Below are 71,750 nucleotides of genomic sequence, written 5' to 3' on the forward strand. Positions count from 1 at the left end.
CCTCGGCTCGGCCGGCCCGCCGCCCCCTCAGGGCGCTGAGCAAGCAGGGCTGCAGGAGGCGCTCCGGCCAGGCCGGGTGAGGCAGCGATACCCGCCGCACCGCGCTCGTGGAGCGCCCCCGCCCCGAGGGCTCCGCGGCGCGCCCCCGCTGAGCCGCCCTTCCCCCCGGCCGGGCCCGAGGGCGCTGCCAGCCGCCGCCACACAAACGGACGCGCCTCCTCTACCTGCGACGGCAGCGGCACCTCCTCGCTCCGCTCCGGCAGCCCCGCGGCGGCAACAGGAAACACCCCGGGCCGGGGCCAGTGCCGGTGCCGGTGCCGTGGCAGGAGGCTCTCGGCGGCCCCCAGCGCCGGGCGTGGCGGGCCGCGTAGTTCCCGAGGGCGGCTCCGCTGAGGAAGCCGCCCGGCTGCTGCCGAGGGCAAGACTACGCTTCCCAGGGAGCAGTGCGCGGCGCGCGGCCGGCGGGGCGGGAAGGGGGCGGGGCCGCGCGCCTCCCTGCCGGCAGGGCTCGCCGCGGCGGGGCGCTTCCCGCCGTTGGCCGGCGCGCCGCTGCCTCGTGTGTGCTCGGCTTGGTGGGCGGGGGGAGGCCCCGCGGGGGTGAATGCCCGTGGTAGAGCAAACCCCTGAGGCCAGCTGTAGCGCTGAGGAGCCTGCCTATTCGGGTCGGGGCAGGCGGTGCCATGGTCATTCTTGGGGGCGCGCTCACCTCCCTCTTTCTCTTGGTAAGCAAAGTCTCTAGCTGGCCAGTCAAGCGCACCCATCTTCCGGGCGCGGGGCTTCGCTGCCCCGAAGCACACGTGCTACAACAAAACATCCTCTGTGCCTGACCAAGTTCTCAGGCGGGGTTGTTACGGTACGGACAAGCATTTGCCAAATAGCCGTGAAGAAAAGTTTTGCATTTGCTGGTGATGGTTGATGAGGTGCCTCTATTAAAAAGCTCGCCCATTTACTTCCATGCTTTTGCGGTCAGTGTGCTGACCAAGCGAAGACGTAATCCTTGCCAAAACAAACCCTGCTGGCCTTCACGTGACTGGCAAAGCGCCTTCTGTGGGGAATGACGTGTCGGGAGTCTCCTGACCTGCTCGGGGAGGTATGCAACACGTGCTGGGCAGAGGACAGGTAAGCAGACTAGACAACAGGGACAAACAGCCAGCTAATACGTTTTAGACATTCACTGGTTTTAATCCTAGAGGGTTTTTTTGGTCCTAGTTAAATCAAGTTGGGAACATGCCCTTTTCGTTGCTGAAACCCTGGTTACAGTCAAATTCTAGGGATATTTATAGCTCACACTTGGGAAAACTGCTGAATCGCATGCAAGGAAGACAGCAGAGATAGCTTCCCCATCTGAGAACAACATTACAAAACAAGCTAGACACAAATCCCAATCCGTACTTTCTGTTCAAGGGCAGCCCAAACCACATTGTGTGGCTAGCAGCGGGACTGCTCCTGTGAGAAAACTGCTGGGAGGAAATGAGGCAGCAGAGGCTAGTGCCAGCCGTCATCCTGAGATTCAGCCGCACGCCGGCCGAGTCAGTCCAAAACTCTTGCTTTGGTGTAGCCCACCAACTTCACTATCATCTTTTGCCTCTGAGCCACTCTTAGAATCCAAGTGTGCGCTGTGGCTCTTGGACATTTGAAGATGTTGGTCAATGAGTCTTATGACAAGTCTTATAAGGAGTGGCTGAGGGAACTGGGGTTGTTCAGTCTGGAGAAGAGGAGGCTGAGGGGAGACCTCATCGCTCTCTACAACTGCCTGAAAGGGGGTTGCAGAGAGGTGGGTGTTGGTCTCTTCTCCCAAGTGACTAGCGACAGGACAGGAGGAAATGGCCTCAAGTTGCGCCAGGGGAGGTTCAGGCTGGATATTAGGAAAAATTTCTTTACTGAGAGAATGGTGAAACACTGGAATAAGCTGCCCAGGGAAGTGCTGGAGTCACCATCACTGGAGGTGTTCAAGGAATGTGTGGACATGGCATTGTGGGACATGGTTTAGTGGGCATGGTGGTGTTGGGTTGATGGTTGGACCTGATGATCTTACAGGTCTTTTCCAACCTTAATCATGATTCTGTGATTCTGTGAGTCAGGAAGTCTGTCCACCTGCTACCACGTAAATTCAAAATGCAATACTAACACCACATGCTGGTGCTATGGAAGTGAATTAAACTAAAACCCGCAGAAGTGAAGATGTTTTCAGCATGCAAGCAGCTAGCCTTACTCTTTGCAAGCTTGTCCTCTGTGTCCTATGCTATGAAAGAGTTACATAGTTACTGCTATAGCAGGTAGATTACCTCTAATTCACTGCATTCTTGGTCACCAACTACAGTCCTCGAAAGAGTTATGCTTAGGAAAAATTTTTTATTTTAAGAACTGCAAGCGAGCCAAACAGAAGTGTAGAGATTCCTCCTGCTCCCTCATGAAACCTGCTGCCAACAGCTGACTTCACATAAGGGTATTCAGTCACTGTCCTGCAGTATTTGTGTTGTGGCTTTCTAGTCTGATGACACATTACCTTCTGGGCAAAGAGTGTCTCTTCACAGAATCACAAAGGTTGGAAAAGACCTGCAAGATCATCAAGTCCAACTTCCTGCATGCCTGGGCAGTGTCTAGAAAAATGGGAGCCTAAATTCATTTAGGACCTCTTGGTACATCTGTAAGACAAAGAGGATATTAAATCCAGCTCTTCAGAAAATTTGCACCTCACGCTGTGTTGAATCTTCTTTTGATTCAGCCTTAAGGCATACTTTGCAGGTATAAGTTAATTGTAATATTCACACATTCATAAAATTGAGGCATTATAGAACATTGTAGTGGATGAATAAATAACTTTCCCCATCATTGCAAACATAGGCACGGTCACATGGCTAACAAACTTGGAGGGTTTTGCATTTTGCTAGAGATTATTCCAGATTTCTTTCTGAAAAACACTGATAATACATCAGGATAGCATTTAAAATGTAGAAACTGTGTTACACTCAAAATCTTGTTTCTGGGCAAAGAGAAAGCACACCTTATGTATAAGTAAAGCCAAGAATTTGTTGTGTAACTGAAATCCTAAGACTCTAATCATTATTAGTCCAGATCTAATTGTTACACAAAAAAAAAAAAAATTTTTTATGCATGTGAGTACTTTCTACCCCTTTTTCTGGTGGTACGCTTACCCTTCTACTGCTGCTCTGGGTCCTTAGGTTGGTGGTTTCATTCTGGGGCAGTAGTGAGAGGAGGGGACATTATGGCAAGTTGTCAGCATCTGGAGTCCTTCTCTGGGACGAATATGATGTTTACGTTGCTGGTTTCTTCTTCCTCACTCTAAGGGGTTACACTCACACTTGGAGTTAATTTTTTAAGTTTTTGTAGTATACTTGTATATGTTTTTCTGGTGATCTGCAGCTCCATGTTACATTTGAATGTACTATATAAGATACCGTTGATGTATGTTGGATACTACTTCGTTTTCTTTTGGCTCCAGGTGACTGCTTGAGTGGGGCTGGTTAGACAAAATGACCTCCAGGGTAGTCAGCAAACGTCTTCTGCAACTTGTGCCCTGCCACCAAGGTTTACATTGAATTGTTAGCAGCCTCAGGAAAAAGGAAAGTTGTAGCTCCCTGAAGAATCTTGTGAGTTGAACAAATTAGTTACTTTTACCATGTAATTTCTTGGCATTCACAAAATTTCATTGTTCGGCTACAATGAGCAGAATCAAAGGAATAGAGGAAGAAAAGACAAACTTTCCAAGTCCATCTGCTAGTTAGAGGCTGCGACACCTAATTCTATCTAAAATGAACTAAGAGATCACCCACCTGTGATTACAGAGCTGCCACCATGACTGCATCCATAGTTGCTCCCTATGTTTACCATTAAAAGTATTAGCCTAAACTGTTTAGTTAATAATGTATATGGGTTTGCTACGACAGGATGCAGATCCTCAACAATTTTATCAATGGCTCTGAGATCCTGTACTATTCGATAATTACCATCCGGCTTTTTGACAGGTAGAATGGGAGTGTTATATTCTGATTCACATTCTGTTAGTAGCCCATATTTAGTAAATCGGTTGATTATTGCTTGGATTCCTTCCCTATCTTCAGTTCTGAGGGGATATTGCTTAATTATTACAGGCTGTGCCCCTGATTTCAGCCTGGCCATTATTGGGGAGGCATTTTTTGCTTTTCCTGGTATTTCTGAGGCCCATATCCCTGAATATACTTGGTTCTGGATTTCCTCAGGTACTTCTGAGCTAACAGGAGTATCTATGAGGGCCAGACTCAGAAGTTTAATTAGCTGGTCATCCCCCACTCGAAGTTCTATTTTTCCTTTCTCAAATTTTATTTCCGCTTTTAGTTGCTCCAATAAGTCTCGCCCCAATAAAGGTTTTGGTGAGGTAGGCATATATAAGAATTTGTGTATTCCCAATTGTTTTCCCAATCTAAATTTAAGAGGTTTAAAAAGTACACCTTTTCACTTCGGCCAGTAGCTCCCTTTACCGTTACAAAATCATCATCCGTAGGTGTTAAAGCTTGGTTAACAGGTTAACAGGTTTCATCTTGAGAAAATAAAATCAAGGACAGGGTCTGCCCTTTCTCTGTGATTCTGAGCAGCGGGGCTGCTGCCTCCGAGAAGCACCTTAGCGGCGGGAGGGGCCCCCTTGGGCGCTGGTTGGGGCACACACCGCGCTTGGGCCTCGTCACAGCGGTTTTATTGGGCTCCAGCTCCCTCCCCAGCCAGAGGAGGCCGCGGTACCGTTTCCCTGCTTCCCCCCCATCCGGGAAACGCGGTACTGGCTCCCCCTTAAAACCAACATCAATTGCAACAAGGTATTATAATTCAAGGTTCCATTAAAGAGCCATTTCTCCTCATCATCCAATTTATACAAAGGCCACCATTGATTACAATATTTTATTAAAGTCTTTCTGCTCACGCTTCCTCCTGGCAGCTCTCCTATCTCCTTCCAGTGGGCTAAAATACAGCCTAGAGGGCTCCTTTTCAATATTCCGCCACTTTGTTTACCTCCCATAATGAACACCCTGCCTGCAGGGGCTTATTCCTCAGCTTAAGAATACAACCTGATTGAATTGACAACAATACTACCCTATCCAAGGCAAAAGATGCAAGGGCGTACTCACTCCACAGCGAATGCACCTAAATTCAAGACAATTGTCGAAAAGGAAATAATGTACTTATGACACTGCAAACACTTAGCACAAACAAACAAGCAACACCAATGGCAAATCAGACAGGCACTCGTCCGTGCTCCACGCCAAATAAACCCGTCACTATTCTGTTCTACATTTCCCCCCAACATGCCAGTGACATTTTTACTGATTCCTTATACCTTTTTTATTTCCACAAAGCACCTGCCTAAGCTGGCCTGAGCACTCAATCTTATTTCATTTCCTTGACACTCACTACGCCAAAAATTGTCTCGTCCCCAAACTGTACTCAAACGTTCTGTTTACAACCAAAACATTCAAAAACATATATTGGGTTGCATGAAAAATCCTGATATCTGTGTATAGGACAATAAGGGTTAACAGTCGGTTTGATTAACAGAGTCTGTCATACGCTTCGTCCGTCTCCAGCCGCTCTCCTCACGGAGAACACGGAACCGCAGATCAGGACTCCGCACTCGCCCCGCACTCACTCAAACGCTCACCCAACTTAAAACAACTTACGACGACACTAATTGTATAATGAAGCACTTTTCACAGCATACACGGTACCGGGCACAAAACTTCTTTAGTATACAGATTGTAATGACTATCATAAAATGCCAATTATAGCCACAATAATATAAATCTCAATTCCCATGGATTATAGTAGTTGGTACAAACGATAGCTATCCCCTACTCCCACAATTTCAGCGAAGAGCACCCCCCTGCGTACTTCCCTTATTCAGGGATTCCCACGCCCTCACTGCTGGATTCGAATCCCACCCGGGGTGAGCACAAACGCTCTTTACCTCGCGTAGGACATCTCCTTACGACTTACAGGTTCCCCTTCCTTAACATACCTGGTCCAGTGATGGTCCTTGTCTGTCCCTGCAGTGATTGGGCGAGCGAGGGAGGTCGTCCGAGAAATCTCAGGGCGCACCAAGGATGTCCCCCTCTTAGCCAGTCCTGCAGCCAGACAGAGAGGGTCCCATCTGGGGTGCCAAAATTGACACGCGGAAACAAACTTCACAACTCACAAAGAGTTATAAAGCAGGCATGTTTACTGCGGCACCGGGTGCAAGGGGATTTCTCCTCCAAGCTTGCACACCGGGTTAAAATCGTGACAGGTATTTAAAACAGTTAACAAAGTTACGCCTACTGGTTCTACCCCTTAATTAACTATTGGTTAATACTTTTCTTACTTCATCTTAAAGGTATAGTTCTCTTTTAATTCACCATGCATGCTCAGAGAGTAGGGGGCTTAACTGGGTTGGGGCTTCTCTAGCTAGGAGGTGTGTTCTTTAGCATTATAATGAGATTATAATGAGACAAGTTAACTCTAGGGCACTATTTTGGCAGTCCATTCTATTTTTCTAAGATTTGTCCTTATGTTAATCGTTATTGCTTGTTAGCAGAGAGTCAGTGAAGACAGTCTTTATCTCTAATATGTCTAAGTGCCAGGTGCAGTTGTTACGAAGCATCTTCTTTACATTCTTCTAATTCTTCTTACTTGCTTTTAACACTTGTTTTTCAAGATGTCCTGTAACATGTATCTCCTCAAGTGAGTTAGGGAGTGCTGAACATGAAGTTATGCTGGCAAAGGTGAAGGAATGGTAACCTGTTGATGGAAAGGAGGATGGACAATTTGAAAGCTCTCAGTTCGGCTTCGATGTACCAGAGTAGCATGTCTGCCATTAACCATAAATTTCTCAGGAAAACAGACCTACTGCTCTTTTTCTTTATGGACATCCAAAACAGAGCTTCAGTGCAATGAAAACAGAAGCCATTCTGGCTGATGAAGCAGCCTACTCTGTTTTCTGGTTTAGACAAAAAGTAAAATGGTGTGTTAGGGAGTCAGCATAGTGAGTAAAATTTAGCTTGCGAGCCTCCCTGCTAGTTCCTGATGCTGCTTCAGGAACTTGTAAATAGCTTTATATGCTTCCCACAGAGATGCTCCCACTGCGAGTTCTTCATCCTTGGACATTGTGTATCTTACTGATCACTTACTGAAAGCTAGTAACTCCAAGCAGCTGTCTTTGCTACCTGCACTAAGGGCAGCCTCATATAGATCATCTAGTGGTGCAGTGTTAAGTTCACTGTGAGACAGAGAAGCTGGTTCTTAAGGTTGCTTAGCTGCTTTGCATTCTAAGTTGAGCACAACCTGTGTCCTGTCCTGATGTTCCTGAAAAATGAGCAGGTATAAAGGGTAGGGCATAACTGACAATAAGTAAGGTGAAAATAACCAGAGCATTTGTTCAGAAACCACTCTCCAATAACCTCTATCTGCTGCAGGAATTTGCTTTATTGTTGCCCAAAGCCCTTACGAGACATTCAGATGTTGACTGCAAAACTACAGAGCTGACGTAGCTTCTTTGCAACAGAAGACTATTAAAGCTCTTGAATAAGCACACAGTTTTTCAAATAGTTTTTCTGACAGGGAAAATGTATTGAACACGGTGGAGCAGGTTAATGAGTATTCATCACAATTTATAGAACAATATATGCTGCCTTTAAGATTTTCACAAGAGCATTGCTGTATTATTTTACAGCACAGAAAGAAGTACAGAGAAGACATACACTGCGCCAGCAGCTCAGAAGCACAAGCAGAAGCGTCAGAGTACTTGCTGCCATTTTTCATAGATGCATTGAATTAACACAAGTCCTATCTATTTCTCCTGCCCTTCAGCATAAATGAAACTCCCAAGCCAGGAATTTAGCCCCCTTTCTTTTCTCTACCAAGTCTGGTGTAACAAAAAGCTGTGGGAGCGGGTTGTTGTTCTTAAGTTTGGTTGGTTTGTTTTTTAAATATATAGCCTGTTTAACCTAATTACACTTTTTTTTTTTTTAATTCTAGTGAAGGAATATGTTCTGTTAGCTGTTATGCTAATGCTTGAAAATTTTGTCTGCAGTAAAATTATCTTCATTGTGTTTCTACCCAACAATGGATTTCACTTTTGTTAGATGTTTGTAAAACACATCACACTTCAACAGTCACACATGATGCAATTAGGGAATATTCAGATGCTCAGAGAGCCGAGCAGGATCATCACCAAAACACAAACGCACCAAGATACACTGAATCTGCATTTTCCTGAGCTCCATTTTCCTTTTACATGCACCTTGACTACCCTGAGGCCACCACCGCGCCACACAGCAGTACGTACCACAGTGAGATACACCGCCCACCCCCGGCCGCCCTTTCCCACCCACGGCGCGAGTCACCACAGCCAGGCAAAGGCCCAGCCCTTCCCTGCCCCACAGGCTACAGTCCCGCGCGCAGGAGCGCCCTGCGCCGCCCTCGCTCGCCCTCCCCCACCGCTAACGGCCGCAACCACCTAACGGCCCAACGCCCAGGGCGCGCGGCTCCTCACCCCCACCTACAGGCACCAGCACACGCGCCCTGAGGGCGAGCCGCGCTCCTATTGGCTGGCTGGCGAGGCACGTGACAGGCCAGCGACCGCACGTGGCCGTGGCGTTATTAAGGGCCTCGGTGAGAGGCGCCATTTTGTTTTTTTCAATGTGGAACCGTGGTGGCCGCGGAGACGAGGTAGGAGCGGGGCTGGGGACCTCTCTCATGGAAGCGGGAGGCTCTCCCCCGAGAGGAGCGCTCCCCCTCTCACAATAGCCTGACACTATTGAGTCAGGCTCAATAGTGTCCCATGTGAGGGCACCGCAGGATTTGCTGGGGGTGGGCCAGGTGTTGCTGTTAACGTGTTCCGTCTCCTGCAAGCAGACCTGGCAGGACACAGCATGAACCAAGAGGACTGGAATGCAGAGATGGGGGATGAGGCATCACCAGTCCTCCCACCTCTTGAGCAGGTATGGGGTGACAGCTTTTGAGCTGTAGCATATTCGCTTCTCTTCCCCTTCCTTTCTCCCACCCCTGGCCCTGTGACCTAGGTGGCTGGCAGGCTGTGATCCTTTGTTCCTGTGATTCCTGAAGCACCTGGAGGAGTTTGCCCTTAACTTGCTTTTTGAAAAGACAGTGTATTCCTAACAAATAGTAGCAATTCCAGTCTCTCAAAACGTTGAAGTGCTTTGCCTCCCTGGAGGCTCCTGGGGCATAGTCAGTGTAGCCAATTAACAGTAGTGTTCCAGCTGCTTAGTGCTGCCTCCTTACATTGGGTTTTGAGAGGATGTGTACTTCCTGGAAAAGCATATGACATAAAAGTGGCACATACTAGTAACTCCTTAATTATGATGCATGGGCTAGGAATTGAGTACCATGTGGATAGGCTAGTGGACCAGCAGAGGCAGGGAGGGAAAGTAGCAAAAACTTACATAGGATAAGAAACTTAGAATTGCGGATCAGTTGTGGTAAGCAGTATTCGAGTAAAGTTTTGTAACTACTGAAAGGGGTAGTTCCTGTTGCCTGCCATTTTCCCCTTTAATGCATTCTTGTTCCCTTGTGTATGTCAGATCTAGTGTTTCTGAAGTTTTAAGATAAACAGACTAGGTTGCGGAGTTTTGGGTTTTGGTAGGCTGCAATTTCTTGTGCAAGTCAGCTCGGTTTGATGGTCCTTTTTACTATTGAATAGTGAAAGGGCAGTGGTGGAACTGCATTATTGGGGACTAGCAGAACCCTGTCTTTGGTGGTAGTTTTTGGCTGTGGGTTAGATGTGAACTGTAACTTCTCTCTCTGCACCGTTCATGTCCTTTTAACTTTTCTATTTGCTGTCTCTTTCTTCTGGCAGTCACTGAATTGTTGTTTCTTTTTACTAGCGCAACAAATACAACATGGGTGACTCTCTCAGTTGATCTCCACTGTTCTGTTAATACTGCACTTTATCTTGTTCCCAAACTGTATGGTCTTAAATGCATAGTTACCATAGGAAGGGTGAGGAGTGCGTCTGCTTAAGGATTGTAGATAGGACTTTGAATATCATTTACAATGTGCTTTTGTAAATACGGTAGGCTGCTGTAGGAGTTCACTGTTACTGAAAGGAGGAGGTTTCCTCCCCACCAGCAGTTTGCTTGCTGCTGTTTTGTTCAGGTACCAGTACTTGTTGTATACTTTTGTGAGCTCTTTTAATTTTCTGACCTGAAGACTACTCTTCAGTGATGGAGAAATCGCTTAGGTGGCGTTGATCACCAAAGCTGGTAAAGAGGAAATAAATGGAACCTCCTCTTTCATTGATAGCAGTGAGTTGTTACATGGATTCATTTGCTTGGAAAACTGCAGTCTTAGAAAATGGGACTCTGACCTTCAAGCAGGCTTAAATGTGTGTAGAAACCAAGTTGACTTCATTGCATCTGTAGTTCTGTATGTGTAAGCAGGTCTCATCACAATGTTTGTCTTCTAAAATAAGTTAACATGGTCATTGTATTCTGTAAAGGGATTCAGTCCTTTTCCTGTTATTTTGAAAGTGTTTTTAATGCCAACCTTTTTAGGGAAGAAAAGCAAGGAGACTTATGGATCCTGACTGGGATTATGTAGCAGCTATATTTCCAGATCTGGATAGTTCCCAGTCTTCCTTCCCAAGCTTTAAGGAAGCTGTCATATATCCAGAAACAGGTGGAGCTGTGGCTTCCTGTCAGATCTTCTGTTTAAGTTGCTTCTGTAAGTTGCCTCTACTCTGCTTCCCTGCCCGCCCCCCCGCGGTGAGTTGGGCTACTACAGCGTTTGCAAACCCAGTTTGCTTAAACGGAATCTGGAAAAGGGTGCTTGTAGAAGTTACTCTTGAGTTAAATTCCTGACAGGAGAAAAGCTACAATTTGGTCAGGATGTAGTACGTTTAAGTTGTTAAACTGCGTGCAGCTTAATTGTCTCAAGAGTTTGGCAGCAGGTGAGAAGAATTCTTAAAATACGGTTCTGGAGTTCATAGCAGAACTAGGGTGATGTCAGGAATCTACTTGTCAGGCCTAGTTCTGAGCTGAATCTTGTGTAGAAATTGTTCCTATTGGGCTATTTTTTACATAGCAGCAAAATGCTTTGGTGTGAAATGCAGGATAAGATACAGGAGTGCAGTGAGAGACAGCTGAAGAATAATGTTTTGCTACTTGTGGTGTTCTTGAGTGAATATTGGTATCAGAAGAAACTGCGGTAAATTTGAGGAGAATCTGTAATGAATCTTCAATTGTTGGCATTGGTCTTGATGGGCATTTAAATTCAGCCTTGAGGAACAGGGAGAAAGAGTAGACATGAATGGCTTATCCAGGTGGATGTGAAGGCTAAGAGTAAGGTTGCCAAAAGAAGAAATTGCATCATGTACTTTCAGAATGGTATTTTTACCAGTTTGGGTTTAATTTCCGGTAGTCATTGTTAGCCACATTGAGAAGTGTGAAAGCTGTAGTAATATCTAAAAAGCCCAGTCTTGAAGTAAAATATTTGATAGTTATGTGATGTTTCTCAGTCAGCTGGTGTTTTGGCTTACTAGTACATGTCCGACTTGCATTAAACAGGAGAAAGTTAAACATGGCCTTTGCTGGAAGTAAAACTGACCATAAGAGTAAAATGAGAAAGTTAGGTGCTTTTCTGAATTGTTTCAGGTGGAGTATCTGAATCTTTGAATAAATGAACAGGGACTGACATAGTTCAGGTATCTCCTTTTAAGATCATCTGTAAGCGTTCTCTAGTAAAACCGTAGAAATGCAGTTACGAAACTGATGAAAACAGGTTTTCTTCACAATACAAGCAGTCTGAAAGACTGGAAAAGAAAAATACTTCAAAGGATTATAGTATTGTTTTGAACAATAAATGTTTCTTATATTCAAGGCTTAGAATGTTTGTTGGCAAGGTGACAAAGCTGATGCCCCCATAAGTCAGTGACAGAAGGCAAGACAAACACTTAACTCTACATGGCAGCTGTGTATAATGTAGTTTTGGTGACATTCAGAGGCAAACAGTATGCCATTTAGCATATTGACATAAACAGAAGAGTCTGAGAGACTGCGTTTCAGAAGGTGCAGATGGCAACTTCTTTCAAGTGCAAGATTTAGCAACTGCATTTGTATTTGTGTACTTTGCTTTGCCTGGGGTTAACATGATGTTGTGCCTTTTTTCTTTCTGTAGGCTAGCTTCTCTGGAAGACCAAATGGCCCCTCCTCTGACTCCAGTCCTAGTATAGGCTCATTCGGTATGTGAAAGGCACTTTTGATTTTACTGACATTTGGGGGGGTTGATCCCTTGAACAGTTCAGGAGAGTAAAGAAAATGACTATATTATCTTTGTGATGTGTCCTCCATGGAGTGAGCAATATCAAATTATATGGGTAACATAATGAGTAGACTTTCCTTTTCACCCTCAACCCTTATTTACTGCCGTTACGTGTTGAATACAAGATGTAACTTCTAATGAGATTCAACAGGTGTTACCTCACAAGCATTTCTAAAACAGGCTGTGCTAAACATGAACAGTATTGAAAATAAATGTTATATGCAATGTTGAGCAGTTCTAGCAAGGTCCTGTCTGACTATTGTGTTGAAAGTAAGGAAAGGTCAGATGAAGTTGTTGAACAGAAACTTAGATCCATTTAAAAAAACCCAACAAAAGCCACAAGGCAAAACATTGATGTTCGGTATCGAGTTTCTGTAAAGCATGCTTGGTTTAATGAAGATGATGCCTTTATAAACTTGAACAGAAGTTTTAGATATGAAGTTAGAAGAAGTTTAGATACAGAAGATAGAAGTTTTGAATATGCCAAGCCAGGGTTGCAGCTGAAGGTGGTTTGCCCCAGGCTTTACTTTGTGTGACTCTACAATAGTCAGACAGGAAACAGATTTTGCTTAGAACAGACAGTCTGTGGGATAAGGCCATCAGGATGTTCTCACTGTAGTCTCTTAACTTAGGAATGGTCTTTAAGACTGCTTGAGGATATTTTAACTTCAGTGAAGTTCAGTCTGAAGTAAAAGTTTTTAGCTTATATCATTCAGTTGATCCAACTGTGGAAGAAAACCTAAACTTTATTCTAAGTTAATTGTGGTTAGCACAAATTACATTGATGTCATAGCATCATAGAACAGTCCAGGTTAGAAGGGACCTTGAAAGATCATCTGGTCCAACCCTTCGTAGTAAAGGAAGCCTAGATGAGATTATCTAGCACCCTGTCCAATCCCATCTTGAAGATCTCTAGTGATGGAGACTCCACCATGTCCCTGGGGAGGTTGTTCCAGTGAATGATTGATTGTTCTCACTGTGAGAAATTTCTTTCCCAGTGCAACTTGTACTTGTTCCCTTTGTCTTCTCCATGTGGCTCTTTGTGAAGAGAGAGCCCCTGTCCACTTTGTAGCTGCCCTTCAAGTACTGGAATACTGTGGTGAAGTCCTCCGTGAGCCTTCTCTTCTGCAGGGAGAAAAGACGTGACTTTCCTCATCAGGCAGGTTCTCCATATGTTTATTACTGCTCATGTGTTTATGAGCAGTTAGAACACAGGAGTATGCTTATTGCTACTGGATCTCTCCCCTGCCTTTTAGTGTATAGCTGAAAGGCAGACTTACTTTCTCCAATTCCTTGTCCTCAAGATGTTGGGAAATTAGGAGGGGCAGGAACAAGATACCACTTGCTACTTGAATTCTTCTGAATTTGGACAGTTAACAGGAAGTAGAAGATTTGGAGGACAGGCTTTGCATTCATCCTAGAACAGCAGAAACGTTTTATGAGGTCTCCAGGTTGCTAACTTCAGTAGTGGCTTGACACAGAACAAATAGGAAGGACAGTGCTTGTGAAGAGAACTTCACTTGTAAGTTAGGTGAAGTGAGTCTTGGAGTTTCATGTTCTGTTTGTTCCAACTCTCTGACTAGCTGTTAACTCTGCCTGCTAACTTTTCCATTACATATTGCAAAAATCAGTATTTTCTGATTTGTGCCTCTTGTACTGAACTCACGGCAAGGAGGGCTTTTCCTGCTGAAGGTATTGGCTTTCACTGTCATCATTAGCCATTTATTCCTTTCTGACCTAGGTATATTGTGCCATTTTAGACCAGCATGAGCAATTTCAAAGGATCTGTTTTGGCTTAACAGAGTCTTTCTGGTTCTTCTTAGTTGATAGGGAACTCTACCAATGTTTTCAAGTATAGGTAATAATACTGTGATTGCTTACTTATGCTAGATATGAGCAAACCGTATTTGTTGTTTAAATAAGGACTTAAAGAAGTAAAGCTGTTTGGGAAGTCCAGAGGTGAGGCGCTCAGTTGATAAGATTATACATCTTATTTTGACCTTGTTTAAAAGGGTGCATCAGTATTAGGGATTCTTTCCCTACAACATGATGGAAAAAGGTGTCCTTTTTTTGTGTTCTTTTTTCAGAAAAGGCTGCATGGGCCTTATTTCTTTTTGCCCTTGTGAAACTCCTAATTTATGAACAGATTGTGCTTCAGCTGTGAGTTTTAAATTAAGCTCGTGTGAGTGGCTCTATTGCATGCAATGCACTTCTAGGTTCTGTATAATTTATAACAGTATTGTTAGTAATATAGCTCACTTGTTTGATGCTAAATAGCATAAGTAGAGTTAGCGTATGCAGGTTAAACTTTAATTTTGATTTTTTTCCTTGAAACAATATCTAGTAGTAGTACTCTTGTGTAAATCCTTGTAATGAGGATAAGCTGAAAGTAATATTGCATACTTGCAAATTATTTTTTTTTTAAAGCTTTACTTTGACTTAAACAAGTGAATTTGTTCTTTGTATTGCATCTTCTGAACACAAAAGGTTCTTCACAAGCTGGCTATTCTGAATTTTCAATTCTGAAGGAACTTTTTTCTTTCCCGTTTTGTACTCCTTTGGTACTTTAAAAAAAAAACACCATGACCCACAAAAAACAGACTCAGAAGTCTTGCTAAAATGGCATTTAATTAGTATGTACAGGATTTGGGGGTGGATGTCTCTGGAATGGATTAAAATCAGGGTTTTAAATCCCCATGTACAGTAGAAAAATGTAAGTGAATGCATATGATGAGGCAATCAGCAGATCTAACAGCTGTTGTTTGGGCATATGTTGATGCAATGCTAGATTTTAATTCCAGTGACTTGGAAATAAGGATTCATTCTAGTCCTCTTAATCTGTCAAATATTGCTTGAAAATTAGTAAATTTAGAGTGGTAGAAGGTATAGCAATGAATTAAACACTAGCATTTGGTACTTCTAGACTCCTTATAAGACCAGTTAGCTTGCAAACCTGGGTAGATGTGAGTCGCCTGAATAAATCACATGGTGGGTGAATAATTGTGAAAGTTGCTACACTTTTACCAATCTTAATAGGCTGATTGGCAAGTAACAGTGCAATCTACGGTTGATTTGATGTAAGTGTTAAGCGTAGCAGACTTGACTAAGGAATGGTTATTGGTTCCATCCTGTTCACCTTCTATAAATCTGTGGTTTTGTCCAGCATCTTTCGTTAGTAGAAGCAGTAAACGCAGAGGGCAGCATGGTGAAGGAACTTATTAAAGCAGATACTTTATTGATCAAGTATTTTGTTGGCATGTGATTTGCTTTCTAAAATCTTTGAATATTGAATTAACTTAGTGCACTTAAGGTGTGGAAATCTCAGTGCAAGAGGAGTGATGGAATAAGAATGGGTTAGGATAGCAAGTAAAGCGAAGAGAGTCTTTACCCCTTTAAAGGCAAGTAGGCTTGTTCAGTGGAAGCCAATCTGTTGTGGTAAACAATAAAAATAATCAATTTAAATAATTGGTAAGGTGTTTTTATTTGCTGTTTGTTATGTGTTACATATAAACATGAATATCTCAGTCTTTTATACTGGCTTTGCCACAAACTGCTCACTTAAATCTTCCAAGTGAGCAGGAACTCTGAACATTGTTCAGACTACGAAAGCAGCAGTTTAACACTTTGTTTAGTGTTGTTGCAGCAAAGTTTCCTATTTGAGTGATGTGGTAAAGTACCATATGTCCATCTTATTTTTTTCCTCTATGACAAGCTCTTGTATATGTGATCTCTTCTTTAACTAATGTGTTTGTCTTCTTGCGGAATGTACTAATGCCTAGTTTATTTCAAGGGTAGCTATTTCATTATGTTAAGCAGTTTTAACTTGGCAGGAAAACAGTAACAGTTTCCATGATGTGCCATATAGATGCACATAATGGAATTTTGTAGGGTTCATGTTTTGATTTCAAAGATGGTTGCTGATGTAGCCTGATCTTCACTTTCATATTGTAGAACAGGGAATTTTGTTTTTATAGAATCACTGAGGTTGGAAGGCAACTCTGAAGATTGGCTTGTCCAAATCCTTTGCGTAGAGTAGGGTCAACTATAGGAGGTTGCTCAGGACCTTGTCCAGCTGAGTTTTTAACTTCTCCAGGGATGGAGACTGTACAAGTTCTCTGGGCAATTTGCCTAATATTTAACCATCCTCAGTGTAAAAATACTTTCCTTATGTTAAAACAGAATTTCGTGTATTTCAATTTGTACCCACTGCCTCTTTCCTCTCATTGGATATCAGTGAACAGAATCTGACTGTCTGTGGTCTTCACTCAGTTCTGTTAAGACGTAAGATCCTTTGAGCCTTGTCTGCAGGCACAGCAGTTCCAGCTGTCAGCCACTGTCTGCGTGACAGATCACAGAATCACAGTATGATAGGGGTTGGAAGGGACCTCTGGAGATCATCTAGTCCAACTCCCCTGCCAGAGCAGGTTCACCTAGAGCAGGTTGCATAGGAATGCATCCAGGCGAGTTTTGAATACCTCCAGAGAAGGAGACTCCACAACCTCTCTGGGCAGCTTGTTCCAGTGCTCTGCCACCCTCAAAGGAAAGAAGTTCCTCCTCGTGTTTAGATGGAACTTCCTATGATCAAGTTTGTGACCGTTACCTCTCGTCCTGTCGTCCTGTCACTGGGCACCGCTGAAAAAAGACTGGCCCCATCCTCCTGGAACAGAACCGCGCCCCCCCCCCCCCCCCCCCCCCCCCCCCCCCGTATTTGTAAGCATGGATAAGATCCCCCCTCCGTCTTCTCTTCTCCAGAGTAAAAAGACCCAAGTCCCTCAGCCTTTCCTCACAAGAAAGATGTTCCAGTCCCCTAATCATCTTTGTAGCCCTTTGCTCTACCCTCTTGTGATGAAGAGAAAGACTTGTTAATTTGTCAGGTTCAAATTAACAATTAATTTGAACTTCACTCACAGGTCCAATACGCTACTACTGCAGGTTTTTATGGATACAATGGAGGAATGCACTATTGCAATTAAATACACAATTCACAAGCACGCTAGATATTAATACCTTAAAAAAAGAGTGCACTAATCACGATCTTAAAGCATGCTAAATACCATATGTAGTTTCTTAATCACTTACCCTGTCTCTCAGGTAAGGCCTCTTAATCCCTGGGAAGTTACCTTGTACAGCGTCCTGGACAAGGGGGAAAGAATCTCCTACAGGCCAGCTGTATCCTTGAAAAAAAGACTCTCCCCATTTTTCTGCCCAATAAGGTTTTTATTCCCTGATTTGAAGGGTGGGGGCAGGCTTATGCACGAATGTTTATCTCTGGTGCCTTGATGGCTTGGCTCCTTAGTCTGTATGGTAATTTAGTGATGTCTAGCACACAAAGTTACTGAATAGTGGTGGAATGGTACTCAGGGCATTTTGTTTGTTAAGGCATCATTCATGGCTCCATTCGGGTTTCCGCAGTGTTCAGGCAACCCTGGGCTGAGCCATTTCTGCAGCTCCCCCCAGGTCATCTCTGCATAGATAAGGATTTGTCAAGGTGAGACAAAGCTGAGTCGAATCACAGCTCCCTGCACCTTGCCTTTGTGCTCCGAAACCGGTTTAGTCGGGTGATCCCATACACCCCTCCAGTAGCTCCCTGTCCTTCTTGAACCAGGGAGCCCAGAACTGGACACGGTACTCCAGATGCGGCCTCACCAGGGCAGAGTAGAGGGAGACGATAAACTCCCTCAGCCTGCTAGCCACACTCTTCTTGATGCACCCCAGAATGCCATTGGCCTTCTTGGCCCCAAGAGCATTGCTGGCTCATGGTCATCCTGTTGCCCACCAGGACTCCCAGGTTCCTTTCCACAGAGCTGCTTTCCAGCAGGTCAGCCCCTAACCTAAGATGCACCAGTCTTTTGATTATCTTTGTGGTCCTTTGCTGGACTTACTCCAGTGTGTCAGTGTCTGTTTTGTACTGGACACAGCACTCTAGATACGGCATCATCAGTGGGGAAGGACCACCTGCCCCCACCTACTGGCTACATTCTTCCTAATGTAGCCCAGAAGGCTGTTGGCCTTTACTGCAAGGGCACTTCGTTGGCTCATGTTCAACTTGCTATCCACCACAGCCCTCAGGTTTTTCTCTGCAAAGATGCTTTGCAGCTGGTTGGCCCTGTTGTGTACCGGTGCCTGGAGTTACTCTTTCCCAGGTGCAGGATTTTGCATTTCTCTTTGTTGAACTTCGAGGTTCTTGCCTGCCCATGTCTCTAGCATGTTTTGAATTTCCTCTGAGTGAAACACAGCCCTGTGTGTCGCAGTTTTGTATGTCTACAAACTTGCTGAGGGTGCATTCTGTCCCATCATCTGGGATAAACTGTGTTGGCCCCAGTATCAGTCACTGGGGTACTCTGCTAGTGATTGGCCTCCAGCTGGAGTTCGTGCTGCTGATCACAACCCTGGAGCCTAGTAGTTCAGCCTGCTTTCAGTCCTCCTCACTGTCCAATTATGTAGGCTGTGCTATATTAGTTTTTATATGAGGATGTTACGGGACAAAGTGTGAAAAGACTTATTTTGTTGATGTTTTCCTTTTTCAGGCGCTGTTGAAAGACGTAACAGAAGTGAGCATATGCAGGATCATTTTGGAGGGTATTCTAGGAGTAGAGGTAGGATTGCATGGTTAAAATTTGTAGTTTTGGGGGTGATGAAGCCGCCTTCTTAGGAAAAATATTTAGAATGGAAGACTTTGCAGCTGGTGTCCGAGTAGATTCTGGAAACTCAAATTTTTACTGTGTTGATGGCAGTACTGTTGCTGAGTGGTGCTGTTCCTTATGGAGAACAGTAGTTACACCTGTCCTAAGCTTTGTGATTTTAATTCATTTTGTTTGTCTTATAAAAGGACAACTTTGTCATGTGGTGGGTTTTTCTGTTGAGTGGGAGGTAGGCTGCAGACCTGAGGTTCCTTTCAACCTGAATGAGTCTGTAATTTTACTGAACTGAAAAAATAAAAAAAAAAAAAAAAACCTGAACTGAAATAATAAAAAAAACCCTGAAACCCACCCAAACTTAAAAGCCTACCCTGAAGTCAAAGATAGCTTTGAATGTTAAGTTGATTCTTTTTTCTAATTATAGATACTGATGAATGTCTGAACAGACAATGTCAACCAGTGAGTAGATTTGGTAGCGGAAGGAATTTTGGAAACAGAGGTAACATTCTGGAATGTCTGTAATTCTAGTGGCTAGTCATATTTGATACATTAAATTTTCCCTATTCAGATGCTCAGTTTTGTTGTATCAGAGCCAAGTGAGTATTTATGACTTGGAGAGTAATACCAATCCTTACTTCTGCATAATGTAGGCACTCAGTATCATCCCCTAGTTTTGTCTGCACAACATAAAATACTCCACCATATTTGCCAGGAGGCAGGGTTCTACATTTAAAATCAATGTTTTGTTTACCTCTTGCTTTGATTCCATTCTCGCTGGAGAGAGGAGTTTTTCTGATAATTTCGTTGAGTCATAATGTAGTATAAAAGGCAGCTGAATATTATATTCACATATATGCTGTGTGAGTGAGTATACCAGCGCTCTGCTGGGGAATACCGGAAAGCTTGCTTTCTTTAGTAACTGTAAAGCAATATTTAATCCCTGTCCTGTTCGTGCTTATAATGGTGAGTGCCACTCTTGCATGCAGTGCACATTGAAGAGGTTAGTATTTGGCAGTTTGGCAGTACTACTGCATATGCTTCCACCAGGTACTATCAGAAGCACACAGGGCAGTGGAAGCTACTACCATGTAGCATCTATCTAGATAGCTCTATGGCTGTAAGTGGGACTGGTTATAAAACAAGGAAGATGAAAGCTCTAGTCCTGGTTTGGGCATGTTTATCAAAAGTTCCGATCTGCAGAACAGCTGTCGAGCCACTTGAGATTATTACGTTTATTTCTTCAAAAGATTCTACACCGTATCTGTATCTCTTGGATTGATGCCCATTAGATCGGGGAATGCTAGACTTGTTTGACTAAGCAGGCCAGCAACACATTGGTGGTGCTGTGGAATGATGATGAATAGTTCTGCTGTAGACTCTCTGGCAATTGCGAAGTAACTCAAAAGCTGTATTTAAGGTCTGTAGTATTTATGGGTGTTTATATCTAGACTGTCTTTTGCATGTGAGCCTTTAAGATGTGATTTTCTTTTTTTATTTTGGAAAAACTCAAATGACATATAAATTGGTATGCACCAAGCATTGGTGGAGAAGGAGCTACAGATGCTGTGGTATGAGAACTTCTTGGTCTCATTTAGCAGAAGATGCTCTTTGTCATTACAAGATGATAGGTGTTCATTTGAAGAATAAGGACTAAGGATTAATTGGCGATGTAAGTCGACTACTTGGATCTTAGACAACATCTAAAACTGTCCAATTTAAAATGAGAAATACCTTGTTTATGCATGTGGCTGATTATTTCCTTTCCCTGTCCATCAGAAGGGTGACTAGGGAAAGGGGTTAGAAATAAAAATACACTAAATACTTGGCACTGCTTATCCCAAGCAATTCTGAGTAATAAAAAAGTAGAAATTGATAGATCTGAAAGGCAAGTCTTCAAATCCTTGCTCCATAGGAGGCAGCAATTGCGCTACTACCTCACCCTACAGTACTGATAAAAGCTGAGAAGGTAGAAATGCTGTCAGTTGACCTGTGACTGAACCAGAGGACTGAACTGATCTGCATTATAACTGAAGAGTTGAAATTTAGTAGCTTATATAGCATATATGTGTGTAAAGTCAAATACTTCAAGACTTAATGTTTGATTTACTTCTTGCAGGAAGCAATACTACAGGAGAGCAGTAGACTCTTCTTCTCGTTGTACTTTTTGGCAAAAAATATCTCTTCATTTTTTCGTATGGTTAGGCAAATAATTAGTTTTATTGTACTTTTTATCTGAATTCATAACATAAGGACCACGAAGAATAATTACCACATAAAAGTCACTTGATCTGCACGTGCAGAATTGGGCAAAGTAAGTTGTGTGCTATGCTGTACTGCAGGTTTTCAAGAAAGGAACGTTGTAGAAGATTCTGGTACACAAAACAGAGGTTCTAGGGGATTTCCTGGTGGCTTTGGACGAAGTGAGAGTAAGTTTTTTATATTGACTGGTATGTATGGGAACAACATACATTTGGTCGTTCTTTCTGGGTTTGCTTGCTCCCTGAGAACTACGAGTATAAAGGTGAAAGCTATGATAGCTTCTGTTATTCAGCTGTGTTACGGAACATGGATGGTGTCTTTGGAAAATAGTATCACTGGGAATAATACAGCATAGGTTGGAGTTGCAAAGAATCTGTTGGAGCTGTTGCACTGTATAGAGTTTTTGGAGTAAATAGTGTTAGCTTTAAGCATAGTATTTCATTATACCAATTTTAGACACTATATCCACTACACTGTGTATTACTTACAGGTATTAAAGATGAGCAAAGAGACAAACCTCAGTCTGGCATTTTTCTTGGCTCTAGAGGAAGAGGAGCATTTGGAGGTCGCGCAGGTGAGACTTTTTAGTAGGGTGGTGAAGCTTTCAGATTTCCTTATTGCTGATTTGTGGCAATGCAGTAACTTCCTATCTTTGCTAAATGCTGTGACTGTAACCGTTCTCCCTGTCTGAATTAAGAACCTTTTACAAATGTTAGATGCTTGCTTGCATGCCCACACAAGACATGTTTGTAACTTGGATAAATTATAGTAATTGGATTTGCAAAGCTGTTGTCTTCTGTATTTTTTTTTCTTAGTCCTACTGCTACTGGGTCAGTTAATGCACAGTGAAGCAGAGGTGCTAACTCCAAAATTCAAAGCAAACCTTTAAGAACTTGCTCAGTTTTGAGGTAGTCACTGTAGACTTTTTCTACCCCTCCCTCTAAAGGGAAGTACTGTTTTAGGTTTGTCCAGGCTGACAAGTAAGGTTTGTAGCTCTGAGAGGCCAGCTCTTCTTGATGACTTTATTCTAATGTTGGGGTTTTTTTGCTGTCTACAAAGGATTTTTCCCTCATGGTCCTATCTTCCTTTGCCACTGATGCTACTGTAACCTGTAACCTATGTATTGTGCTACCTAGAGCATAGTAATCTGACACTCAGAAATGTCCCGTAATTCAAATTAGAAGTACCATTAAACTAGTGTAATGGGTAGTGTACGGCTGATAGTCTCAGTGTAGGAACATTTTGTGTGATACCGGTAAAAGAATTTTTCACTGCAGACAAGTTACAATGATTAGTATGTGTTTTCAGAAGTGCTCCTTAATATCCAAAGAACAATAGATTTGCCTCTATGTGACTTAGTTCAAATTAAGTTTTTCAGATTTTTAGTTAAAATAATGATTTTTAGAAACGTAAGTTTTTATAGAGGCGATATGCTAATACTCATAGTGGACATAACTGCGTTCTTAATGCAGTATAGTAATTCCATACTTTTTCATGACCATTGTATAAAGTATTAGTATGTAAAGACTGTTACGGATATTGGTAGGCAACAGTTGCAGTAGTCTGTATGGAGGTTCATGTGGAAAGATGCTTCTTCATAAAGAATAGTTTGTTGCATGGGAAGTATGTTCTTTTATAGTAAGAGAATGTGTCTGGATTTAGAGAAGGAATAGAGCAAGCACTGCTAGGCTGTTGCACTGCTTCCATCTCTGAATAGTGGTCACATCACTCTAATAGAGTTTGTAGAGGTAATGAAGATAGGGCTGTACTGAGTTTTCTTAAAGCAGTTACGCTTTTTACAATTAGAGATACTGTGTAAGCGTATCTTCCAGTGGAAAAACAAGATTTAAAAGTGATTACACACACTGCATGTTGCATCTTTGCTTGGATTCTCTGTCACTATCTTGATGAATCTGTGGTTTTACAGAGTTGCTTAAGAGTATTGCTGCTGAACAGAGCATTCCTGATCCAAGTCACAGTACTGGCTGCTTCTTTAGAACTAGTATTTATGTTTAAAGTCAATAATTCGATCTTGTTGAGAATGAGCAATCGGATTAATATGCTGCCCTGATGCTAGTCTTTTGTGCTTGCACTGCTGTGGTGAGGAAGAATACGGGGGGGGTGGGGGTGGGGGGGAAAGGAGGCGTTGGAAGGTCACTGTACTGCTGTGGTACTGTTTTTAATCATACCGTGAGACTGACAATTTTTTTATTAATGGCTTGAGCTGCATATTTGAGTAGAGAAGCTATTAACAGCTTTTGTTGTTGTCTTTCCTCTTCACTCAGTCTTGTGTCCCTTATTTAAATTTCTAACCTCCTTTCTTTTCCAAGTGGCCTTATATTAAAGGGGTTTTTTTACCCTTTGAAATCAGCAACACAACTTTCTTCACAGAGTAGCTACAGGCTACCAGTTAGCTTTAATGCTTTTTCCATTTTGTATGTAGTAAGAGTAAGGACTTAAAACAGATTCTGGAAATGCTCCTGTTAATAGCTCTGTGTTAATACAGTTTTTACAGATGTAAATCTTGGTACTTCCTCACTCTTAAGAATAAATGTCTTTGTTTTTCAAGTGATCATGAAAGCAACACACACAGAGTAAGTGGATGTCAAGGTCAGAACTTTCATGGAGTGGATGTTGTAAATATGTGGCTGTTGAAATAATAGGATAGTTTTCTCTTCTGATTTAACTTCTCTCCTAACTCTTGAAAAATTACTGTGATGACACTGAATTTTACGGCTTTGGCTCTTTAGTTATTTAGAAGTTGGTTACATAGCATAAAACAAACATCTGATTTTGTGGAAAGGTTGAATGGTTCTTAAAACCAGATGCTGTAATCAGAAGCAGGCGTGAATTCCTTGTTACTCACAATATTTTATTTATTAGTTTTAGGGGAAAAACCTCACTTAAGAGGTAGCAAAACTATTATAAACCTGACATTTCTGTGGCATTTCAGTTTCTTGTTATAGATGCTTTTTTTGCTCATGATTTATCTCAAGTGAATGTAGACAGTGGTATCTGCCCTTGCAAAGCATGCTGAATTTAGGAGGGATCATTCCTCTTGGTTGTCTTTAAATACAACTTGCTTTATCTTGTCTAGACACCTTGTGATGGCCGTCTCATAATCTGTGATGGTTGCATTTGATTTGATGATAGGGGACTTAATACGAGTCAAGTAAGAACCAGATCTGGTTTGTGAAATCCCTTAGCAAGATGCAGTTTAATTCCTTCGTGTTGTCACTGCGAGGTCCTGCTAAGCTCAGTGTTCTGACAGTCTCTGCCCTTTAAAACACAAATATGGGGCCTTTGTCTTCTGGCTTTTTGTAACTAAGCTTTCATTGCTTACCTAAGTATTTCCACTTGTTCTACCAACCATATCAGGACCCACTGTTGAGTTTTCTAAGTGCCTCTAGGAATTTTTCATTGTTTCTTATTTAGTTTTCTCTCAAATGAGCTTTTTTTCCTAAAAGCAATTAACTGTGGAATACTTTCTTTAACAGCGGCTTACAAAGAATGCAATGAAGAAATAGGTTCTGAAAGAGGTAAGGAACTTCTTCACAAGTAACATGCCAGTTTTAATTTCCTTTTAACTCAAGGAACATTCTCTTACTTAAAGTTGTTGGAAGTAATTGCTTAAAAAAGAAGGTAGTGATATGGGTAAATGCATAACTGTCTCAAAACTGTTCATGTAATGTGAGTTGCCAAGCAAATACTGTTAAACTCGGTATGTTTAAACTTTGTTCATCTTCAAATTACTGGGCAACACAGTGGTTGTTCTCATGTAAATAAAGACTAACTTTTTTGGAATGGATTGCTGTAGAATTCCTCTGTTGCTGCCTCTTTCTTCTTTCTAATGGTAAAGCTTATCTACTTGAGACACAAGTGTTAGAGAACTTAATTGGCAATAATGTAGGCATCTAAGTGATTGTAGTCATTAAAGCAAATCACAAAGGAAAGGTAGATTCTCAGTTTCAGATGCCATAGCATCTGAGATGCTACTTCTGGAAAACAGGCTTGATGTGTTTTACTGAGTGCAAGTTAGTTTAGTAAATAGAAGTTAATGATTTGTATGTGCAGGAGATCAGATTGAAATTTATGATGAGTAATGACATTCTGACATGTATTGAAAGTGTCGATTGGGACAATCTATTAGAATGTTTACTTACTTGGAATGTTTTTTGCAAATGGCTTTAGCCGTATTTTGCCTTTCTCTTATTCTTGAAATACAAAACCACAAAATAGTACTCCTGCCTTTCGTATGAGTAATTTTGGTTCCTGATCCTTCCTCATTTGAGGTTCCTGTGAAATGGCTTCTATTGCTAACCTTCTAGTGAGCATCAAATAATTAATTTTATACCTCTTATTAGCCTGAAAAATACCTTAAGGAATACAGAACTATAAATGTACTGCCATGAGCAGATTAATTTTATCCTTGTGTATTAATAAATGCATTGTTACTGACTAGGATAATTTATAGTGTAATGAGTTTTTGTGGTAGAATTGATTTTTACATGGTGGTACAGTAGAACCTAATTTAATTTTTGTGAGTAGCTCTTCAAAATAAGGTCCTTGAGCAAATGTGAGACAAGAATGCTTTACAAAAGCCTGACTATTTGTAAGTGAGTTTTAGGTCTAGCAGTATAAAACTAAGTTCTAATAGAATTCATTAATGAAATTTCTTGCCTTCCTGGAAAGTGGAGAGAAGTATAAATGACATCGCACTGAACTTAACTTCAATAGCTCCATACTTAAAATAGTTTAAGTTTTCCTTATATTGTTCATGAACTTGAGTGGTTGTGTTCTTAAGGTCCAAAGGTGACTTACGTGCCCCCTCCTCCACCTGATGATGAACAAGCCATCTTTGCACGTTATGAGACAGGAATTAATTTTGACAAGTATGATGAAAACATTGTCGAAGTGTCAGGACTTGACCCTCCAGCACCGTTACTGGTTAGTGAACTCATTAATCTCAGGGTTTATGTTGAGCATGGTTCTGCAAGGACATATACTGAATCTAATATTCACTGCTAATGAAAATATTAATAAAGATTGAGTCTTGCAGACAGTACTACGTTGGAAAGAGATGCTGGCCATTTGAAAGATGTACATTTGAATTCAAAATGACATTGACAAACTACGGAAATGGCCCAGAGAAAGTAATACTGGATAGACAGGAAGTATAGTCCTTAAATTGCAGAAAAATACCAGTTTAGATCTTGAAAGAAAGAGATCTTTGGCAGTAGTTCCTGGGAAGGCTGGTAGAGTCATTTTGTTGCAGACTGTTACTGGGGGATCTCTAATAATGTAGATGAACACCTGTTGGTATAGTTTTTGTTCGGACAGAGAGGTGTTCTTTAAGTAATTTCTAGCCCTGTTTTCTGTGGCTACATTTCATTGTTTAATACATAACTTCGCTTCTACTCCATACCAGGTGGCTAGTATTTTATTTAAAAAAAAAAAAAGCTGGTTTTGGGGAGAAGAATGAGGGCAGAGGGGCTAGTAGCATCTGTGTTGAAAGAGAAGATGCAGAGGTTTTATCCCCAGTCCGTGTTCTGAATGGTTTTCTCACTGAAGTTGAACTGATTTTGTCATGTATGATGCTTTTTGGTCTTGGATAACGGTGTTGCATTAGCTCCCCTTACTAGTTTTAGCTCAGAGACTAAGTGTGTCATCTCCTGCATGAAATGAAACTGAAGAGTTTTAGTTTGTTTTCATAGCATGTGATGATGTGAGTTTACCTGCTTGAATCCAGATGTATGGCTTCTGAGCAGTTTTCTCTCAAAGCTGGTAAGACCAGCTGAAGGCCTTCACTGTCTTGCAAACAACTTGAATGGCATGAGCCGGTTGAAGAAACCTTTGGGGCTTTTACCTGTAGGAACCTTGGCAATCTAGATGATTGGTGAGAGCCCCTCAGAAGTTAATACTTTTTAGTGTTTGGATGTCTGTATCCTATGGTAAGCATCTCAGTTTTTAAACTTTAACTTCTGTGGTTGTCTACTGTTTAATTTTCTTTTATAGGCTTTTGAAGAAGCTAACCTCTGTCAGACTTTAAACACGAACATTGCTAAAGCTGGATACTCTAAACTTACTCCAGTGCAGAAGTACAGCATTCCTATTATACTGGCAGGACGGGATTTAATGGCATGTGCCCAGACAGGATCAGGAAAAACTGTGAGCATTTTTTGTAGTATTCATACTACTGGAAGTGTGTGACCTTGAACTTTTAGGTAGATGCCTCAGTCTTACACATTAAAATTACACTAGATGCTTCACAGCTTGTTGTCTAATGACTTGACTTGCATTGCAATGGCAGGTGTAGTATTAAGGACAAATACGAATGATGGATGGGTTGTTGCATTTTTGGGCTGAATTTCTTTCTAATCTCACTGAACTAGTGTCTTGATACAGCAGGCCAGTCTTCAGGGCTCCAGATACAGGTTCAGAAGTATAGGCAGTCATAGAAACTGCTGATGAGAAAAAAACCTCAGCAGTTGAAGGTTGGGGGGTTCTTTTTGTGTGGTGTGGGTTTTTTTTTTTGGTGTTGGCATGTGTGTTTTGTTTTGTGTGTTTTTTGGTTTTTTGGGGTTTGGGGTTTTTTTTTGTTTTAAACTTATGCCAGATTGTAACAGTGTGTCATGTTGGTTTGTCATCCTTGGTTTGATCAAGTCTGATCTGCACCAGACTTAGTTTTAGGTGATTCAGTATGGGTTCAGTGATCATGGAACAGTGTTGAGAGTTGATACGAAGTTGACAGTTTTCTCAACTTGTTAAACTGTCTAATATACCCAAATCTAAGCACTACAGCTCTGTATAAGAATATTTGGATATTAAGTATAGCTTTTTGCCATTCAGTATAGTGTGGAGTTCTAGCTTTGTTGTTATGTAGCTTATTAGTTACTTGTTTTGAAAAACCCCTTCTGTTTGCAGAGGGGGAAATGTCCAAGGCTTATGCTATAAATATTCTGAAAGCTTTTGGGACTGCTGTACAGATTCTATTTTGGGGGTAACTAGTCTTACATGGAAGTAAGGGTGCTGGTGCAGCTGTGTTGCAAACTGATCTGCTATTGTAGTAGTCTTGAGAACAGTGATAACATGGTTACCTTACAAATCTACTGATGATAATGTAAAGCTTTCTAATGTAAGTAAATGTTAAGGAGGGTTTTTGATCCTGGGGTACATAATTATCAATGTCCGTCAGCATGATGCAGGGAACTTACTTCTGGGTTCTTCAGGAAGCTAGTGCATGACTGTGTTTCTGCATTATTAGACTCGTAAGACCCAGAGAGATATTTTCGTGCTTCTTAAACAAGGAGAAGTAAGCTTAAATGTTCTGTAGTGTATTCAGGTCAATCCCGTTGGATTTCCTTGAAGTTGATAGCGTGCTGTATCATTCTAGCTTTAAGATTGATACGCGGCTTTTAGTGTGACTGATGAAAGCTTTAAGCCTAAACAACATAAATACTGATGCTTTATTTTTTAGGCAGCTTTTCTTCTGCCACTTGTGGCCCACATGATGAGAGATGGAGTAACTGCCAGTAGCTTTAAAGAGCAGCAAGAGCCAGAATGTATTATTGTTGCCCCAACTAGAGAGCTGATAAATCAGATCTTCCTAGAAGCAAGGAAATTTGTGTATGGGTAAGTTTTTTGCACTGTTGCCCAGTATTGATTATTACTTTGCTGCATCAGCAGTGCTTTATTTTTTTTCATGAATACTTTCAAAAATTTTTCTGTGCCATTCAGATGACTATTTAACACTTTAATTTATATGGTAATACTGGCTAGCAGGTTTCTTACTATATGAATAGGGATTTAAACTCCTAATCTTCCAGATATTGGAGGGAGGAGGAGAAGATAAGTACTAAACTTGTGTCACATCACATTTACTGATGAGAAAAATGAAATTTCTTGAATGAAGTAACTTGAATTTAGCTTGCCTTATGTAACTTGCTTTTATTTTCATCTTGGTAAAAACAGAGGTATGTGTTGGGAGTTTTACTTAACTTTCAGTGATGGTTTCTGGTGAATGTACTTTGCAGTGTTTCTGGTCTCGGACAGAAATTTCACAGCTCAAGCAACTTCTAGCTCTGCTTCCACAAAACATAATAAAAGGTCTAAGCTTGTCACTGGGCCCTTGGATGTTGTGTGAGAGTACATTTGTACTAGTTTGCCAGTGATCTTTTTACTGCTAAGTGAAAGCAGTAGGTTTCACCAGTGCACAGAAGAGAATTAAATCTATTGTCTGTGATGGCTTATTACTGTTGAAAGGTGGAACACAGAACATGGTCAGTGCAAAATCTGGGGGGCTTAATTAGACTTGCCTTTGCTTGTTCAAGCAAACTTACACTTGGAGGCTGTCTCTGCTTTTGGGAAGTACCATCATGTTTGTATATCCTCTTCCTAAACATGTTACTAAGGATAGCTTCCTAATCTCTAAAACTGTTCTAACTATGTAGCTAGTTCTATAATTATGCTATTTTAAACTAGATATTGACCTGCCTAGTGGATGAGGGAAAGGCTGTCGATGTTGCCTACCTGGACTTTAGTAAAGCCTTCGACACTGTCTCCCACAGTATTCTCCTGCAGAAGCTGGCGAATCGTGGCTTAGACAGGTGCACTCTTCGCTGGGTTAAAAACTGGCTGGATGGCTGAGCCCAGAGAGTTGTGGTGAATGGAGTGAAATCCAGTTGGTGGCCGGTCATAAGCGGAGTCCCCCAGGGCTCAGTTTTGGGGCCAGTCTTGTTTCATATCTTTATCGATGATCTGGATGAGGGGATCGAGCGCACCCTCAGCAAGTTTGCAGACGACACCAAGTTGGGTGGGAGTGTTGATCTGCTGGAGGGTCGGAAGGCTCTGCAGAGGGATCTGGACAGGCTGGATCGATGGGCTAAGGTCAACTGTATGAGGTTCAACAAGGCCAAGTGCCGGGTCCTGCACTTGGGTCACAACAACCCCATGCAACACTACAGGCTTAGGGAAGAGTGGCTGGAAAGCTGCCCCGCAGAAAAGGACCTGGGGGTGTTGATTGACAGCCGGCTGAAGATGAGCCAGCAGTGTGCCCAGGTGGCCAAGAAGGTCAACGGCATCCTGGCCTCTATCAGAAATAGTGTGGCCAGCAGGAGCAGGGAGGTGATCGTGCCCCTGTACTCGGTGCTGGTGAGGCCGCACCTCGAATCCTGTGTTCAGTTTTGGGCCCCTCACTACAAGAAGGACATTGAGATGCTGGAGCGTGTCCAGAGAAGGGCGACGAAGCTGGTGAGGGGTCTGGAGCACAAGTCTTATGAGGAGCGGCTGAGGGAACTGGGGTTGTTCAGCCTGGAGAAGAGGAGGCTGAGGGGAGACCTCATCGCTCTCTACAACTACCCGAAAGGAGGTTGTAGAGAGGTGTGTGTTGGTCTCTTCTCCCAAGTGACTAGTGACAGGACAAGAGGAAATGGCCTCAAGTTGTGCCAGCGGAGGCACAACTTTTTCTTCACTGAAAGGGTTGTTAGGCATTGGAACAGGCTGCCCAGGGAGGCAGCTGAGTCACTGGGGGTATTTAAAAGGCATGTGGATGGGGTGCTTAGGGACACGGTTTAGTGGTGAACTTAGCAGGGTTAGGTTTACGGTTGGACTTGATGATCTTACAGGTCTTTTCCAACCTTAGTGATTCTGTGATATAGATTATTTCACAGTAAAATAGCTTTCGAATTTAGAAAGTTTCTGCTACAGCTGCCCTGCAGTAGAAGCAAGATAACCTACATTTGGGGGGCAGTTAATCAATGTCAGGGTGTGAATCTGTTGCCTGTAAAGAATTGCATGCGTATTGCTCAGTTCAGATTCACGATATTCTTAAGCTCTTTGGTTTAATTCACAAATAGGAATATGAAATATATATATTAATTGGTAGTGGATAAATGCTGAAATGTTATGAGTCCAACCTGTCTGTTCTTGATTGAAGCTTTCTGAAAAGTTCCAATTAAACTTGGTAAAAATTTACCAGGTTTATCTGAATCACTGTTGTTGCATATGAAGCTGAATTAGTATCTTCAAGAATAGACAGTTTGAATTTGAATGCATGTTAAAAGCCTTCACAGGAGGTTATAAGGATAAGCTTGTAAACTTGCCCTTCAGCTCTGTAAGGGAGTTCTTGCTCGAAGAGGTGGTTTTCTACAGAAGAATAACTGATGTAGCTCTACTCAGTAAATCTAACAAAAAACCTTAGTAGGAAGAGCACTAAGTAGCTTAGCTTTTGAATGGGTTTGCAGGCTAATGCTTGAGTGGCACACTGCATGGCCAGTACCATTAGTTGCTTTACAAAGATCTACCTGTGTACGTTTGGTTTTTTGCACTGTCCTTTCAAAGTGTGGAAAAATTACTTTTGAAGCTCTAAAGGCACATATTTGGTGGTTCTGCTTTTTCTAAGTATGCCGTATAAAAGGGGACAATGTCTAACGCTGTTTTGGCTCTTACTGCCAGTAACTTTCAGTTGAAAGGGGAGGGAAGAGTGCAGTTGGAATGAAGCGTTCTTTCCAAGTAAGCCACCCATGCAGCCTCTATTATGTAGTATGAATGGGAACTTTGAGCTTACAGTGAGTGAGTGAGTTTCTGGTCTTGGGTCCTGCTTTTGGTTATAAGCTGTGCTGTATGGTGAAGGAATTGAACCACTCCAAGTAAGCTGGTTTATGGTAGATATGATGATTTTTTACATATTTTCATGAAACAGTACTGTTTGCATAATTACACAATTAATCAATTTTTTTTTTTTCTATGTAATAGAACTTGTATAAGGCCTGTTGTGATCTATGGAGGTACACAAACAGGCCATTCAATTCGTCAGGTAATGCAAGGCTGTAATATACTATGTGCCACTCCAGGAAGGCTTCTAGACGTCATTGGAAGAGAGAAGGTAAGATCTTAAAACTTAATCTGAATTCCCTAAACACTCTTAGCTTTTTATATACTGTTTTTCATTCTTCAGATTCGATAGAAGCCAAGATAGAGCCATGAAAACCACTCAGTATGCTGCCTTTTTACAGGCCCTAATTTAAAGTACAAGTGAGCTTTTCTTGGAATGTCTAAATACCATGATGTTTTTGAAAGAGTAGCATGAGTCCAGATCTCTGCAGTCCCTTTCAGGGTCCCCTGGAAAATATCAGTCTAAATCAAACTGGCTGCAGTGTTCTTAGCAATTAAACTGTAGAGTTTAAATACATGGAACACCTTCTCTTAGTTCTCCTGGAAAATTCCATAGCAGATTTTCACTTGATGTCCTGTTAGTTTGCTACAATAGCTTTTATCTGTCTGGAACTATACTAATACTAATTCATTGCATGTTTTAATAGTGATTTTATTTGAAATATAAAAAACTCCAGGTGTAATATTGTATTTGAATTTTTATTTTTCCAGCCATTGTAAGTTCAAATCAAAATTGTTACATATTATAATGGTGGCTCAGTGATATTGCATTGGACAAATGAAGTTTGGAAAAAAGTTTTGGTAATAAACTGGAGATTGGCTTTCTGCGGTTGTCAGGCTTCTAGTCCAGATGACAGACTTGATCAGCAACAGTGAAGTTGTAATGTCCTAAATAATGCTTTCTGACATAAATTTTTTCAGAACAAGGAGTTTCTTGAGAATATGTGACGGTTATACAAGAGAAGCTTTCTAAAACTCAGACATAATTTCAAAATAGATGTGCTGAATAATAGTCGATCTATAGGCTCTATCTTGGTTTACATTGCTGAACCAAGTTCTGAAGCACTTCAGTGTATGCATACTATTAGAATTAGTGCAGATTAAAAAGTTAAACAGAGGTTGAAATGCAAATAAAACATAACGAACGTAGGCTTTTAGTTGTGAATAATTAACTTGTACTAGAAAGAAATAAGTAAAAGGTGGATTTTGGCAATTAGGACACTATACGTGTATACTGTCAGTGAACCAATACAGTTTTTCTTTCACTGAAATACTTGCAGATTGGTTTGCATAATGTGAAATATTTGGTGCTAGATGAAGCGGACCGCATGCTTGATATGGGTTTTGGGTTAGATATGAAGAAGCTGATTTCTTACCCCAGCATGCCACCAAAAGAGAAACGTCAAACACTGATGTTTAGTGCCACTTTTCCTGAAGAAGTTCAGAGGTGAGTAAAGTAAAAATGGAAATACATCTGAAGATGTACTTGTATAGAGCTAAATATCTGAAGAGTTGTTAAGCGCACTCCGTATGTTTAAAAGCTTATAATCTTGCTGGAAGATACTGAAAAGCTAGGATGTTAACATTCCTTGTTGAAGACTTCCCTTTTTTTAGGTAACAGACCTCCTAGTAACTTGCATAAATTAACTGCTTAATTTAGGTGGGGACTGTAAAGCAACTTACGAAGTTTGTCTGAAGGCTTTTGAATTCCCTTTCTGCAGAAGTCCTCATACCGTGCCCCTGTTTGTTTCTTGTCCGTCCTCCACCACATCTGTGCAAGCTCAGAAACAGTGATCTTTCTGTTTCACAAGCAGCGCTGGTAGCGCTGTCTTTGGCACCAGGACATAATATAACCAGACATCCCAATTATTGCTCAGCTTGCCAGCCTTTCTGATACACAATCCTTATTTACATGCATAAGTGCTATTTGGTTTTGGTAGCTTTAAAGTGTCCACAAATGGGTTTAGGATGTATCTTAACAGCTCTACTACTACCCTTAACATCCACTTTCCAGAGTCTGAGAGAACAGTCTTCAACAGCTGCTAGTGGGGTTGCTGAGCATGGGAGTAACAGAACAAAACATCCCATTCCCTGCAGGTGGATGGAAATTATTCAGTATTTCCGCTTTTGAAGAGACAGGCATCTGAATACTCATTCTTAAATCAGAGGAGTCTAAACTTCAGTTTGAGCAGTTGACATAATTTTGGTGGCTTTTGTTGTAGGGATACTATTGTGAAAGTATCACTAAAAAATACCAGTAAGCATATTACAATTTTGAGAGCGTGTAAACTGATCAGACCATTGCAGTGAAGTATGTTGGTACTTCAGTGAGTCAAATCCTGACAACTTTCTTCTGGCCTTCAAAAAGCCCGAACAATCTTTTTTGAGGCAGGGAGAAAACATCTTCAGTAGTTGACTGTCCTGAAGGAAAAAGAGGAATGGGCTTCTTTCTCCCATTCAATACTAACAGGTTTTGGGGAGATGAATAGCCTTTAAGTAGAATTGAATTAACTTTAAACTCAGTCTTAAGTTGCCTGTTGTGGCTTTGGTTAGAATCATAGAATCACTAAGGTTGGAAAAGACCTTTAAGATCATCAAGTCCAACCGTAAACCTAACCCTGCTAAGTTCACCACTAAACCGTGTCCCTAAGCACCCCATCCACATGCCTTTTAAATACCCCCAGTGACTCAGCTGCCTCCCTGGGCAGCCTGTTCCAATGCCTAACAACCCTTTCAGTGAAGAAAAAAGTTGTGCCTCCTCTGGCACAACTTGAGGCCATTTCCTCTTGTCCTGTCACTAGTCACTTGGGAGAAGAGACCAACACCCACCTCTCTACAACCTCCTTTCGGGTAGTTGTAGAGAGCGATGAGGTCTCCCCTCAGCCTTCTCTTCTCCAGGCTGAACAACCCCAGTTCCCTCAGCCGCTCCTCATAAGACTTGTGCTCCAGACCCCTCACCGGCTTCGTCGCCCTTCTCTGGACACGCTCCAGCACCTCAATGTCCTTCTTGTAGTGAGGGGCCCAAAACTGAACACAGGGTTCAAGGTGCGGCCTCACCAGCACCGAGTACAGGGGCACAATCGCCTCCCTGCTCCTGCTGGCCACACTGTTTCTGATGCAGGCCAGGATGCCGTTGGCCTTCTTGGCCACCTGGGCACACTGCTGGCTCATCTTCAGCCTGCTGTCAGTCAACACCCCGAGGTCCTTTTCTGCAGGGCAGCTTTCCAGCCACTCTTCCCCAAGCCTGTAGTGTTACATGGGGTTGTTGTGACCCAAGTGCAGGACCCGGCACTTGGCCTTGTTGAACCTCATACAGTTGGCCTTAGCCCATCGATCCAGCCTGTCCAGATCCCTCTGCAGAGCTTTCCTACCCTCAACACTCCCTCCCAACTTGGTGTCATCTGCAAACTTACTGAGGGTGCACTTGATCCCCTTGTCCAGATCATCGATAGAACTTTTAAACACAAGTGGCCCCAAAACTGAGCCCTGGGGAACATCACTTATGACCAGCTGCTAACTGGATTTACCTCCATTCACCACAATTCTTTGGGCCCGGCCATCCAGCCAGTGTTTTATCTAGCAGTGTCCATCCAAACCATGAGCAGCCAGCTTCTGCAGGAGAATACTGTGGGAGACAGTGTCGAAGGCTTTACTAAAGTCTAGGTAGACTGGTTCCTCAGTCAAGACTTTATTCATAGTTTTCTGTATTGAAAGAATGTCTTGTAGTAAACTAATAATGTCCTTGTTTCTGTAGCCAGGAATCTAGTGTTCAAATGATACTGTACATGAGTTTGTTCCATGTTCATTCCATCTGTTTACTGTTTGTGTGGGAGTGTGGTCTCACTTTGCACTGCATCCTGGGAAAAGCTCAGGTGTGCCTCCCTTTAAGATGCTCATTGTGCTCTGATTGGCTCAGGTTTTGGGGTTGAGAGAGGAATCTTGATCCCTTGATCTCTAGATCTGTTGTCTTTATCAATGTGTTTTCGCTAATGCTCTTGCTATGTGTTTTTGCTACATACTGAGGGTTGAGTAAAGAGTACTGTAACTACTGGCATCTGAAAGGAGATCTCTTCAGCTGTGCAAGACGTTCACTGTCTGCTTCTGTTAAAAAAAAAAAACAGATCTACCTTTCGACTGTCACTCTTGCAGGATTTATGAGTGTTGGTAGAAGACTGCTGAAACCTGAGTGCTTGGATCATGGTTTGGAAGTGCATAATAACGTTCTTGTAACCTTTTGAAACTGGAATGCCTAAAGGTGATGCACTTATTTTAGAGAGTGAAAACCCTTCTTGTCTGGAGTCAGTGTCTTCCTGGATTTACTGCCTTTCTGATTCTGGAGTCAGGAAAGCTGATGTTTTCCTATACTCTGCTATCAAAACCACTTTGGACAGTATACTACTCTGGTAGTATGGGACAAGGTGCTTGCTTTGTCCGTGCTGGATTCAGGCTCTCCTATGCTTCTATTCAGTGAGTGTAATAAGATTTAGTTTTAACCTGCTGTTTGGTTTTGTACCTGACTTTGGGTCTCCATTATTACATAAACCTTTGGTTTGATCATCGGGGCTCTTTCTGTGTATGTGAGTTGAGAGAACCGTGCATTTCCTAGCCGACTGATGAACTTCAGCTCAGCATTTGGGGCTTTATGTCCCCCGTTAGAAGGTCTTTTGTTTCTTCTCTCCCTTCCTGTTTTTTGTTCACTGTTCCATTTTCAGAGAGTTTAAACTTGCCCTTTACTTTCGATTTAGAACTGTGTCTCTCTGTGAGATCTTAAACTAGTCAGATCTTAAGACCAAACACATTTAAATATCTATTAACTTGTTTATTTGCTGTGAAAAACACCTTTTCAGTGGCAATTACACCTGTAAATCCGGTGAGAGACTCAAGTCCTTAGGGCAGTCCTTTAACATTTTTAAGACTTTGTTCTTTTTTAGGAATTTGCTCTAAAACTTCAGATTTCCTGTTTTCAGTTAAAGGTTCACTTGTTTACTATCTGAATTTTGCCACAGTGGAAGCTGCTGTGTGTACACAGGACATGAAGCATACTTGTGTATTGATATGTTAATACACTTCAGTAAAACTGGAGTATTATGGGGCATTCCAAGGAATTACCTATTATGGCGCGTTTGAGCTCTCAGATCATCTATGTAAGGGATAACTGAAGAGGAATGCTGTCTGAACAGAACTTGAGTTTTTTTGCCTATGGCAGCTGGTAAATAAATGCCACATAATAAACTGTGTTCTTAAGCACTGCTTTTGTTGAACAGTCGAAAAGGATGGTGGTGTCTCTTGGAGGCCTGTTTTGAATTCTGGCCTGTGTACGATTCTCTCCTGTCCTTCCAGCTAGTGATGAAATAGCATCCTGAGAACAGTTCCGTGAGCATATATGTGGATAACCCTTTTCATTATAAGCTTATATGTAGAACTCCTTCTGACATGGCTAGAAAATGCAGTGTTTGTAATATGAAAAACTGCAGGCACGTAATCGGTCTGTGCACCTTCATATTGGTCAGGGTTTTTGGTACAGCTGTCCAGAAAACAATGCAGACTCTTTTGAGTTTTTAAAAAATGCACATAATGACTACTTATATTCTCTGCCTTGTGAGGAATGATACAAGTATTTGTTGTGAGGGTTACTTAAACATAAATGAAGTTACTTGATCTTAAAGCAAAAATAAGCTACGTAATAGACTTCATGTTGCTCAATTTTGTTTCTTTTCAAGGCTGGCTGGTGAATTTTTGAAAACGGATTATTTATTTGTTGTTGTTGGACACGTGGGTGGAGCTTGCAGTGATGTTCAGCAAAATATTCTTCAGGTTCCTCAGTATTCCAAGAGGGATAAACTGATAGAAATTCTACAAAGCATAGGTAACTTTCCTTATTGCTAATTATTTTAAAGGGAAGACCAAATTGCTTGTTTTTAAACTTGTGCTCTTGCTGTTGACCAGGTCATGATTCCATTCTATTACGTGTGTTAACACGCTTTACAAGAGTACTGATTGAAGCTTGAAGCAGACCTCGGGGAGTTCTAGGTTTTTTAGGCGTATTTGTGTTACGGGTATTTGTCAAGGTCTCATCTCCATTGAGTACTAGCAGACAAGCTTCCCAGAGGATTAGTTTCTTTATACAGTCAGTTACAATATTTCAGCATCTGGGTGGTATTATGTCCAGATTATAGGTGTATTAAACTTCTTATGTGAATGTTTGGGCCTATATTTTGTTAATGGCTGGGATTTTTCCATTTTTGCTCTGAGTGTATCTTAAGTTTTAATGCTGAAAACTGGAGGGGAGTTTGGAATCAAAAAATGGTCTGTGTACCTTGCTGTTCAGTGCTTAGAATGGTGTGCCACTTTTAGCCACATGCTGTAGAAAGGGAGTGCGTGCTTATCACAGAGAACAGTACTTGTTTCTTCCTTTTATTGAGAAAAATACAATGCACTTGTCTTCACCTAGGTTTCTGTGTTGATGTAGAAATTGATGGATTGAATTTAATTAGTTCACAGAACGACAGAATCACAGAATCACTAAGGTTGGAAAAGACCTATAAGATCATCAAGTCCAACCATTAACCCAGCACCACCATGCCCACTAAACCATGTCCCCAAGTGCCACGTCTACACATTTTTTTAAATACCTCCAGTGATGGTGACTCCACCACCTCCCTGGGCAGCCTGTTCCAGTGCTTCACCGCTCTCTCAGTAAGGAAATTTTTCCTAATACCCAGCCTAAACCTCCCCTGGCACAGCTTGAGGCCATTTCCTCTTGTCCTATCATTTGTCACTTGGGAGAAGAGCCCAACACCCACCTCTCTGTAACCCCCTTTCAGGTAATTGTTCAACACGGGCAAGAAATTACAATCATACCATAAAGACTTTATTCAAAACCCATTCTGATAGTAGGTGTTTACATAAATAGCTGCAATTGTGGATAGTGAAAATGCATCACGTTTCAAACTGCAGTGGATCTGAACTCTTGTTTAACATAGGTCATGAACGAACCATGGTGTTTGTGGACAAAAAGAAGAAGGCAGACTACATTGCAGCCTTTCTTTGTCAAGAAAAAATACCAGCCACTAGCATTCACGGGTAAGTATTTTTTAAGTGAAAGTCAGGTAATAGTATTAAGTGAAGGTTGATTAATACTATTATTTTATGAGAAGCTTTTGTTGAGTTTTCATGTTTGGCCATATCAGTGTGACTTAGCTTGCCTTGTTTCAGATGGCTCTATAATCCTCAGCAGCTCTGCCCCATTGAGAATGTAGTGTTTCTGAAGGCCAGTTCTGGCAGCATTTGCTCAGTATACATCTTTCTGTTTGATCCCACTTCAAATGCTGTATATGAACTGGACAATCTTATGCCTAATGCTAAAAAAAAAAAATAATTAGTGTGTAATAAATTCAGTAGACTCAGCTGTTGTTCATATGTAGTTTTTGTCATCATTTGTGTGACCAAAACCAGACCTTTTGGTGTAACTGGTGAGATGATACTCATAAATTCAAGTGGCAGTTGTGGGCCTTCCCCTCTGCCTTACGGGCTTCCTCAGAGTGACAAGGTAAGTCAAGTCATGCACCATACCAATTTCTGATGCTGTTATTTCTGCCTCCTTGACATGTTCATGGACATAGCATTTGCATGGAGATTGATTTAAAGATTGATTGTGTTTGTAGTCTGCTCATTGTAGACTACATTGTTGCATACCTGAACAAATGCTGAGAAACAAGGTGAAATAGTTGCAAATTCCAGGTCTAAACGCATCTAAAAAGATCATCTGTCTTTCACGTAATTAGGTGGAATGTAGTTCTGTGGTGTTTGTTCATATGTCAAAATGCAGGACAACAAACTGAATTTTAAGACTCCCAGTGAGCTGTAGCACGTCAAAAATATAATTTTGCAACATTTTTCATGTTGCAGTAGGAGGAAGAGACTTGAATTCTTGCCAATAAAATGGTGTTTTGGGCAGTGTGACAGACATCAGAATATCGAGGTTGTAGATGGGTTAAAACAATATTAGTACACAGATACAAGATGTTTGTGTGTATCCTGTGCCCTGTCAGTTTTACAGGGGTATGTGAAGGGTCATTTTCAGAAGATCTGGTCTTCTGTTCTTGGCTAACCTGAATTGCTATCCCACAACCTGTCCTGTGTGTGAGGAGGTTCTTAACACGTTTCTGTGGAATTATTACACTGTGAGTTAAGGTGTACTTACAAAGAGAGTAACTGGTTCCATGGAAACTTCTGAAAGGACATCAATGTTAGTGATCTCTGATTCACCTGAGTTTTTTGGGTTAAAATTAGTTAGCGTAGTTGCTCTTCTCTGGAATAGTGGTCATACCAGACTTAACTAAGTGTTCCATGTTAGATTCAAAAGAGCACCTTTTTTTTAGCTTTCTAATTTGTTTTCTCCATTTGGACAAGAAAGAATATGAGTTAAACTCTGATCTATTGTATTTAAGTACTGGATAATCAGTAAATATTCTTTAAAAATGCAAAACGCAGAGCAAATCTAGTTTTCTTCTCATGATGATAAACAAAAGGCAAGTTCTATACTGTTGGCTGGCCACGCTTTCTAGTATATCTGAAAAATGGCCCATGCAGGAGTCTCGGTAGACGACTTCTTTGCTATTCTGGCTCCCTGTTGCAAAGCAGTAGCAAAAGCACTTTTAACTATGGCATGAGTTAAACAAGTGGATCTTCTTAGGGAGGCAGTGAGTTTGATACATGACTGGTTCTTTTAAAAAAATTAATTTCTCTAGAGACTTACGTTAAAATAATGGCTGTGTCTTACTGCTAATGACTTAAAAATTCAGAAAAAACTAAACTGGTAGTGTGTGGGTTGTTGGTTTTTAGTTTTCCCCGAGAACTACTTCTGTCCGTGAATCATGACCTTTTAACTTGTATCTTGAATAATACTGCAGATTTTTCAAGACATCCATTCTTACCATTGCTTTCTTTGTAGAGATAGAGAACAGAGAGAGAGAGAAGTAGCTCTTCAGGATTTTCGTTCTGGAAAATGTCCAGTTCTTGTGGCAACTTCAGTGGCAGCAAGAGGTCTGGATATTGAAAACGTTCAACATGTTATTAACTTTGATCTTCCTTCCACCATTGAAGAGTATGTACACCGAATTGGACGAACTGGTCGTTGTGGAAATACAGGCAAAGCAGTTTGCTTCTTTGATAACAGTTCAGATGGCCATCTTGCGCAATCTCTAGTTAAAGTGCTTTCAGATGTAAGTTTCAAATCATAGTGCTTAACTTTTTCTGTTCTTTAGGATTTCACTTTAATGTACTGAGCAACTATTATTTCTTTGGTACAGTTATGGAATATGAATTGGTAAAGCAGTCAGAGTCTCTACATTCACTTCTCTAATTATGTAGGCCCAGCAGGAGGTTCCTGTTTGGTTGGAAGAAATTGCTTTTGGTTTTCAAGGAGAAAGAGTCTTTACATCAGTTAATACCCAAAAGGTAAGTCTGGAAATGAACTGGAAGTCTTGGCTTTTAGAACTTTATCTCAGTATAAAACTGTGTTTAGCAGTATATATCCAGAGTAATGCCACTGAAACTGTTTCGACTGTAAGCGTGTCCCTTATCTTAGTTGTGCATCTTCAAAGTCCTCGGTATTTCTGAAACTAATTTTGTACAACTTGCTTGACTTGGACTTTTATAGTGTGGCCTTACTAGCTGCATTAGTCTTGATCTGTAGCGTCAAGAATTACCCTGGAAGAAAAGGTTTGGGCAAACATACGCAAAGGCTGTAATTCCAGAAGTTTCTCTACTACACATATAGGGTAGGAGCAAGTAGTTGCTAGTTACACAGTCACTGCTTGTTAAGAATCACTCGATCAACTAACTCATTTGACTACAAACTTCAGCTAATTGTAGCTAGATAAATGCCCCAATCTGACCCATGTCAAAATTGTTCTTAATGTCTGTGATGGGGAGGAGCCTTCTGGTCTCTTAGTGTTGCTGATACCAGATGTTAAAATACGACTTGAGTAAATGAGACAGCCTAGGTGGTACAGCTCTCAAATCACTCTGCAGTCAGTAGTTTAGGACTTAAATTCTATGCCTGCTCCTACTTCAGATGATTTTCTTTTTCAACTGATGTTTGAAACTTCTTGCTTTTATCTGCTTGGATTTTAATGCCTTCATGAAAAGCCTTTCCTTGATCTCTTGCTTCAGTAAAAGCTTTATCACATGTCAGTTGCATTCTAAATGTTAATACTTTCTTAAAGACCACAAGAGAAATAATTACTCTCACTGCTTACACAATGTTTGAAGCTTAAGTTGAAGCTCAGTCATTCCTTTCATTAACTGTCTTTTTCCATACCATAATTATTGAAAGTATTGGGTGTTTCGGGTGTATTTACCTGTCTGATCAGTTCCCTAATCAGATCTCAATCTTTTTTCTTTGGGTCTTCATGGAACCTCAGTTACACACTTGAACTTTTGCTTCCTTCTCATGCATGCAGCCTCAGTGGGTCTTCCTTCCTGTTCAAGGACACTTTTTTAATTTGTATAGATTGCTTTCAAAGGTGGATCTCATCAACCTTTTGAGCCTAGATTGCTTCCAAATACACATCTCTAGCCTTTGCAGAGTGTCTCCCAGCATTTCATGAAATCTGTCATTTCTAGGTCCAAGTCTGTCCTTCATGTCCTTTATGACCTCTGAGTTAACAAATCTGGCTGTGACTGTCCACATACTTGTGAATAGAACAGTTTCAGGGGAAATCTGTCTGTTCGCCTTGGGAGTACTGCCCTCTTAATCGCATACATGCAGTGCACCAACTCTTGAGTTGGAGATCATCAGGTTCTAATTCCTTTCTTATGAGATCTTCTGATGTCAGTGATTCTGACATAAACTGTTCATTTGTAATCAGCCCTCTTTTTTTCTTTGAAATTAACTATTAAAGCTGTTTTTTGCTGGTTTACTATTACTGAAAGAGAGGCTTTGATCATCTAGTGCCCTTTCTCCTGGTGAAGAAAGGTAACATCTTAAATGTGTTTTTACAGTATTCACTTTCTCTTTCAAAAAGAATGCATGAAAGGGCCATTTGATAATCAAATGATGAATTTGAAAGAGGAATCTGTTGGAGGCTTTTATCTGATTATTTTGGGACAATCTTATAGATGACTGGGCTTCATCCTTTTTCCAAAGGAAAAGGATTTTGCTGGGGAAGTAATGCAGACAGTAATTCTTAAGTAAGAAACTGAGAAGGAAGTTTTCCCCCAAAGTTGTGTGAACTGATTTGTGTTGGGTAAGAGAAGAAGTTGGGATTTGAACTTTGGGAAGGATTATTCCCACACTTGATAATATCTGAGGTTCATTAAAGTGCATTAATTTCATACTGGGGTCTAAAAACCTTACGTATAGAAGTTTAATGATGAAAGAGCTTCTGTATGTATTTAAAAAACCACGATGTTCAAATTACACTGAGAGACATGCATGCAGAAGGCTAAAATTTCGTAGTGACTTTTACTGTTAAATGATTGAAAGTGTTAGTATTCTAAACTAGTACCTGTTCTGTTTCCTAGAATTACAGAGGCAGAGGCAACATGAACCCAGGAGGAATGAAGATGTATTCTTCAAGTGCATTTGAGTCATGGGATTAAAACTACTTCAGTATCAAACTAGGTTGTATTCTGTTGTGCTTTAAGTGAACTGTTGCAGTTAATGTTCCTTACTGCTTACTGTTTAAATGAGTAGCTCGTATCATATTCTAAAGCTTGCAGCAATGTATATGTACTCTGTTATAATGAACCCAGTGATGATTATCACTTAATGTAGGAAGTCAAAACCAATTTTTAGGGAAACATTTCAGGTATGAAGCGTTAAAACGTTCAGTAAGTGTTTGATGCTTTGTAGCTAGTTTGCTGCTGTAAAAAGATGGGGATTTTGCAAGTGGAAAATAGTAGATCACTTGAACTTACTACTTTGTTATCAAAATTCTGCATGGGAAGATAGTCTTGTGAAGACCTAGTTCAGGAAAGAGCTTTATGTAAAGGGCTCATCTAAACTTAATGTTCATTCCTTTTTGTAACAGGTTAGTTACAAAATTTGAGTCTAGTAATGAGATGACTTAATCTTAGGGATCTGTTAAACATCTTGTACACAGTTACTTAATAAAAGCTTGAGGAATGTGTATTGATGGTTGCTTCTACATCAGATATACAAAAAAGCATATGTCATTGCAGTTCCATGAACTGGTATTATTTTGACACACATGGAACATGTGCATCTCCATATGGAACTAAAGGTCAGTGGCTACATCCACAGCATAGTTGAAACACATGTTTTTACAGAGCCGTCTTCTGAGAAGGATGGAACTCTGTGTTGCTTCTGGTACGATGTTTTTGCCTTGGACAGACATAATTACTCCTCTGTTATCTCTTGTGGAAAAGTGTGCTTTAGAACAAGCTTGGTGGCTTGTGTTCAAAACAAGTTTCCCAGACTTGTAGAAGCTATGGAGGCTAAGCAGCCATTAACAGTTCAAGGAGATTTCCTTAAAGTTGCTTTTTCTTTGAAATGTTTTTTTTTTATTTACCAGTGCAGTATGCTACAAAGATGCATAACTTTGTGTCCCAAAGGAAAATGGCAAAATAATTATAATTTGTAATGTCTTGCACAGCTGAACAAGCTTACAAGCATCTCATGTTCTCTGGTATTTAGCACACAATGCTGAGCACTATTTCTTGTACAGTCTTCCGACTTAATACGGGGAGGTAATAAATTTAAGCTCTGCTTACAAGGCTGAAGGTTTAATGCCCAAGTTTGTGGGAATCAGAACTGACTTGGGCAGTACTATGTAATCTGTTATTGTGGAAAAGCGGGCTGGCATTCTTATTTTTTGTATTAATATATTTTCAAAAGTATCTATGTACTTAAATATCTATTTACAAAAATACTGTTATTCTTGTAGACTGTAGTTTTACTGCCACATAACATGTCAAAAAGTAAAATAAGTCTTCTGTACTTGGAAGTGAGCTGAAGTATGCCTAAATCGCAACTCATAAGCACTTGTGTTTAAATATTTAAGATGAAGTCTGTAATTCAGAGTGCAGTATCCTGGGCAGCATGACTCCTTTTCCTGACAAGTCTCCTTCAGGATTTTTGCATCCATTCTGAATTTCAGCTAAGAAATTGAGGGTGCTTTTGGTTGCTGGCTGCAACAAATGTGAGTGAACTGTAATTTTTGGAGGAAGCTGTGCAGTTGATGAAGCCTTCCGTTTCTGTGAAAAGAAACCACAGGAAATACAGTCATGGATCACTTGTAACCTAGAATAAACCTGTGAAGGTAACTTGGCTTAGCCTTGTTTAAAGGACTACTTAGATCACTGTTGTTTCTTGCTTTGCCTCCTGTCTTACTGTCTTCTAAGTTGGAGGGGGCAACAGAGGGAGTTCTGTAGCTGTCTAAAGAGCTGTTCTGGCCCTGTTGTTCTTAATCACTTGCACTAAAAGCTAGATAAGGAAAAAATGGTGCTGTTCTAGCTTAGGGCTACTGTTACTGTAGTGCTATGTCACATTTTGCTGCTGGTACCTGTAAGTGAAATGGCTCAACATCTTCCTTTAGAAGCACTGCATGAAAAACTAAATATGGTGGAATTTAATCTTCTTTAGAGGAGTTTAAGGTGTAACTGGTCATACCCGACTAAAGGCCAGAAGATGTGGTGGGTGGAAGTTAAAGCTGCAGCAATCTCAGGCTTGCATTTTATTTGTAGCTTGGAAAGTAATGATTACATTAACTTTTTAGTACCTGTTACAGTTTATCAAAGATAGCATCTGAAATTACTCCTACAAGAATTAAGAGTGTACTGCATGTTTATCAGAACTCATGGTCTTTCCTTAACTTAAATACTTTGAGAAAGGAGTATTCATCTTTGTGTAATTTGGGATGGGTGGGAAGAAGGTTGGTAATGTTTGGTTTTCTGAGTAAACCTTTATCTGGTTAAAGGTAAAACTGGAAAGTCAGTATGTGTGCATGCTTGCAGTATCTTTTCAATGCACATGTTGGACTGCTGATACACTGTTTCATCACTCTGTTCTTTATAGATACTTTTTGCATCTTGTCTTTCCATGCAGACACTCGATTGATTTCCTGGTGTTTCTAGGTAGAAAAGGGTTGCACAGAACTTCTGTTTGAATTTGCCTGCATGCAGTCCTGAAGTGTAGTATCTCTTTGTTTTGAAAGATAGTGGCGTTATGCAGTGAGCAACATTCTTCCTTTTTCTTCTGCTTCAGCTAGGTGTAAATGAGCCATAGGGTATCGAATTTATCAAAAATATTAACCAAATTACCAAAGTAAGTTATTTAAGACAGAGTAATAACCAGCTGACTTTACCAATGTAATAATTGGTAGTGCATTAAATAGTGCATGCATAAATCTGGAACACGTGGTAAAGTCGCTCTGGAACGTTTGGTGGCACAATGTTTGCAGACATTAGTGCTTGAAGTTCCCTTTTACAACAGTCCATAAATAAAACATAGCACTGTTCAACACACACCGTATTACTCTGGGCAAGGCAGACTTTTTTGCATTTCCTTTACGTGGAAATGTTTATTTCTTACTTGTGCATTCTGCAACTTCAGCCTGTTTTTCTGCATGTTCAGAACTGCCCCTTTCCTAAGGGAATAAAACTGGCCCTTTCTTTCATTTAAATAGTTTCTGAAGTGGTAGGAGTTGACACAAGCAAATGTTTACATGTTGTTGATTTTTTTCCTGCTACATAGTGGAAAAAAAACCCAAAAAACAAAAAAAAACCCAACAAAACCTGTCCCTAGAATGGTAATGGAATAATTTTAAGAGGAAAAGAAGTCAGATTTACTTCTCTTTATGAGAGGGTGAGAACTTGAAGAACCAAGTCTGATGTCAGATAATTTTGGCTGATAAGTATATAATGCCGATTGAAAAGGAGGTGAGGGAGAATTAGGATTAAGGAAAATGAAAAACTTCAAGAATAATATTTGCAGAAAACTACAGTTCTTTCTTGAATATTTAGTTTTGTTTTAAGCCTCTTGTGACACTTTTAAATACATGTTTAATCTGCAGGAAAATATTTCAATCTTATCTGCAGCTGGAGTAAACACTTGACAAACAAGGGAAATTGGGGTGGGGAATGAACTGTACTGTCAGCTGCCTGTCTGTTATTTTTATTCCTGCACTCAGGTGATTTTATATTTATGGAGAATGTTGAAAGTCTTACTGGGAAATACTGTTTTCACTCAAAAGAGTGCCGCCGTTGTCCTTCAGGTGGCAGCTGGGAGTTGTGTTCTTAAAAGGTTTTACTGAACTGATTGAAACCTGAGAACAAAGTACCTGTAATTCCTTTTAGATGCCTACAGTTGTGTTAACTTCAGATCCTTGAATGTTTTTTCCTATCTTCCTATCCTCCATGTTTATGTAAAAAATGCTGTTTGTATTGGAGCGTAGTTTGAGATGAAGCTGGGGGTTCTTGACAGGCTAGTCTTGCAAAATGCCATCAAGCCGCCTTTTCTTCAACAACACTTTGAATGCTGCTTTTTCATATTTCTGACATATTGCAATAGTAACACACTTAATGCAGTGCCTGAACTTCTTTTCATCATGAGTTGAGTTTCTCATCAGAGTCTGACAGGACTGCAGTTACGAGGGTGAAGAGGATGGTTGTAGCGGTGACTTGCGACGACTGTGTTTTGTCTGTGGATCCTGATCAGAACAGCAGTTCTAGGAGTGGCAACAAGTAAGTGAAGTCAAGGGTTTCTTTGTATAGCTGAAAAATGAAGGACAAACAGCAGAGAGAACCTTGCACAAGGCTAGCTTTGATAAACAGACTTTTTCTGGAAGAAGCTCTACCTCCATAACTAGCATAAGTGCCAGTCCCTGTAGGCATTCTTTTTTTTTTTTTAAAAAAAGGCATTTGGAGCTGCTAGACAGTTGGTAGTGGGGAGTTTGGATGTTCTGTGAACCAGTCTGAGCTCCTAGCGTGGAAATTTGCTGGGACAGATAGTTGTCCACTCTGATCCTGTAAACCTCATAAGGATGGTGTGTATGGCTGTTTTTTTGTTACTGGTCAGTCTGTGATCATTGGTGCGATTATGAGGTTTTCTGAACATGGCAGAATTCATCTAACACTTGGTTTTTCATGGCTTGTTTCTGGGATGCCTGAAATGATTCTTGAAATTGTTTGATACACTTGAATATATATAAAAAAGAAATAACAACAGTACAAAACAGATGACCCTACACACCATGGTCATCCTAGTGCATTCTGTTGCACTGCTACAGTGGGAACACGTAAGTTGTTTTTAATAACCTTTATTTTCTGGGACTTGCACCAAATGATAAATATGTGTGGTTTCTGGTTCCGTCTCGGATTTCCCCCCCCAGCTATGTTTGAGTCCTGTACTGATAAAAAGTCTTCATTTTTCTCTTCATAGTTACCTAGGCTGTACTGTGATACAACACTAGGGTATGAACCTCATTGGTTGGTGTACAGCTGTGGTTGCAGACGATATTGTCCTTGTGTTACATGAATGTTCTGTCACTACCTTGTAATTAAACTGCATTCCCCCGAGTACTCAGTAATCTATAGTCAGTCAGGCATGATATCTTGAAAGTCAGTGGGCACAATCGCTTTGGAAATAATGATCATGACTCAAAATACTCTGAGGCAGTTAAGTTCTTACAGGTAAGTTACTGGTGTATTAGTACAGAGGAAGGCTAAGAAATTGCACAAAGGACTGAATACTATTTTTAAGTAAAAATGAAAGGGAAATTGAAAATGTTCTACTAAGTTTAAGGCTTATAGCAGTTGGGCAAGATGACCTCCAGAGTTCCCTTCCAGCCTCAACCATTCTGTGATTCTGATTCTGTGAGACCGAATCAAACCACTGAACAAAAACTCAAGAAGAAGCTGGGAGTTCTGGCACATCACATGATGACTGTGAACCGCTAGTTTTAAGCAGCTAGGAAAAAAGTATCTTAGGATGCATCAGGATCAGGAGGAGGTGAGGGACCACTTGCTTCTCAGGCTGGCAGTTAATAAATACCATGCTGGGGGCGACCAGCAGATGCATTCAAGAACAGGGCTGCCGTCTAGAGTGACCTGGGCAGGCTGGAGGAACTGGCCTTGTGCAGTGCAGCTTGGACAACTGCTGAGCTCTAATAGCATTTAAAATGATGCCTTAGGGAGTCTGAGTGCCTTTCTTACTGGGATTATAATGGACCAGCACCTCCTGGTGCAGAACACCATCCTTGGTAGTTTTCCAGACCAGACAGGATAAAACCCTGAGCCACATACTCCACTCCCCTCTCTGATGCTTTCAGCAAGAGGTTGGACAGGGGCCCTGCTATGATCCCTACTATTTCAGGTAGCAATAGGAGTGAAGAAGGCTGGAGAGAGTCTCTTCTGCATTCAGGGTGTGATCATAGTCATCAGGCTTCAAGATAAAGTAGTAATGCATCCAGCAAACGATTTCTAGCATAGTCAGAGAAACAGCAGACAACAGTAGTTCAGAGAAGTGTAGCTGGGAATTTTTTCCAAGTTAAAGTGAGATTTTGTTTTTATGGGACATACATAAAACAACACTCACAGCAGGTGTTCTGCTTTTGATGCTAATGGTATGCCAGCTTGAGTACAAATGCTGTCCAGTTCTTGTCACTAAAGGAAAATCAAAATTAGTGGTTTACAGCCTTTGATCTGCAGCAACTCATGGGCTATGGACTAGTTCTAAGGGATCTTCAGGTAGTAGCTGAGAAAAGGAGACATTCTGACAGTATGTTTAAATTTGCTGATAAAGGGCTGCATCTCCACTCAAAAAAGGGCATAGGAATTGAAGAATTGTAAACAAGTTCAGACCAACAGAACAATAAAATAGTATGTCCTCAAAACTATTTAATACCAGATTGATTTAAGTCCTTCACAATGTTTTGGCAGATAGGAAAGAAAACTATAGTGAAGACTTTATAAATAGCCTGTTCTGAAAATGTCTTTCTAATTGTCAGTAATATTTGTTGGAATTTGCATTCTTCTGCAAATCAGGTTAAGAAATACCAGAGAATGGACCTGTCTCTCCTTATTGATCTCAGTCAGGGCAGGGAGTAGAAGGCAAGCCTCCTGGACATTGTCAGTGTGTCAGCTGGCTTCATACAAAAATCTACATTCCTCTTTTGATTTAAGACAAACTAAACCTTTAATGCTGTGTCGTACTAAGTGGGATTTCTCTGTGTTAGCCAGTTCAGTAATTGAAGCATGCTGTTTAGCAGTTTCATAGAATTCCCTGGTGACACAAGAGGGGGATATTGTGACATCGTTACATCTGTCACTTCATCCTCAGTAACACCATATATGGATGAGTCCTGGTCAGATGTGGATGTCCGTACATGGTCCTGTACATTAGGTAAGATGAACATAGTGGTTAGTTCTGTCATTGCAGGTTTAACTTTCAGTGACGATGATTGTGTTATGTTTAGTTCCAGTCTTCAGCAACGATATTTCTTAAAAACCCTCTGTTATTTGAGATTTTTAGTGGCATGATTGTTACCATCTCTTACCTGCGGTAGCCAATAACCAAGAGTAGAAGTCAGATGCTGATGGAATGCGGACCAAGAACGTAGGAGTCTTAATTTAAGCGCATTCTCTTCAATTTTATCAGATCTCTGTATTTTTTCTAGTTAAGGAAACTGTTGAAGTCAAGTGAGACAGTAATTCTAGGCTATAGTTTAGTAGTGCTTGAAGTATAAATATTAAATGTTTCACTTGACGCTGTTTATGGGTTCATAAAAGGCAGGTCCTGCTTGACCAACCTGATCTCCTCCTATGAACAGGTGACCCACCCAGTGGATGAGGGGAAGGCTGTGGATGTTGTCTACCTGGACTTCAGCAAAGCCTTCGACACTTTCTCTCACAGTATTCTCCTGGAGAAGCTGGCAGCTCATGGCTTAGACAGGTGCACTCTTCGCTGGGTAAAAAACTGGCTGGATGGCCGAGCCCAGAGAGTTGTGGTGAATGGGGTGAAATCCAGTTGGCAGCCGGTCACAAGTGGAGTCCCCCAGGGCTCAGTTTTGGGACCGGTCTTGTTTAATGTCTTTATTGATGATCTGGATGAGGGGATTGAGTGCTCCCTCAGCAAGTTTGCAGATGACACCAAGTTGGGTGGGAGTGTTGATCTGCTCGAGGGATGGAAGGCTCTGCAGAGGGATCTGGACAGGCTGGATGGATGGGCCCAGGCCAACTGTATGAGGTTCAACAAGGCCAAGTGCCGGGTCCTGCACTTGGGTCACAACAACCCCATGCAACGTTACAGGCTTGGGGAGGAGCAGCTGGAAAGCTCCCCCGCAGAAAAGGACCTGGGGGTGCTGGTCGGCAGCCGGCTGAATATGAGCCAGCAGTGTGCCCAGGTGCCCAAGAAGGCCAACGGCATCCTGGCCTGTATCAGAAATAGTGTGGCCAGCAGGAGCAGGGAGGTGATCGTGTCCCTGTACTCGGCTCTGGTGAGGCCGCACCTCGAATACTGTGTTCAGTTTTGGGCCCCTCACTACAAGAAGGACATTGAGGTGCTGGAGCGTGTCCAGAGAAGGGCGACGAAGCTGGTGAGGGGTCTGGAGCACAAGTCTTATGAGGAGCGGCTGAGGGAACTGGGGTTGTTCAGTCTGGAGAAGAGGAGGCTGAGGGGAGACCTTATCACTCTCTACAATTACCTGAAAGGGGGTTGCAGAGAGGTGGGTGTTGGTCTCTTCTCCCAAGTGACTAGTGACAGGACAAGAGGAAATGGCCTCAAGTTGCGCCAGGGGAGGTTCAGGCTGGATATTAGGAAAAATTTCTTTACTGAGAGAGTGGTAACACAGTGGAATAGGCTGCCCAGGGAGGTAGTGTAGTCACCCTCCCTGGAGGTTTTCAAGAAGCGTGTGGACGTGGCATTGTGGGACGTGGCTTGATGGGCATGGTGCTGTGTGGTGGGTGGTTTTTTGTGTGGTGGTTTTCGTGTGTGGGTGGGGTTTTTTTGTATGGTTTTTTCTTGTTTTTTTTTTTGTTCTTTTTGTAATGGTTGGACTTGATGATCTTACAGGTCTTTTCCAACCTTAGTGATTCTGTGTGATCCTGTGATTATTTTCTTCAAAGTAACTCTACAGTGCCATCTTTGGCACCCATGAGGGAAATGAGTTTGGCCTTTCTTTCTTTATTAAGCAGAAGTGAAAATATTTTGGTGAGGAAGGATACTTTGAGGAACTACTTTGTATTCTGACTAAGGAGTCATCTCTTTGTTCAGAGGTGACTGGACAGATTATTTGGGATCCAAATACTACTGAAAATATCCGTCATCTTTATGCTTCTAAATAGTTGTAGAAATCTGATTCATCTGTCAGAGCCTGGTTTCCATATAAAAATGAAGAATAATACTTTCTTTGGAACTCACCGTAAATGTGCCTGTTGTCTGCTGGTATTGTCTTGAGAAAACTATGGACACTGGCCATAGTTAATTGATTTTAGTGTACTAGATTGTCATCACTACTGCAGTGTAATACTATCAAGCAGGATTTCCTTGCATTGTTGTCTTTGCCCTCCTTTTTTAACTGAGTCAGCTAAAATAAGTTTCGATACCTAATCTTTACTAAATAGCTCTGAACTTTAAAGAGTGCTATGTTTTGCTCTTCCTCCACTACTCAAAGTGAAATATGGACATACTCACAGGAGATGGGATGGTTGCTACAAAGATTAGATTTTTTTTTTTCCTGGAAATATGAACGAGATTTGAGCTGAAAGAAGTTGACTCAATTTTGGCCTTTTGGTGCACTTCCCTTTTACCACTAGTAGCAGGGAGGAGAAAACAGGCAGGTGACCTACCAATAATTCTTTGTCTTGATTAAACTAAAAAAATCCAAACAATCAACTCTCTCCCTCCACTACCCCCTGCTTCAAAATGCTATTTTTTCTCTCTTTAAAGACCATTACCATATATCAGTTGAAACTATGAAACTGCCCCTGCATGCAGCTCTGTTCCATGGGCTTCTCAGTCTAAGCATGCCAGTAATATAATGAACTAAATTTTATTAACGGAAAGATTTCTTTTTCCTTAGGAGATTGTGTATTGTAAGGTCATACGCAGCATATTCAGATGTACTAAGTAAAAGGTATCATTCTGCACTGGAATGAATGAATTGCTGAGCATGCATTATAAGCTTTCTTTGTAGCAGTTGGTCTGCTCAAACTTTAGAGATCACCTTTAGAACTGAACACACTTGCTTTATTCACATCTGCTATCTAGACCAGCGAATGTGTAACCCACCCTGACCCACTTTTCTTTGGGAATTTTCCTTGTGCACAAGGACTGCAAGTACAGTATATACAACTTAAGAATAGAAAGCAATGATTTATTGGAAGGTATAAACAACTGGTAGCATGTTAGTCCTAGCTAAATGTTAATATGCCCTTTATAAGACATCTGGTAAGTCCTGAGGAAGAACCTGACGTCATACCACAGCAACAAAAGTGCTGAGTCTCACCAAGTAAAGACTTCTTGTCCTTATTCCATGGGAGGTACAGTGGGTATCCAGATAGGGAAGGAGGAGCTTAAAATAACTATGAATCCTTTGTGAGAATTTCTGAGACTTGGAAATAAGTGATTTGTAACAGAAACATTTCCTAAACTGTTTGCCCTATTCCAGAAATGTGGTAACTTAGCAAGTGCCTGCACAGTCCCAAATTCAAGTTGGTCATGCTTGCTTCCATAACTCCATCTCTGAGCTAGGGATGTTTGTTTATTTTTACAAAGAGCAGTTGTACTTCCATATCAGATTCTTCAGTCACCAAGATTTACCTCAGTTTTGCAGGGTTAGATACTAGTGAAGTGGTTTACCTGTTAGTTTTCCATTCTGAAAAGTTCGCAAAGCAATTCATAGCAGTGCCAGCCTGCTTCAGAAGAAAGCCTGTTCATAGCTGCTACAGTGGCTGGTCCCAAGCTGCCCGGCTGGAGACTGAGCCTACAATCCCTCTGGTTCTAGGTTAGAACCCTCAGTGAACTAAAATGTCATCACCAGCGAATGCAGTTCATGGTGCTCAGAATCAGCTGTTAATGACAACGGATGCTAAATTCGGCATGTGTCTGGGGCTGCCAGGCAAAATGGCAGTACCGCAGTACCTTGTTGCTGAGATGCCGGAGTTCTTGGTGAAGTTCCTGGTGGGCTGGTGCTTGATTGTATCAGCTTACCCATAGCTTGCGTTCTGGGTGCTGGTCCTTCAGTACGAGGGGGTCATAGCTGAACCTCCCATGAGTTTTTCTGTACAGACAAGGTGGTTTCAGGATTGGCAGCAAAGCTTCACATCTGAAGCGCCCTCACTTTTATCAGCATACGCCATCTGTACCGATTTGAGAGGCAGCAGAAAGTAGAATATATATGAGTGTGGTGTGTTGACCCAGGCTAACAGCCAAACTCTTGCCCAGCTGCTCGCTCACTCCTGCCGCTCCACCTCGGTGGGCGAGAATAAGGAGGAACAGGAAAGCTCGTCAACATGAAGATGGGTTGCTTACCGATTACCATTGCAGGCAAAATGACTTGCCGTTGGGAATATTAACTGTATTGCCAATTTATATCTTTAATTACTGATTCAGATCTTGGGAACCAAAAAGACAAACATTGAAACAGAAGGAAAAAACCTCTTATCCCCCTTTCCCAAGCTCAGCTTTATTCCAGGGACTTCTCCCTGCCTTGTTATTGCCAGAGGTTACACTCATTTCCTTTAGAGGAGCGACGAGGGGTGTGGGGAGGATTGGGGAGGGGGTGTGTTGTGGTCAGTATGTAGGGGTTTCGCTCTGCTCCTTCCTTCTCCCACCTTTCCTTTGCTGTGGCCCAGGTCCTCCACAGGCTGCAGAGACTATCTGCTGTGGTGCGGGTCCTCTGTGGGCTGCAGGAAACACGTGCTCCACCATGAAGCTCCTCCTCCTCTGGCCTTGCTGTTCACTCTGCTGCTTCTTGCTCCTTTTTGTTCCCTCTTCCTCTGCCTGTCTGGTGTTTTTGCCCTTTCCTTAAACACATTTTCCCTGAGGCAGCATCAGCTTGGCTGAGGGGCTCGGCTGTGCCCTGCCGTGGGCCCGCTGGGCTGGCTGGAGCTGGCTGTGTCTGGCACTGGGCAAGCCCACACCTCACCTCTGCAGCCCCCCGATACCCGAACCTTGCCACTGCAGAGTACACCCAGGCTGGGATGGCCTATGGTGGGGCAGGAGCCATACCATTTTGAGGTAAGAAAGCTGAGAAATAATGGCCCCGCTGCTTTTTGAGGGCCAGCTCAGCAGGGAGCTTTGCTTCGCAGAGATTTGAGAGTTTGCAAGTCTGGTAATTAACACAATTTGCCTTTGAAGAGGCTATTTTGGCTCTTCGAAGTTTTGTATGTATATCACTTGTGTGGTGTTGCACTTCCTAACCTTTGATTTGGAGAACTGAGGTGCTGTTGGGCATATTGCCTTCGAAAGATGCCGGCTCCAGAAATAACATGAATCTTTTCAAAGGTGAACGTGGCGTGTGGGAAGAGAGGAATATCTGTACAACAGGCTGTTCTCAGCTACTTTTTTTTGGCCTTTGCTAAAAGGTACATTTGTGAGAAACTAGCTTTCGATGCAGGTTGTTGTTACTATAAACTGTGTCTCTACCTGCATTGTGGCTCTCTGTTAGGAGGAAGTCATGCTGGTTGTGGTTGTCATTGGGAGTCTCTGCTCACTGTGGTCTTGGGAGGGAAAATAAGAGGAAATGGCATCCTGTAGTCCTACTATTAAAGCCACACAGGATTTTCAGTAATTCCCTTAGTCTGTTTGTACAAATGGCTTTAATTATGTTTCTCTGCCTCTGTAATTGTAGTAAAAGGTTTGAGAAGCTTGAATTACCATAGGATGAAAAAATTTTAAAAATTTCTGTAGTAAATCTCCAAAGGCAGCACTCTGGGGATGAAGTGTCACAGAATCAATAAGGTTGGAAAAGACCTGTAAGATCATCAAGTCAAACCATTACCAAAAAAAAAAAAACCCACCAAAAAAACCACACCACACAAACAAAAAAACCCCACACCACACAGCACCATGCCCATCAAGCCATGTCCCACAATGCCACGTCCACATGCTCATTGAATACCTCCGGGGATGGTGACTCCACCACCTCCTTGGGCAGTCTGTTCCATTGTTTCACCGCTCTCTCAGTAAAGAACTTTTTCCTAATACCGAGTCTGAATCTCCCCTGGCGCAACTTGAGGCCATTTCCTCTTGTCCTGTCACTCATCACTTGGGAGAAGAGACCAACACCCACCTCTCTGCAACCCCCTTTCAGGTAATTGTAGAGAGCGATGAGGTCTCCCCTCAGCCTCCTCTTCTCCAGACTGAACAACCCCAGTTCCCTCAGCCGCTCCTCATAAGACTTGTGCTCCAGACCCCTCAACAGCTTCGTCGCCCTTCTCTGGACACGCTCCAGCACCTCAATGTCCTTCTTGTGAGGGGCCCAAAACTGAACACAGGATTCGAGGTGCGGCCTCACCAGTGCCGAGTACAGGGGCACGATCACCTCCCTGCTCCTGCTGGCCACACTGTTTCTGATACAAGCCAGGATGCCGTTGGCCTTCTTGGCCACCTGGGCACACTGCTGGCTCATCTTCAGCCGGCTGTGAACCAGCACCCCCAGGTCCTTTTCTGCAGGGCAGCTTTCCAGCCGCTCCTCCCCAAGCCTGTAGCGTTGCATGGGGTTGTTGTGACCCAAGTGCAGGACCCGGCACTTGGCCTTGTTGAACCTCATACAATTGGCCTGGGCCCATCGATCCAGCCTGTCCAGATCCCTCTGCAGAGCCTTCCGACCCTCCAGCAGATCAACACTCCCACCCAGCTTGGTGTCATCTGCAAACTTGCTGAGGGTGCACTCGATCACCTCATCCAGAGCATGGATAAAGACATCAAACAAGACCGGCCCCAAAACTGAGCCCTGGGGGACTCCGCTTGTGACCGGCCGCCAACTGGATTTCACTCCATTCACCACAACTCTCTGGGCTCGGCCATGCAGCCAGTTTTTTACCCAGCGAAGAGGGTACCTGTCTAAGCCACAGTTCGCCAGCTTCTCCAGGAGAATACTGTGTCCCTTCTTTGCCAGTGTTTTAACAGATTGCAATTACAGCTGATGTTACGGTGTTGCAATACTGTGAAGGAAGATGTGACGGGGAGGAAGTATTGCGTAGTTCTCTATTCTGAAATGGATAACGGCTTTCTGGTCTTCTTAGGAAAACACCTGATTCTTTTCTTGAGGAATAAATCCTTTCTAGAACAGAGACTAAGAAGATGCACAAATAATTGCACTTAGCCGTTAAAAGCATTCTGCGTATATTAAATGTGGGCAGTTGCTCACTGCACAACGTAGCAGTTGGCACATTTCCTACCCCTTCTGTTAGGTTTGGACAGTTTGTATGTCTGCCTCTAAAACTATGTCAAATTACAGTTGTTACACGTTATTGTTGCTTATTCAGTGATAAGGTAGTCATAAGCTTAGCCGATTTATTGCATTGAAACTAAGGCTATTGTCATAAATCAGTAATTTAAGAGCATGGTTTTGAAGGGTGCTACTGTTGTGGAATTTTTACGTTATCCTAAAATGAAATTTAAGAAGGACGTAGATAATTTTTCACCCCTTTAATGCAGCCTTGTATGGAGATTGATGCTAGTAAATTTCTGATGACAGGTTATTTACTGAAAAAGAGTTGTTTGTGCTCAGAAACTGGTAACAGAATCTTGACTATTTTCACTGGATTCCCCCCACCCCTCAGCCAAATCAGTAGGGAATAGAAGAACACTCACGATTTTTATTTGTGTGTGGTTCTACAATGGCTTAAGTCAATGAAAGTCAGTACCCAGCCCCTCCTCTTTACGTTTAGGGGAATGAGGTGGTTCAGGTCACTGGTCCAGGAAAAAATCAACCTAACAAGTGATGTAGGACCGAGTTAGCTTACACAGGGTCTTGTGAGCAAAAGCACTGGCATAAAAGACAAGTCAGGAATGTTGATGAGGTAAAGGAGGGACTGGGGCAGTGCCAGCTTTTATTGGCTTGCATTGCTGTGGAATTATGCCTTTTATAAATTGATATCAAAGCATCTTCATATGCAGAAGAATGTTTTATCCTGCTGCCCACAGGAAAAAAAATATTCTTACAATGATAGTTTCCATTATTAGCTACACAACTACGTTTATTTGATGATCTTGTAAAGCAGTCAGAATGTGGCTCAGTTTGCAGTGTAACTTTAAAACCATGCTACTCATCTCCTATGACATCAACCTGCCAGATCTGAAGTCATAGCAATTTTAATGTTACTGTTCTGAAGCAGTTAGAATTTCCAAATGTGAATACAAACTTTGGACTTCAGGAGGGCTAACTTTGATCTCCTCAAGGAACTGCTTGGTGAAATCCCATGGGTTAGGGCTCCAGAAGGTAAGGGGGCTCAAGAGAGCTGGATGATATTGAAGTCCCACCTCCTCCAAGCTCAGGATTGGTGCATCCCTAAGAGCAAGAAATCAGGCAAGGGAAGCAGGAGACCAGGATGGTTGAGCAGGGAGCTTCCGAAAAAGCTCAAGTGGAAGAAAGAAGTTTACAGTATGTGGAAGAAGGGACTGACCACTTGGGAAGATTACAAGAATGCTGTCAGAGTATGCAGGGGTGAAATGAGGAAAGCCAAGGCCTCCTTGGAATTAAACCTGGCAAGGGATGTCCAGGTCAACAGGACAGGTTTCTTCAAGTACATCGGAGGCAAAAGGAAAACTAGAGAAAATGTGGGCCTGCTGTTGAAGGAGACAGGTGCCATGGTGACAAGCTGATGCAGAGAAGGCGGTGTTACTGAATGCCCTCTTTGCTTCAGTCTTTACTGCTCTGGCCAGCCCTCAGGAGTCCCAGACTCTGGAGGTAACAGCGAAAGTCTGGAGGAAGGAAGACTTTCCCTTGGTTGAGGAGGATCAGGTTGGAGACCAATTAAGTAAACTGGACATGCACAAGTCCTGATGGGATGCACCTGTGAGTGCTGAGGGAGCTGGCAGAAGTCATTGCTGGGCCACTCTCCATCATCTTTGAAAGGTCTTGTAGAACAGGCGAGGTGCCTGAGGACTGGAGGAAAGCCAATGTCACTCCAGTCTTCAAAAAGGGCAAGAAGGAAGACCCAGGAAGCTACAGGCCAGCCAGCCTCACCTGCATCCCTGGGAAGATGATGGAACAGCTCGTTCTGGGCATCATCTCAAAGCATCTGGAAGAAAATAAGGTTATCAGAAGTAGTCAGCATGGATTCACCAAGAGGAAGTCATGTCTGACCAATCTGATAGCCTTCCACAATGGCATGACTGGATGGATAGATGAGGGGAGGGCAGTGGATGTTGTCTACCTTGACTCAACCAAGGCTTTTGACACCGTCTCCCACATCATCCTCCTAGGCAAGCTTAGGAGGTGTGGGTTAGATGAATGGACAGTGGGGTGGATTGAAAACTGGCTGATAGAGCTTAGAGGGTTGTGGTTAGTGGCACAGAGTCCAGTTGGAGGTCTGTAACAAGTGGTGTTCCCCAGGGGTCAGTTCTGGGTCCAGTCCTGTTCAATATATTCATCAATGACCTGGATGAAGGGATAGAGTGTACCCTCAGCAAGTTTGCTGATGACACAAAACTGGGAGGAGTGGGGGACACCCGGGAAGGCTGCACTGCCATTCAGCGTGACCTGGACAGGCTGGAGAGTTGGGCAGAGAGGAACCTTAGGAAATTCACCAGAGGCAAGTGTAGGGTACTGCACCTGGGGCAGAATAACCCCATGCATCAGTACAGGTTAGGGGCTGACCTGCTGGAGAGCAGCTCTGTGGAAAGGGACCTGGGAGTCCTGGTGGGCAACAGGATGACCATGAGCCAGCAATGGCCTTGGGGCCAAGAAGGCCAATGTCACCCTGGGGTGCATCAAGAAGAGTGTGGCTAGCAGGTCGAGGGAGGTTATCCTCCCCCTCTACTCTGCCCTGGTGAGGCCGCATCTGGAGTACTGTGTCCAGTTCTGGGCTCCCTGGTTCAAGAAGGACAGGGAGCTGCTGGAGAGGGTACAGCAAAGGGCTACAAAACTGATTAGGGGACTGGAACATCTTTCTTGTGAGGAAAGGCTGAGGGACTCGGGTCTTTTTACTCTGGAGAAGAGAAGATGGAGGGGGCATCTTATCCATGCTTGTAAATACTTTGGGGGAGGTACCAGGAGGATGGGGCCAGTCTTTTTTCAGTGGTGCCCAGTGACAGGACAAGAGGTAATGGGCACGAACTTGGTCATAGGAAGTTCCATCTAAACACGAGGAGGAACTTCTTTTCTTTGAGGGTGGCAGAGCACTGGAACAAGCTGCCCAGAGAGGTTGTGGAGTCTCCTTCTCTGGAGGTATTCAAAACTCACCTGGACACATTCCTGTGCAACCTGCTCTAGGTGAACCTGCTCTGGTGGGGGGGTTGGACTAGATGATCTCCAGAGGTCCCTTCCAACCTCTATCATTCTGTGATTCCTTAACTTTATTTGCTGCTGGGTATATCAGGAAAGCCTTTTTTCAAAGAGGTGCTGCTGTCCTTAGAAATTTAATATAGATAGCATTTAAGTACTATATTTCTATAAAAATAATTAAAATAGTTAAATAAAAAACAAAGTTACAGATTGCTTTTATGTTAACCGTTTTTTTAGCTATGAAACCTGTCCACAAAAAATGTGGCATGGCTACCTTTGAACTTCTGTAAAACTGAATTCAAGTCTCAGTTAACCAGGTGGTCTTTTGCAGCTTTTATTAACATAAGCATTAAAGTTGACTTGAGAACGTAGACAAAAAGGACTGAATGTATGAGTCTTTGTTTTAGAAACTGAAGATGTGATGTTTTTCTACTTCCTTTTGCAATTACATTACGCTTACAAGTTTGTAGGAAAATGAAGTTATGGTTTTGGTATTTGAATTAGTCAATACTTCATGTCAGCTGTGGGGGAAGTGCCTGGTTTTCAAGAGAATGCCTCATCAAGATCTGACTGTAGCCTTTGTAGCAGGATAGGAAAAGAAAGAAGTATTGCTGTAAGGATTTGGGAGCCTGTGTGGCTTGGAGAGCCGTAAGTGGAGTGGGAATAGATGGAAAGGGCAGAGTTAAGAAGAGAGTTCGGTTTGATGTGGCTTTGGCTAGAGGGTTGTGAGGCAAGATAGGGAATTTATCGGAGTAGCTCAGGCAATGCTGCCTTCTCAACTTATGTGACTGCCACATGCATCTTGACTCATTGCCAACAGCAATGAGCAATGGCTTCTCAAGATGCTGGTGAAATGGTTAACGTGGACATGGCCAGGTTGCTTCTCCTGGTCATTACTATTTTGTCCATTCATCTAGATCTCCCTGATTCACTCATTGCTGCCTTCAGTTCACTGATGATTGGGCTGGCAAGGATATTTAGTCTAGAACTGCTTTCAGTACATATCTTTTAAATTACTTAAAATTATCAGAAATGGCTGGACAATGTAAATAGAAGTGTCTTATTTTTTTTTTCTTCCTTGAATGAGAATCTGACCAAGTTGTCCCTGAAATTTTGAAATGTTTTTGTTCTCTTATTGTGCAACTCTGGCACTCTGGTATCTTTTGATTTTACAAATTTTGCATCCCAGTTGGGTGGATCAAAAGAAGATATACATGCAGCTCAAAATGGGGCAGAGTTTTTAAGTGCTTCTTGAAATTACAGTTCTGAATGCTTAAGGGTTTCCTCTGTGTGTGGATGATTTTCAGAAATTGTTACCGTCTCATGTTTTAGTAGTGGTTGGTGTGTGTGTGTCCACTTTTTTTAAGATATCACTGTGTCTTCAACTATTTCATGGTTAAAACCAACTTGGTCACTTCTTGAAGTAAAACTCTGTATGTGTTTTCAGTCAAACCTGCTTTCATCAAGACTGCACGATTAAATGCTGCAAGGTCATTTTTCAGACTGGCCAGTGAAAATGCACCTCATTTTTCCACTTAACTACACAATTCTCTGGTCTGTGCCAAGGCTCACTGTAATTATAAAGCGATTAGTAACTTCATAGGGTCTGGTGATACATAATACAGAAGACAAATGCGTTTCAAAACTGAGCTACTGTAAGGTAACAAATCAATGTGCGATGAGGGTCAGATTTTTGGCAATAGTTCTGCAGTGTCCTGTCTCATCCTGCCAACAGGGACAGCACAAATGCCTCCCTTCAAGAAGGGGTGGCATCTGGGATCAGCCAGTCCCTAGAGCGGCTACCCCTGAATCACCAGCCAAAAGAACACTGGTAGAGAGGGGTGGGCAATGAAAATGGTGAGTCTTCCTTTTGAAGATACTTTCTTCCCCGATGTTTCAGGAACAGCAGCTTCACTTTCCTCCCACCCTCAGGGTGGAAGAGTTTGTCCTTTTAGAGCATTCCTGTGCAAACTGGATAAAAGCGTCTGTAAGTGTGGATATAAAAACACTTTTTTGGCATGATTTCTATTTTAGTCCAAAGTTTTCCTGTCTTCTGTGGCAAACCACTTTTGGTAGATCACATCACCTTTTTTTGTAAGATGTTTTTCCCTTTACTATTAAATCATTACAGGTGGTGGTAGCTGGAACAGCTACTGCTGCTTTTGTTAAGTGCCCTCTGCATCCTGGAATCTCCTAAGTACTACAGCCCAGCCCACACCAAAACATTTAAGACTACAGGAGCTTTAAGTTAAGCATGTAAGTAGTCCTGAGGCAGTCAGAAGGATAACTCAAGGTTTTTAAAAGTTAAGCACTTGCTTAACTATTTCATTAGGTCTGGTGCAACTTTTCATCACTTTGAAAGACTGAGCAGCTGTCTTTCAGTAAGTCAATAAAAACGATGTATTAATCTGTCAGCACAGGCAACTATTAGACCAAGTCCAGAACACAGGTCCAAATAATTTAAAAAAAAAATAAGGGTCTAGTACTGCCCTTTCTTTCATGCTCAGTAAAGAAAAAAAAAAATATCTGGTATGTCAAGGAGAGTTTAGGTTACAGTTTGGGTCTGTTTCATCACATTTCTGTTTTATGTGGTACCTAGTAGTAAAATAATGGAAGTTTTTCAAAATATTGGTATACATGCTAAGGTATTGTAAGATCGGAAGAACAGAGGGAATTTAGAAACATGAAAGCAGTTCACAGTGCAGCCTTATACTGAGGTCAGGGATGATGGGGAGATGGCAATATCATTCAAAAAATAGAAAGGGAATCAACAGTTGAATCTGATGATTAGCTAAAGAGGGTGAAGGCTAATGAGTGCTCTGAAAGTTGGAGTGAGTGCTGAACTTGGGTGTTCAAATGGCTGTTATGTGGGAAAGAGTTGTGCAAAACCACAAGCTGGACAAGTCACGGCAGTAGGAGTGAGTCAATGAAGCAGGCATCAGCCTGCCAACAGCTTGGCCCGAGACATAGGGCTTGTGCTTGGGAGATTTTGCTCTCAGCCAGCCTGCTCCTTTACAGACTGGGATCAGTAGGGAGATGTTGGATCGGGTAGTTGTGGTAGGCAAAAAAAAGAAGAGAAAATCTTAAATTGTGAATGCTGACAGGTGGTTACCACAAGCAATGGTGGTGCACGTACAGGGTGAGGTTCTGAAACTGGACTTTCGAACTCTCTAGTTCAGACCTGCTGCTTGCTAGCTACAGCTGCGTGAGCTGCTTATGACTTCCTGTAACACCTGCGATAAATAAAAGGGGCATTTCCTGAATCCTCCTATGAACAAATTAGTGTGAACCGGTGAGTAGGCTGATCACCCTTTGTGTTTTTGTGTGTAGGCTGTCACATGGGAAAGCTAGGGGTTTGGGGAGTAGAAAGAAGGTGAACGTCCTGCAGGTAGAAAGATCTTGGAAGTGGGGAGAGAACCTGAAGATGGGAGAGATGCATGGAGACAAATGCTGGGGACCTTTGGCTGGTACTGCTTGGGGCAGGTAACGGTGAGCAGCTGTGGAGCAGGGAGCCAGCACAACCTTCCCAGACCAGCGGCCATCTCGCTGATGGGAAGGGCTGGTGGGCCTAAGTGAGTAGGTGAGATAACTGATGAGGGTGATCAGTTTCATCGTGGGGTTGAAGATAAACCTCTGTATCCAGATCTACAGCTTGTCTTGCCTGTGACACTAGTGTAAGATAAACACATCTATTTTCTGTTATGGATCTCTTCCTGAACTGGGGCCAAGATCTCTGGATGACATGGGTATCGATTAAGATATTAAAATGCAATATCTGTTCTTGGAGAGTGTCTGTTTATAAAGAACTGAGTGCTTCGTATGAGGGACGTTACTGGGGACTTTGGGTTTCCACTTGCTAACTTCCCAGTATCTCTCTTAATTGCAACATTCCTTCTAATTCTCATTCCTTTTATTCCTGTTTACGTTGCTGATGGCTGCATTTTTCTTCGAAGTCATTAGTCGGAATACATTTGTTAGCTTTAAAAGGGATGATAACTTCAGTTGTTTCTCTCGCAGTGCTGATGCCTTAAATAATGCATGAGGTGCACACGTTTGTGAGTGCTCCTCGGTGACGGCTGTTACCTGAAACGCTTGTTTCACTGTGGATGTCTATGCAATTTGAAGACATTGCTCAACTGACTCAGCGGCATCAGAATCTGGCTGTGTACGTCATTATATAGCCGACTGCTTAATGCCCTTCGAAAGTACTGCGAGATCTGTGCCAGCGCCCCCTAAAAATCTACAGCTGTGGGACCTGCGGGCTGTCCCGCTGCTGGGGGCAGCGAGGTTGGGTCCGCACCCGCGCCCCCCCGCCGCTGTCTGCCTGTCGGCACCCCCCCGCGCCCCTGTCTCCCCCGGGCCGCCGCCCGGAGCCCCGCCCGGCAGGTGGGGTCGCCGCGGGGCGGGCGGGAGGGCGCCCCGCGGCCGTGCCTGGGCCGCCCGCGGCTCCGCGCACAGCGAGAGGCAGCGGGGGGGGGGGGGGGGGCGGGGGGCGCCTGGGAGGCTCCGCTCCTCCGTCCCGCGCGGGTCGCCGAGGCGGTGGCTGAGCGGGGCGGGGGGGGCCGCGCTCCCCGCCGGCCCCTTGCGGGGCCTCCCGCCGCCGGGGAAGGCAGGGCATCCGCCCTCGGCAGACCCCGTGGCGGCGCCTCCGTCCCGCGGGCGGCGGGGCTCAGCGGACGTGAGGGGACGCGGGGGCAGCGGGAGGCGGGTGGAGTCTGACCCCGCTCCCCCGTGCGTCCTGGCGCCGGGGCGGCGCTTTCTGCCTCTCAGCGTTACGGGAAAAAGTGTTAGCTGTGCGGGGACGGGTGACTTCCTATTTTGCTACATCCCTTCGCAGTCGCCGGGAGGCGGAGGTCCCTGTTTAACGAAACGCCCCTTTCTGCAGCTGCGGTGAGTGAAGAGTTTGCTTTTTTTTTTTTTAATCAGAGGTCTCTCTGCTCATTTTTGTTAATATGGAGCGTGGGAAAATGTGAAACTCTTCCCCGGAGCGTCGCTCGAGTGGGTCTCTACCAGCGGTGGTGCGTGCTTGCATTCGCATCTCCCCAGGTGTACATCCCAGACTTGGGGCAGTGCGTGCTCCTGTGCCTCCCGCACCAAGCAACTCCTCTCAGCTGCTTTCTTTCAAGTCCATGAAACAGTAAGAATTGAGACTTCCTTTTTAGCCGATTGCGTTTGTATCTTCTTGGGAAGAATATGATACAGATGCTTGGCAGTGGTTTTCTTTGTGTGTGCAATCGTTAAGAGTTAGTTCTCAAAATGTTTGCAATATATGCAGTCATCAAAGGCAGTAAAAGCTCTTTCCTAACTGCTGGCTGCTTGAATTGTTTGTATTCACTCAAATTTTCTCAAAGTGGCGTATCAGATTTAAATACACTGGCCCCATGCTTCTTTTATGCTTGCACAGTTTCTGCCTCCTGGGAAAAATAGTTTTGTATTATGTTTGTGTACACATTCATCATGAGTATCACCGATGACGCACTCATGCTTAAATTGGGGAAGCTGCACTGAACTTCTCATCTGTAATGGACTTTGTGACTCTTGTCTTTTGAAGATGATTGTCTAAAATAATTGAAATCCAACTTGTGGCCTCTGTCTGTGAATTAAGACGCTGGGCAAGAGAATGTTTTCATGATTGAAAAAAGCGTCATATATTGGGTAGAAGAACAGAATGGTCAGTTCAGATTTTTCTGTCAGATAGAGGCTGATCAGTAACAAAACAGGTCTCAAAAGGAATAAAAATGGGGGGAAAAGCTTTAGGTATATATCATAGAGATTGCAGTATTGAATGTTAAAGATCTTCATTTTTCTATAATAATCAGGTAAGTCTGGTAATTTTTTGCATTATTTGGTGCTTGTAGGGAGCATTTTCAATTAAAAAAATGCCGTACTGGAGATGTCAAAATATAGCTGGTTTTAATAGGTCCCACGGAACCGGGTTTTGCACTACCGTGCCGTGTTTCAGCTAGCAGTTTTGACTCAGATGTAAAAATATTTTTGGTAAAGTTTACAGCATAGGTTGTTAACAAAAGAAAAACAGGATATATAACCTTTACGAGATGATCTGAATTAGCAGGGTGATGCGGCAATTGGTGTTGACCTGCATAATGCAAGGTAAATATGTTTGGAATCAAAGAATACAGAGGATTCTCAAGAGGACAAAAAGTCTTGGAAAGTAGTAACCTAAAGACTGTTTTGGATGACTGTGTCCTCTGTTGGGGAAGAAAAAAGGGCTAATGTTCTGCTTAAATGTACAGTAATAGGAATACCAGGTAAGTGTCTGGTAGTGATCGTATGTTCCTATAACAAGGTACACGACGTGTTTAGCATCCAGCCCTGAAAGGTGGTAAGGAACAGGTGAAGGTTAGCTGTGCAAAGGCTTCCCTGTCATGTTATACATTCACTGCATTAATGCAACGGAGACTGTAGCTCACTTCTGTAAATCTAGCTCTGACTATTCAGATATTGTGTCCATGCTTTAGGAAGGATGTGAAATACTAGAGAACCTTCAAAAGAGAATATAAAAAAAATAACCAAAGCAAATGGAAAACCTTTTAAAGAGGACTTAATGTATAGTCTTTATATTTATGTAAGGTTGAGATGGGTATGGAGAAGGATCTTTGTTAGAGGGAGTGTAAGCAAGCTTCTTAATCACTGTGAAAAAGATATGAGATGAAATGGTGTGTAGGTATTGTCTATATTCCAAATTAACTCCAAGAATAAGTGATGCAATAGTAGTATAAGTGCAAAACTCGCTATTAGCTGAGTCTGTAATGAGTCTGAGTTTATAATGTTTTCTAGAATATATGATTAAATCTCTTTTTCAGAATGCCGTATTATGCATCCAGGTAAGCTGCAGTGTCACGGTCATCTTTTCTGAGTGATAAGTATGAAAATGAACTTTTGCGCTCATTTTGTTCTCCTTCCTTCTTGTGTTTGTGGAAGCACAGGATTACCTGCGTTATTCTCTGCTTTTTTGTAACACTTTCAGCACTGGAGTAGGACAGGGATTGTAATTATACCCTGCATTTTGGGGCTGAAGCTGATTCCTTGAACAGTCCAGGAAAGTTTTTATTTGCTTTCTTGCAAAACACAGTTTGCTAACGTTATTTAAGTGGACGTGTGTTGTCTGGAATATGTCTGGAATATCTGGAATTGGTCTTAGTTTAAAAGGCAAGGCTGGACAAGGTAAACTAATGTGCTTAAGTAGCACAGAAAATATTCCTTCTAATTTTCTGACAGGTGTGTATTCTGTACAAACTTCGGGTTAAAACTACCCAAATCTGGCAACCATAAGAGATTTGGATCTGGCCACCCACTCTCGATGAGATTTCTACGTTTCTTTAAAGCTCAGTGCATGGATCCTCCTGCCCTGAGCATCCCTTTTTTCTCACCTAGTTGCTTACCATGGCAGAGGCATCTTGTTCTCCACCTTTGAGTGACTGTGCTCAAGGAAGGGGCACAAAGGCAACCATCCCATCTAATAATGTAGTACTAACTGAAAACGTCTGACACAAAACCATCTCTCAGACTAGGCTCTTGTAGCCAACATAGACTTTGTAGTCCCTCAAACACCGAGCCTAAGAAGAAAGCTCCAAGGTCAGATCTGTACATGAAGACTGTTTAAGACCTAGCTTGACTGTTTTTTCTTTCTCAGGGAAAAAAGAACAAGGAATGACAGTGCTGCTATGAGAACTGCAGTTCTCTCTGGTAGTATCACCAACGTTCAGTCCTAGTGGTATTGATGGCCTGGCCTTTCTTTTAGTGAGCATTATCAAACTGGATATAATCATGCAGTTAAAATGAACAAAGCAACCAATGTGTAAAAATAAAAAAATTAAATCTTGTTTTGTGTTTGTAGCTATAAGCTTTTTCCCTAAAATTTTTTATTGTGAGTTATAATATATTAGTTAGCAAACAAATATTTGTTTTGCAGCTTTTTTATCTAGCTGAGCATTTTATACTTTAAGATATATTTAGAGGCTTATTTGTTATGCTTGTTCAGAGAGTAATTAATTATATTCTATTTGCTAGATATGGATTAATTATTTTTCGGTATTAGTATCAGGCTTCATTTAGGTAAAAATTGGAATTTAAATACAATGTACAGCATTTTATATTAAAATGTATTAATATTCAATTAATATTCACTGTCAAATATTGTTCTATAACAAAAGAAAGCATTTATCAAAACATGTTTTACATCTGTAACTCTAGGGCATACTAAACAAAATAACTGTTTTCAGCAGTTATTAGCTGAACTGACCTTTCCTGGTCACTGTGTCCTTCAGGATTTTAGAACAAAAGTATCTTATCCATTTGTGCCTTTTTTTTTTTTTATTCACAAGTCGTTGAACTCAATGAATACAGCCTTTGTTGCTATTTTTTTTTGCCTGCTATGGCATTTTTAGACGAGTTTCTGCGGTCAAATTTGGCACAGCATTTCAAGGAGTACTGCTCCATGCTGCTCCTTCAGATGTGTCTCTAAGCTTAGTGGTTTCCGTTTTCTCAATAAATACATGTTGTTTGAATTTACTTAATTTAAGTGATTTTAGTAGATTATGGTAGCATTATGTTTTAAGGTAGGCTGTCATAATTTTAAATTTAAATAGGTTTATTTTTCAAAAGAAAACACACCTCAGTCCTGTTTAAATCAAGTTCTATTTAAATGTTAAAATTTTAAATCTTATTCATCCTGGTCTGAGGTTCAGCTCACTATTATTAGCTCATTTAAGGACTGTGGGTTATGAAACCAGTGTGCTCAGGATCTTTCACTACAATGTCTGTCATTTTTCCCGTGGATGAGCTTGTCATTGCATGATTTATAGGGATTAGAGTCAGGAAAAGCCATTAGCTGTCCCTCACATTTACTGCTTCCTCCAGTATGTTTACATGTCATTCTCTTCTCTGACCTATGTAGAGAAACCTCCGTTTTCCTCTTCCGATGCTCACTGGTACTCGCCCTTGATGGAATCCTGACCAGTCCTGGAAACGGATGCTTCTACACCCTAGGAAGGAGACTGAAGTTCATATTTGGATTGTTTGCCTGAAATGTCCTCTTTTCCTCTAAGATTCATGTAAATGCTGATGGATTTGAGTCTTGGAGTTCTGAAAACTGATGGTTATGGCTTTTCCATTTGCATCTGTGCATAACATGGCAGTCGGGTGGCCCAGTGGGGCCAAGCACAGGCTTGGGCTACCGGCATTCAGCATTGGCTGATCTCATATAGGGCAAGGTCTGTCTCTCCATACGGTAGCTGGCATGGCAGAGATGTAGCAATTGCTACTGAAGACTATATAAAAGACAGCAATGGCTATTTAGTTTCTTTCCTCTTTCATAATTGTTTGAAGAGTGTCAGGCTTAGTAGGAAAGGATGCCCTGTCAGGTTCCAGCAAAGATGTTAGAAATTTTTGAAGATGACTGGGCTTGTGTTTTATATAGGCTGAAGGCATACTGCCTTTCCATTTATAGGTGTACCGTGCTCTTTATTCGTGGTGTAACAGCCTCACTGCGTGCAGAAGTATGTGTTTGTGTAGTTAAAAACAATCTTAGAATTGGATCTGAATGGAAAAAGCTTTCCTGTCCCGAAATGGGGAAGAAGGGTGATTAAGAAATAGTCCTAAATGGAGTATGGGGAAAAGTTACTCTGGGTAATCGTTTCCTCTGTCTTCTTTAATTTTTTAAACCATAGCTCTTCCAAACAACTTAATGTTCAAAATGAAAATGGAAAACCAGAGGTTTTGGTATTGAGAAAGCCTTGTTTCATCAACTATCTTACACAATCTTTTATTTATTTAATGAGACCTTCATTGAGATTGCCCCTTCCTGCAAGAAATCTGGCTTTGGTGAAGCAGTTTTTTAAATAGTTGAAGAAGACAGTTCTGTTCAAGCTATTTGTTTAGTCATCAGAATTTAGCTTTTATAGGTATCTGTAAGTGAAGCACTTCTGAATTTATGATGTGACTTTCACTCAGGAATGTTCTTACATCACTTTTACATGTGCGACCTCTTAGGTAAACAGCCAAAGAACTATTTAGTCATGTATCAATACAGTGACAACCATGTAAGACGTGAGCAGGGTTGTAACCTGCTGAGTCAGTAGCCTTGTCTCTGACATGTAGTAACGAGCAGCTGACATGTCAAATAACTGGCTGATGATTGATATTGCAGAAAGTGGAAGGAGATGCAACGTAGCATCAGGACTGAAGCAAATTAACAGCTCACAGCTGGGAAGAAATGTCATGGAGGTCTCCCTCTCCAGTCCTCTCCGCTATTTCACCAGCTCAGATGCCTGTCAAATCATGTAGCAAGTTGCTTACATTTGCTAATGTAGCACAAATACATTTTTTGCTTAGTTTTCTGTTCTTTTAGTAAGTGGAAGTGACTTACTGTGTGATGAGCACTAGAGGAGCATTAGAAGAGGGGGAAAGGTAGATATGGGTACAGGACGAGGAGCGCTCACAGAGTGTGGATGGGATCTTTGGCTGTTGAAGCTTTCTGGTGAGCATGTGGAACTAGAATTTTTCAAAGGCTTGTAACTTGGCATTGCAGCCAGATTTGCCATGCTTGATCTTTTAGCGCTGTGCTGCACTGTGGTGTAATATGCAGTAGTATGTGGTATTTTTGGCACAAGCATAATTCAAAAACGTTTTTATGATTTCCCAATGCTTTTGAGTTCCAGTTCCTTGCTAAAAAAGTGTGGGATTGCTGGAGCTAGTCAAAGGAATATGATAAAAAAAATGTTTTATGTATTCTTGGAAATAGCTGAACTATTTTGGCTGAAATGCAGCCTCTTCTGTCTCAAAATAGTGAACCAGCATATGTAGAATATCAGCAGAAACTGCTGGAGCTTTGCCAAGTTGCAAGCAAAGACAGGCAGTGGGGAGTGTTTGATAAACTTAATAGGCTTTTTCCTTTTTTCTTCTTTTTTTTTTATATAGCAGATTGTTCTTCATCTCCCTACTAGAGTTTTTGCACCCTTTGAAGTATGCTATGCTTTAACCAAGACTGTGGTTCCGCTCATACTGTCTTTTCATTTTTCTCACAAACTCTCAGCAAAGATCTACAAAATAACTTAATTTCCAGAAGAAGGGTAGCTGCTCCCAGATAAAGTCAGTGTCCATGTCAACTCATGGTTGCTTTTTTCTGCCTATATCCCACCTATAGATCTCTGTCCCAAACAGTGACCTGGTGCACACCTGCTTCCTAGGTTGTCCAAACTTGTGGGAGGAGAAGCCTTGTTTGGTCTGAAAGCTGCTGGTGTACCTGTTCTAGGGAGACAGCACTTGCCTCCCACCTGGAGCCCTCCTGAGATACAGGTTGCATGGAGAGCTGAAATTCCAGCAGCTCCTCAGATAAATCTGAAAACGTAATGTGAAACAGGGACCCTAACTAACTGCAGCAATAGTAATGCTCACCTTTTGCTTATGAACATAGTAGCTAGAGCTGCTTGTCCAGTAAGTA

General features: G+C 42.1%; 1 protein-coding gene across 1 annotated transcript; it reads left to right on the top strand.

Moving 5' to 3' along the window:
• Window positions 1-1,054: 1,054 nt before the first annotated feature.
• On the top strand, window positions 1,055-43,475 carry DDX4 (DEAD-box helicase 4). Its single transcript, XM_059833458.1, has 20 exons — window positions 1,055-1,119; window positions 3,909-3,986; window positions 4,336-4,370; window positions 8,878-8,963; window positions 12,157-12,220; window positions 18,828-18,896; window positions 19,363-19,437; window positions 21,278-21,364; window positions 21,688-21,771; window positions 24,695-24,736; window positions 26,002-26,144; window positions 27,213-27,365; window positions 28,675-28,829; window positions 31,950-32,079; window positions 33,149-33,315; window positions 37,589-37,734; window positions 38,852-38,951; window positions 40,822-41,092; window positions 41,241-41,327; window positions 43,398-43,475. Exons 1-20 carry the CDS (start codon window positions 1,055-1,057, stop codon window positions 43,473-43,475), a joined length of 2,115 nt encoding a protein of 704 aa, XP_059689441.1.
• The last annotated feature ends 28,275 nt before the right edge of the window (window positions 43,476-71,750 follow it).

This window comes from Gavia stellata, chromosome Z, assembly GCF_030936135.1.
Source record: "Gavia stellata isolate bGavSte3 chromosome Z, bGavSte3.hap2, whole genome shotgun sequence".
Classification (NCBI taxonomy): domain Eukaryota; kingdom Metazoa; phylum Chordata; class Aves; order Gaviiformes; family Gaviidae; genus Gavia; species Gavia stellata.

Bases quoted from the DNA above. Each gene is read 5' to 3' on its own strand.
- DDX4 (XM_059833458.1), top strand. From the start codon at position 1,055: ATGACGTGTCGGGAGTCTCCTGACCTGCTCGGGGAGGTATGCAACACG. The intron at 8,964-12,156 runs GTATGGGGTGAC...TTCTTTCTGTAG, and splicing joins TCCTCCCACCTCTTGAGCAG to GCTAGCTTCTCTGGAAGACC. The intron at 18,897-19,362 runs GTAGGATTGCAT...TTCTAATTATAG, and splicing joins AGGGTATTCTAGGAGTAGAG to ATACTGATGAATGTCTGAAC.